This window comes from Schistocerca cancellata, chromosome 3 (assembly GCF_023864275.1).
Source record: "Schistocerca cancellata isolate TAMUIC-IGC-003103 chromosome 3, iqSchCanc2.1, whole genome shotgun sequence".
NCBI classification, from domain to species: Eukaryota; Metazoa; Arthropoda; class Insecta; order Orthoptera; family Acrididae; genus Schistocerca; species Schistocerca cancellata.
The window spans coordinates 19,473,380-19,545,468 of record NC_064628.1 but is presented as its reverse complement, the minus strand read 5'-3'; the positions used below and the strand labels follow the sequence as shown (position 1 = coordinate 19,545,468).

At 40.9% G+C, this 72,089-nt stretch overlaps 1 protein-coding gene across 1 annotated transcript; it reads left to right on the top strand.

The window, feature by feature from the left end:
* The first annotated feature begins 35,562 nt into the window (after nucleotides 1-35,562).
* Nucleotides 35,563-67,089, top strand: LOC126176806 (ADP-ribosylation factor 1). Its single transcript, XM_049923986.1, has 5 exons — nucleotides 35,563-35,699; nucleotides 36,099-36,269; nucleotides 40,425-40,534; nucleotides 57,407-57,532; nucleotides 65,437-67,089. The coding sequence occupies exons 2-5, from the start codon at nucleotides 36,122-36,124 to the stop codon at nucleotides 65,599-65,601; spliced, it is 549 nt and encodes a 182-aa protein (XP_049779943.1). The 5' UTR covers nucleotides 35,563-35,699; nucleotides 36,099-36,121; the 3' UTR covers nucleotides 65,602-67,089.
* The last annotated feature ends 5,000 nt before the right edge of the window (nucleotides 67,090-72,089 follow it).

Genomic DNA, 72,089 nt, shown 5'->3' with positions numbered 1-72,089 from the left:
TCCACGCTGCTCTCCAATACTAAATTTGTGATCCCTTGATGCCTCAAAACATGTCCTACCAACCGGTCCCTTCTTCTAGTCAAGTTGTGCCACAAACTTCTCTTCTCCCCAATCCTATTCAATACTTCCTCATTAGCTATGTGATCTACCCATCTAATCTTCAGCATTCTTCTGTAGCACCACATTTCGAAAGCTTCTATTCTCTTCTTGTCCAAACTAGTTATCGTCCACGTTTCACTTCCATACATGGCTACACTCCATACAAATACTTTCAGAAACGACTTCCTGACACTTAAATCTATACTCGATGTTAACAAATTCCTCTTCTTGAGAAACGCTTTCCTTGCCATTGCCAGTCTACATTTTATATCCTCTCTACTTCGACCATCATCGGTTATTTTACTCCCTAAATAGCAGAACTCCTTTACTACTTTAAGTGTCTCATTTCCTAATCTAATTCCCTCAGCATCACCCGACTTAATTCGACTACATTCCATTATCCTCGTTTTGCTTTTGTTGATGTTCATCTTATATCCTCCTTTCAAGACACTGTCCATTCCGTTCAACTGCTCTTCCAAGTCCTTTGCTGTCTCTGACAGAATTACAATGTCATCGGCGAACCTCAAAGTTTTTACTTCTTCTCCATGAATTTTAATACCTACTCCGAATTTTTCTTTTGTTTCCTTTACTGCTTGCTCAATATACAGATTGAATAACATTGGGGAGAGGCTACAACCCTGTCTTACTCCTTTCCCAACCACTGCTTCCCTTTCATGCCCCTCGACTCTTATAACTGCCATCCGGTTTCTGTACAAACTGTAAATAGCCTTTCACTCCCTGTATTTTACCCCTGCCACCTTCAGAATTTGAAAGAGAGTATTCCAGTTAACATTGTCAAAAGCTTTCTCTAAGTCTACAAATGCTAGAAACGTAGGTTTGCCTCTTCTTAATCTTTCTTCTAAGATAAGTCGTAAGGTCAGTATTGCCTCACGTATTCCAACATTTCTATGGAATCCAAACTGATCTTCCCCGAGGTCGGCTTCTACCAGTTTTTCCATTCGTCTGTAAAGAATTCGCGTTAGTATTTTGCAGCTGTGACTTATTAAACTGATAGTTCGGTAATTTTCACATCTGTCAACACCTGCTTTCTTTGGGATTGGAATTATTATATTCTTCTTGAAGTCTGAGGGTATTTCGCCTGTCTCATACATCGTGCTCACCAGATGGTAGAGTTTTGTCATGACTGGCTCTCCCGAGGCCATCAGTAGTTCAAATGGAATGTTGTCTACTCCCGGGGCCTTGTTTCGACTCAGGTCTTTCAGTGCTCTGTCAAACTCTTCACGCAGTATCTTATCTCCCATTTCGTCTTCATCTACATCCTCTTCCATTTCCATAATATTGTCCTCAAGTACATCGCCCTTGTATAAACCCTCTATATACTCCTTCCACCTTTCTGCCTTCCCTTCTTTGCTTAGAACTGGGTTGCCATCTGAGCTCTTGATATTCATACAAGTGGTTCTCTTCTCTCCAAAGGTCTCTTTAATTTTCCTGTAGGCAGTATCTATCTTACCCCTAGTGAGACAAGCCTCTACATCCTTACATTTGTCCTCTAGCCATCCCTGCTTAGCCATTTTGCACTTCCTGTCGATATCATTTTTGAGACGTTTGTATTCCTTTTTGCCTGCTTCATTTACTGCATTTTTGTATTTTCTCCTTTCATCAATTAAATTCAATATTTCTTCTGTTACCCAAGGATTTCTATTAGCCCTCGTCTTTTTACCTACTTGATCCTCTGCTGCCTTCACTACTTCATCCCTCAGAGCTACCCATTCTTCTTCTACTGTATTTCTTTCCCCCATTCCTGTCAATTGTTCCCTTATGCTCTCCCTGAAACTCTGTACAACCTCTGGTTCTTTCAGTTTATCCAGGTCCCATCTCCTTAAATTCCCACCTTTTTGCAGTTTCTTCAGTTTCAATCTGCAGTTCATAACCAATAGATTGTGGTCAGAATCCACATCTGCCCCAGGAAATGTCTTACAATTTAAAACCGGGTTCCTAAATCTCTGTCTTACCATTATATAATCCATCTGATACTTACTAGTACCTCCAGGATTCTTCCAGGTATACAACCTTCTTTTATGATTCTTGAACCAAGTGTTGGCTATGATTAAGTTATGCTCTGTGCAAAATTCTACAAGGTGGCTTCCTCTTTCATTCCTTCCCCCCAATCCATATTCACCTACTATGTTTCCTTCTCTCCCTTTTCCTACTGACGAATTCCAGTCACCCATGACTATTAAATTTTCGTCTCCCTTCACTACCTGAATAATTTCTTTTATCTCGTCATACATTTCATCTATTTCTTCATCATCTGCAGAGGTAGTTGGCATGGGCTTTGTGTCTATCTTGGCCACAATAATGCGTTCACTATGCTGTTTGTAGTAGCTAACCCGCACTCCTATTTTTTATTCATTATTAAACCTACTCCTGCATTACCTCTATTTGATTTTGTATTCATAACCCTGTAATCACCTGACCAAAAGTCTTGTTCCTCCTGCCACCGAACTTCACTAATTCCCACTATATCTGACTTTAACCTATCCATTTCCCTTTTTAAATTTTCTAACCTGCCTGCCCGATTAAGGGATCTGACATTCCACGCTCCGATCCGTAGAACGCCAGTTTTCTTTCTCCTGATAACGACATCCTCCTGAGTAGTCCCCGCCCGGAGATCCGAATGGGGGACTATTTTACCTCCGGAATATTTTACCCAAGAGGACGCCATCATCATTTAATCATACAGTAGAGCTGCATGTCCTCGGGAAAAATTACGGCTGTAGTTTCCCCTTGCTTTCAGCCGTTCACAGTACCAGCACAGCAAGGCCGTTTTGGTTAATGTTACAAGGCCAGATCAGTCAATCATCCAGACTGTTGCCCCTGCAACTACTGAAAAGGCTGCTGCCCCTCTTCAGGAACCACTTGTTTGTCTGGCCTCTCAACAGATACCCCTCCGTTGTGGTTGCACCTACGGTACGGCCATCTGTATCGCTGAGGCACGCAAGCCTCCCCACCAGCGGCAAGGTCCATGGTTCATGGGGATAGAGAGAGGAGAGGGGGGAATATTTTATTGTTTACCTTCCAGTGCTGACAGCTCACAAATGTGCACAAATAGCACTGATCAGCTTCTGTGGTATAAATGTCAAATGCAAGTAACATGGATTCAAGAGGTCATCTTCAAGTATGGTACATGTTTATAGCAAGTAATAAGAAATCAAATTAGGCCTATTATAATACATGCAGTGATTAAATAAAAATAACATTCAAACATTTATGATCATGTCTCACATTGCAATTACTGTTAGTACGTTATATTAATAATTTATGTAGGGTACTAATTAATAGTAAGATCAGTATGGGAAGGTTTAGTAAAGTGGCCAGGATGGGGAAATTGACCATTGGATATCTTTTGATCTGAACAGCTGCTGCTTGCCAAGAAGAGGACAGACGAGTTCTAATGTACATTATCATTGTTGTTGGTGTGGCTAACAGAGCAAGCTTGTTCCATTATTTTTTTGTAAAATCTTTTTGTTTTTGAGTAGTCTGACATAAATCATTTATTATATTCTTGTTACGTCACTTGGATGAAGAATAATAATTTGTGCAACACCACTGTTTCAACAACCTCTTTTGGCATACAAACGTAGTTCATGGTTATTTATTTCCGTCTGATAGTTCCTCCTGGGGATCACTAATGCCGACATAGCACCCAGTCTGGAAAAGTGGCCACACAACTAATTGGGAAAAGTGACACAGTTGTTCACCCAAATAAGAGTTAGTTACTTTCACATATCATGCAAAATATTGCAGGTAAGACTGACTTACATTCTTTTATATATGCAAAGCTTTCAACCGCCATTCTATCACTTCATGACAATTTTGAATTAATGAAGTTATATTATTTAAAAGCGTCCCTGTTCTGTAATATCTGGCCTAATACAAAAGTCTGATTCAAAATGGTGGGGTGCAGTTGCTTAATATTCTTTCAGATAGCAGGGCGTGAAGTCAGATCAACAAACATGGGATCCTGTTGCGATGGCACTGGCCACAGTACCCGCTTAAGTGTAGAAAATTGTCACTATGTAAGGCTTCAGAAAAAATGCACATAGTTCCAACAGGTCACTTTTTCACTTAAAGTATTTGGTGAGATACCTAAAAACATGTAGTTTCAAAATGTTTAAGTAGTAAGCTTCTACCAGTAACCATGGTTTGGTAAAAATTGAATTTCTCTTTGAGTGGCCACTAAGCCCCATCCCAACCTTTCCCTAACCTTTCGATGTGGCCCGAGTGTTGCCCTACAATGTCAATATTGGCTGTTTAGCAAAAAAAGTATGACAACCACTGCTCTAGAGGGTACACACAATACATGCTGTGGAATCCCACTTACAACATTTCAAGAACGAGTACTAAGTGGAAAATCACTCTTGACTCCCCTACACATTGCTACAGTAGGGATCATAAGGACAAGAGTACACTAATTACAGTATATACAGAGACATTCTGAGCAGTCATTCCTCCCAAGCTTCAGAGTTGTTTGCTGAATCTGTTTGTAGATGTAAATTGATTTCTTCTACTTCTACTCCCCCCCCCCCCCCCCCCATCCTCCTCTTGTGCCTTTGTCCTGCATTCTTGCACGGTCAGCACAGTTATTAATGGATTTGGCATGGTTAATTTAAGAGGTAGCCGAATGCTCTTCCTGTTGCCACCCTGTTACCTCACAAGGATGGAATATTTGTAACCACTGTCAGTGTGTAGTGTTATTCACATAAAAGTGAGCAAAAGTTTTCTAAATGTTTGAGAATTATGCAACACAGGTAGTACTTGGATACCAGTCTGATATTGACCTAGTGCGGTGCAGGAAACCTAAAAACCACATCTAGACTGGCTGGCACACTGACTTGTTCATCCACTGGGTGGATTAGAGTTAGGGCTGGTGCGCCTCCTTTTCCGGGGGATAGGATTAATACTCACGGCTATCCGGAGAGCTTTAAATATAAACTGACTTGTTCCACATTTTCAGGAAACTATGTGACAAACCCAGCATAGGTCAGGTATTCATTTTGCCAATTCTCTACAATAAACAAAAATTTCATTTGCATATGTTTGTGAAAGCACCTTTCAAATTATCAAATAGTCATTCAAAGAAATATCCGTAATATACAGATGCATATGTATAGTACCCAAATTAAGAAACATGATCCCGGACAGTTTCTGTATCATGGGTGCAGCTGCTTCATGTGTTTCAATGCAATTTTGTAAACATCTTTATGGCAACACCTCTTCATGGCTCTACATACTGCCATCATTTTTGCTTACAGCCATTTGTGCTTCACAGTTGAAAGCTGTCAAAACCTCTTCCAGACGTCATGGATTTCCTTAAGCTGACTCAACTGTAGGAGTATCTTAGTGGTAAAGAATAAATGTATTGAAACTTCATGCATGATGCAGCATTTTTTCATGTATCTCAGTGTTTATGATGTTATAGTTCTTGAACTAATATGTGGATACTATCAGCCAAATGTGGTGTGAAAAGAGTAAGTAGAAAAGAAGCAATACATTTAAATATAATGCACAATGGTGGAATTTTTCACACATCTCAGTGTTTAAGACGTCATATCTCCTGAAGTATGGATGGTACCATTATATACTTTGGTAGGTGCATTTAGCAGCATATGTGGACACTGCCTGCAGAATTTAGTGCTCCAAAGTAATACATTTGAACATTATGCATGATGTAGCAATTTTTCATGCATCTCATTGTTTATAATATCATTTCGTCTTTCTTCATAACTATGACACACAGTGTTATAACGTCAAGTTGAACACATATATTACAAAAATGAGACAATACATGTAAGTCACAGAGCAAGTAGACAAAGTAAGACATGTGTACACGGTAACAGTCAAATCAGCACTGAGTCCAAGTCTAGCAGCCGCTGGCTGGCTGGCCGCTTAGGTGGCGCGGCTGCTGCATGGCTGGCAGACAGCGCCGCATGTAGAGGACGCGTGTAACTGCATGGTGGCACTTTGAAAGATCAGCGAGTCACAACACACAAGATGCGGCCAGGACTCCATTTTGGCTGCCTGCCATATCCCCGTACCCATACAAGGTCGCCGGCGGTGAACCGGCCAAGCAAAGGCACCCGCGGCCGTGAGGTGGAAGGCTGCAGAAGATGAAGTAGTGAGCGGGGCTGTCGGCCATGTAAGAGCTCAGCCAGGCTGTGGTCACCCATGGGGCTGAAATGGTAAGAAGCCAGAAACTGGAGAAGCGCATCATCAGCAGCAGAAGAAGTCAGGAGTTTACTCATCTGAGCCTTAAATGTGCGGACCAGTCGTTCAGCCTCACCATTTGACTGTGGATGGAATGGAGGGGCCGTGACAAGCATGATGCCGTGATGGGCACAAAAATCCGCAAATTCGGAAGAGGCAAATTGCGGACCATTATCGGTGACAAGAGTAGAGGGAAGGCCTTCCAAAGAGAAAATGCGAGCTAGAGCATTTGTGGTTGCCGCAGTCGTAGGCGACGTGCAACGGGCAATGAAAGGAAAGTTAGAGTAGGCATCAATTACGAGTAGCCAATAAGTACCATGAATATGCTCCCAGGGCTTCTCAGGCGAAGGCTACGGTGACAAAGATGACTTCGGGGCGGCTGCCTGTGGCACACAAGGGCCACAGGCAGCGACCATGTGTGCGATTTCAGAGTCAATGCTAGGCCAGTACACATGACGGCGCGCCAGAGATTCTGTGCGAGAGACACCCCAGTGTCCTTGGTGAAGGAGGCGCAGGACCAACGCATGCAAAGACGCAGGTATCACAACACACGGCAAAGCATTGTCATTGGAAAGGAGGATAATACCATCCCTAGCCGTGAGGCGGTAGCGCAAAGCGTAGTAGTTCCGCAACGGGTCAGAAGTATTAGCAGACGGATGGTCTGGCCAACCCTTCTGAATATAGTGCAAAACCCGGGAGAGGGTAGGATCAGAACCCGTAGCAGCTGCCAGCCAGCCCCCGGTGATGGGAACCCGTCCACAACCCGCTGCTCGGCAACATCCAGGTGGAAACACAAAAGTTCGTCCCTATCAAATGCCAGATCAGGACCCATGGGAAGGCGAGACAGTGGATCAGCATTCGCATGTTGAGCTGTCGGCCGGAAATGAATCTCATAACTGATACGAGACAAGAGCCCAACGCTGGAGGCGGTGTGCAGCCTTGTCGGAAGTGACGTTGATGGATGAAACAAGGAAACAAGTGGTTTGTGGTCCGTGAGAAGATACAATTTGGATCCATAAAGAAAAACACCAAACTTATGAAGAGCATAAATAATGGCCAAAGCTTCTTTTTCAATTTGAGAATTTTTTCGTTGGGCATCCGTGAGCATTTTGGAGGCATAAGTAATGGGTTGTTCAGAACCGTCAGAAAAACTGTGTGCAAGTACTGCACCAACCCCGTATTGAGAGGTGTCCGTGGCAAGAACGAGATGCTGGCCAGGTCGATAAGTAGCCAGCCACGGGGCCTGTTTCAGCATAGTCTTCAATTTCTGGAAAGTCGCATCGCATGACGCAGACCAGTGAAAGAGCACGTTTTTATGCAACAGGCGATGCAACGGCTGAGCCACTGAAGCCGCAGATGGTAAAAACCTCTAATAGTATGCTATTTTCCCCAAGAAGGCCTGCAGCTCCTTAACAGATGTAGGGCGAAGAAGGGCATCGATTGCAGCGACAGTTTGCTGAAGCGGATGAATACCATCCCAAGACAGTTGAAACCCCAAGTACATAATAGATGCCTGAAAAAAATTTCGATTTCTGAAGATTACACTCAAGACCGGCAGTCTGTAAGACATGAAAAAGTGTGCGGAGATTTTGAAGATGTTCTTCAGTGGTGGAGCCAGTGACAATAATGTCGTCCATGTAATTAATACACCCAGTGACAGGGAGCAATAATTGTTCCAAGAATCGCTGAAAGAGAGCAGGGGTGCTGGCAACCCCGAATGGCAATCGTTGGTATTGATAGAGGCCGAAAGGCATGTAAAGGACCAGAAATTTCCAGGAAGCAGCGTCGAGAGGAAGTTTATGATAAGCTTCTGACAGGTCAAGTTTAGAAAAATACTGGCCTCCAGCAAGTTTAGTAAACAATCCTTCAGGTCGGGGCATAGGGTAAGTGTCGATGAGGCATTGAGCATTTACAGTGGCTTTAAGATCGCCACAGAGACGAATATCACCATTGGGCTTAGCAACGACAACGACAAGAGAGGACCACTCACTGGAAGTGACAGGAAGCAAGACCCCTGAAGCAGTGAGACGATCCAGCTCCCGTTTGACCTGATCACAAAGGGCCACAGGAATGGGCTGAGCCCGAAAAAACTTAGACCGAGCAGTGGGTTTGAGCGTAATATGAGCTTCAAAGTCGTTTGCACGGCCTAACCCAGGAGAAAAAAGGGACGAAAATGTCGACAAGGAATCCAAGTGAGCATAAGGAATAGCATAAGAGACGATATTGACAGTCATCTATGGAGAACCCAAAAACGCAAAAGGCATCGAAACACAAAAGATTCTCCGCATTACTATGGTCGACCACAAATATGGGAACAGTGCGAACGACGGATTTGTAAGATACCTCAGCATCAAATTGTTCCAAGAGAGAAATCTTCTGGTTATTGTAAGTCCGTAATTGCCTAGTGACAGGTGATAGGGTTGGAGAACCCAACTGAAGATACGTCTGAGAATTGATGATAGTGGCAGCAGAACCAGTATCCACCTGCATGCGAACATCTCAACCAAGTATTTGGACAGTGAGAAATAACTTCCCTGAAAGGGAAGAAGTACAATTGACAGACAACACAGAATCAGAATCAGCATCATGTTCATGAACATCATGTATGTGGTCGGATTTGCAAACGGATGACACATGACCCTTCTTTTTGCAGTTGTGACACACGGCCCAACGTTGAGGACAATCCTCCCGTGAATGTTTCGTAAAACACCACAGACATGAAGGAAGTTGCCGGGGGTTTTGCTGCAGTTTCTTAGAGGTTTGTTTACGGTTAGGCAGAGGCTGCACTTGGGAGCGTACTGCGGCCTTTGCCATATTGCTTTGGCAGATTAAAAAGTAAAACGCAGTTGACAGCCCACGCGTTATTTGCTAAAACAGCCGATAAATCGGACAGCAAACCCAAGTGGGAATGTAAATGGTAAAAAAATGGGCATTCCATCAGGAAGTGGTGAACAGTTAAAACTTGAGTGGGTAGCGCCATTTAGCAAATGACGATGGCTAATCTGGCAGTGGCCAATATGAGGCCTAGTTAAAATGAACTCCTCCCAGCGGGAGGGTCAAGAAGAGGTCGTCCAAGCAGCTGGGAAAGGCTTAATAAGCCAGAGCTTATTCTTGTGAAGGGAGAGCCATTGCCGATGCCAAAGGGACACCACCTCCTGACAGACGGTGACACAGAGATCATCGAAGGGAATATAGGTACTCACAGGCTGAGGTAAGAGGACTGACTTGGCAGCAGCGTCAACAGCCTCATTTCCTGGCAGACCGAAATGGCCAGGAACCCACAACAGAAACATCACACTGGCTTCACCAAGAGTGAGCAAGTGACAGTTTTCCTGGACCCGTTGCACTAAGGGATGGACGGTGTACAGTGCACATAGACTTTGGAGAGTGCTGAGTGAGTTAGCAGAGGACACAATTGAAAAGGCTGTGTCGCCGGATGTGCTCCGTGGCATGACACAAGTGAAGAGCTCAGCTGTCAATACTGAGCAGTGTGCTGAAAGCTGATATAAAAATACATGGGTGCCAATGACAAAGACACACCCGACCCCATGGTCAGTCCGAGACCCATCAGTTTATACAAAGGTACTATCACGAAGTTCCATGTGAAGGTCATGAAACTGAAGGTAATAGACTGAAGCTGGAGTAGTGTCCTTAGGAAGCGAATGAAGGTCAAGGTTAACATGGGCCACTTCATGAAGCCTAGGTGGTGAAGGGTTCACACCCAACGGGAAAGTTGCAGGTAGTGTGAAGTTAAGCAGCTGTAGCAAGTGCCAAAAGCGGATTCCAGGAGGTAACAGAGAAGAGGGACACAACCCATACTTATGATCAAAGGAATCATCAAAGAAGGAGACAGAGAAAGGGTGACCACAAATGGCAGACAAGCGGCATGCTACCTACTGAGGAGAAAGTCATGGAAGTAGGACAGTGGTAGTTCAGCAGCTTCAGCATAGAGGAGATTCTCAACCAGGCTAATGTAAAAGGCATCCGTGGCCAAATGGATGCCATGATGGTGGATAGTGTTGAGGCGGCGTAAGAGGGATGGGCGTGCAAACGCATAAACAAAGCACCCATAGTCGCGTTTCGAACGGGCAAGGCACAGGTACAAACGGAGGAAGGTGGTTCGATCGGCACCCCAGGAAGTACCATTGAGGACATGTACGACATTGTGGAACCATGTACAGCGGGCTGACAGATAAGACATGTGGGAGGACCAAGAGTGTTTCCTATTGAGCATGAGCCCCTGGAATTTCGTAGTTCCAACGAACGGAAGGGCAACAGGCCCAAGATGTAAAGATGGTGGGAGAAACCACTTGCATCACCAGAAATTTATACAGGTGGTTTTGTCAGTGGAAAAGTGAAAGCCATTGTCAATGCTCCAAGAATAAGGATGATCAAGGCATTGCTGAATATGCCGCTCGGTGAGACAGGTCCGTGGAGAACTGCAATAGATGGCAAAATCATTAATAAAGAGGGAGCCGGCGATGCCCGGCAGGAGACATGCCATTATAGGGTTAATGGCTATAGCAAAGAGGACGACACTCAGGATGGAACCCTGAGGGAAACGGTTTCCCTGGATAAAGGTGTCCGACAAGGCAGAACCTACACGTACCTTGGAAACTCGATCTGTTAAAAATGCCTGAAGGAAACAGGGCAGGTGGCCACGGAAGCCCCACGTGTAAAGAGTACAGGGGATACCAGTTCTCCAGCAGGTGTCGCAGGCCTTCTCCAAATCTAAAAACGCTGCCACAGTCTGGGATTTCCACACAAACCATTCATAACTTGGGTGGACAAAGTAATGAGATGGTCAACTGCAGAACATCATGCTCGAAATGCTCACTGTACATTCAACAGTAAACTGTGAGATTCGAGCCACCATACCAGCTGGGCACGAATTATACCTTCCGTCACCTTGCAAACGGAGCTGGTGGATGGGGCGGTAACTAGAAGGAAGGTTTTTGTTCTTATCGAGCTTAGGTATGGGTATGGCAGTGGCTTCATGCCAGCGCCCGGGAAATGTGCCCTATGCCCAGATGTGGTTGTACTTGTTAAGCAGGAAGTGCTTGTCCATAAGGGAAAGGTTCTGCAATAACTGAATGTGGATGGTATTTGGCCCTGGTGCAGAGGATCAGGTTGAACTGAGAGCATGATCTAGCTCCCTCATAGTAAAGGCAGCATTGTAGCACTCACGATTTGGAGAAGAGAAGGGTATTGCCTGAGTCTCCTCTGCTCGTTTCCGATGGAGGAAGGCAGGGTGATCATGGGAAGAGCTTGAAACTTCCAAGGTGGCCCAAGGTGTTGGAGGTCGCAAGAGGGTGCACTATAAAGTCATCTGCTACTGTCAGGCTGGAAAATGGGGAATGAATCTTGTTCCCAGAGAGCCATCGGAGGTTGTCCCAAATGTCAGTGGAAGGGGTGGAACTATTAAAAGAGCTATGGAATGAAATCCAGCTAGGTCTTTTGCTATCCTGAAGAACGTGATGACACTTTGCACGCATCTCTTTATAATGAATGCAGTTTGCCATTGTAGGATGATGGTTAAAAATGCGGAGAGCATGTCTCCATGCATGAATTGTGCCTCAGTCCACCAAGGGACTGGAACATGACATGGTAAAGAGGAAGTGCGAGGAATGGAATGTTCTGCAGCAGTAAGGATAACGTTAGTGAGATATTCCACCTGATCATCACAACTGGGGAAATCTTCTTCTTCAAGGGTCGCCAGGGAGGAGTAAAGCTGCCAGTCAGCCTTGGTAAGCTGCCATTTTGGTGTGCACGTGGATGGGGTAGGAGTCAACAAACGGATAGCACAAGGGAAATGGTCGCTCGAGTAGGTGTCAGAAAGAGCAGACCACTGAAGACAATGGGCAAGCTGGCAGCAAAGGATAGGTCCAAATGGGAATAGGCCTGCAAGGAGTCGGAAAGGAAAATGGGTGCTCCAGTGTTAAGGCAGAAGAGGTTAAGTTGGTTAAGGAGGTCAGCCAAGAGGGCACCACTCTGACATGTCCTCGGAGAACCCCAAAGGGGATGATGTGCATTAAAGTCACCGAGTAGCAGAAGTGGGGGAGGTAACTGCCCAATAGGCTGAAGGAAGTCTGCCCTGGTGACATCAAATGATGGAGGGACATAAATGGTACACAGGGAAAAAGTCAGGTGGGGAATGAAAAGGCGAACTGCAACAGCTTGAAGTTGGGTATTCAGAGAGATGGGTTGACTATGAATGCCATCCCGTATGAGCAGCATGACGCCCCCATGAGATGGAATCCCGACCTCAGAGGGAAGGTCAAAACAAATTGGTAACTAATGTGAAAGCTCAAAGCAGTCGTGAGGGAGCAATTTCGTTAACTGAAGGTGGAGTACAAGGGGATGCTGTGATACTAAAAGCAACAGTAAATACTGTCTGTGGGACCAAAGGCTGCGAACATTCAATTGGAGGACAGTCATGATGAGGAAGAGATGTAGGGGGGGTCAACTCGGCGGCTGCCGAGTGACAGGCGGTCAAGAGTCGCTAGTACAGGGCACAGAAGCAGGAGCATCCTGCTCCATGGGGTCCACAGAAGCATCGGCTTGCTTATGCGGTCCGTCTGTGAAGTCCAATGCTGAAAAACGGTTGCTGGTGGGCACCAGCAATACAGAGGACGGCCGGGGCCAAGGGGTGACATCGTCGAAGAGGATCTTCCAGTTGGTGAAGGAGAAGACTGTTTGCCTTCGGTCGACTTCTTCGAGCCTTTCTGGTTAGAGGAAGACTCAAGTGTTATTTGGCTGGAGGGACGGAGGAAGTCTACACAGGAGTACTCCTTGTATCCTTTCTGGCCTACCGGTTGTGTAGCTGGTGGCTTTGCCCCTTGAGGCAAGAGTTTGACGGTTTGTTATACAGCTGGATGGAGGGATGGCGATGCTACCTTGACATTGGGTGATTTCACAACCTCAGAGCTGAATGAGGTCGCATGTCTGCTTGGCCATGTCCTTCATGGAGTGAGGGGTAATAAGAACAGAACTATAGGTGCCAGACGGGAGAACACAGGGTTTGCAACTAGCCAGTAGCTTGCGAGCTACTGGGTAATGCACTTTTTCCTTTATCCGGATCTCTTTGAGAGCCCGCTCATCAAGATACACGGGACAATCCTCTGCAGTTGATACAGTGGGAGAAGGAGGTGGACAATCGCCCTTGTGTGCATTCCTACCATAGGTTGCACATTTGGCTGGGTGTTGACAAGACGTTTTAATGTGGTTGAAATGATGACACTGCTAGCAGCACATTGGGTTCGGAATGTACGGCCAGACTGTGATGATTTCATTGCCTGCTTTGATCTTGGACGGCAGCACCACTCTATCAAAGGCGAGGAAAAGAGTGCAGGTGGGCACTAAGGAGGAATCTACTTTTTTCATTACATGATGGACGGCAATGACACCCTGTTCAGAGAGGTAAGACTGGATTTCGGCGTCGGTTAGACCATCAAGCAGCCTGGTGTAAATTCAGCAATGGGAAGAATTCAGAGTTCTATGGACCTCAACACAAACAGGGTAGTCGTGGAGAAGCGAGGCAGCAAGCAGATGTTGCGCCTGAGAATCAGAAGCAGTCTACAAAAGCAAAGTTCCATTCCGTAAACGAGAGCAGGATTTCACAGGGCCAGCAATTGCATCAATACCTTTCTGTATAATAAACGGATTTATCATGGCGAAGGACTGACTGCCTTTAGTACGTGAGACCATGAGGAACTGTGGTGCAGCGGAAAGGGTCTTGGAACCATTAGCTTCATTACGTTTACGTTTCATAGACATTGATTGACTCATTGTGAGAAAATCCCCCATGTTCGCCAGCATCTCCGATGCCGCACTCCTTCCAATTGGGGGCTCCCTTCACAAGGGGTGCACCCACCTTAGGTGATTGTTCACACTTTGGGTCACACCTCCCAAACACGTGACAGAGGGACCAATCGGCAATTTGAGAAGGTTGCAGCTCAGGCAATCACCCCTCCCTGGACCTGGCCTGTACCAAGGGGTATGTGCAAGCCCTACCTGTCGACCCAGGGCTGGGAATTACGCATTACCCAGTCACCTGTTACACATCAGACGCGTGGGCCGGCCTTCAGAGTGCACAGGGAGGAGGAAGAAGTTGTTGTGTTTTTTTTTTTTTTTTTTTTTTTTGTGGCGCACAACTTCAATGGTCATTAGCGCCCTGACTACTCTAAGAATGCACCGCGAGGCACAAGTTGACAACAACAACTAAAAGGGAAAACACGATAAAAGAGACTGACAGGCATAGAATTAAAAACAACATCATCAAATGTCCTTAGCGAGGTTCGTCAAATTGATAAAACAAAGAACACGAGCAGCTGCTCGTGGGTCATCCGCTAAAATGGCATCGAAAGTATTAGGCAGGTTAAGATCGAGGCGCAGTTGGTTAAGATCTGGACAGGACATTAAAATGTGTCTAACCGTCAGCAAGTGCCCACATGGGCAGAACGGCGCTGGCACAGCCGTCAGCAGATGGCGATGGCTGAACCGGCAGTGTCCAATTCTTAACCTTGCTAAAACGACCTCCTCCCGCCGAGAAGGGCGTGAGGAGGACGTCCAAGCCACGGGAAGAGGTTTTAAGGCCCGAAGCTTGTTGTCGGTAAGTGCAGCCCAATCGGCATGCCACAACGACACAACGCGCCGACAAATGACCCTGCTAAAATCGGACGAAGGGACACAACAAGAAGCTGTCCGAGGCTGGAGGACCACAGCCTTGGCTGCGGCATCTGCAGCTTCGTTCCCAGGGATACCGACATGGCCAGGAACCCACATAAAGCTAACCGGCGGACCGACGTCCACCAGCCGCTGAAGAGAGCGTTGGATCCGGTGTACGAAAGGGTGAACCGGGTATGGATCACTGAGGCTCTGGATGGCGCTCAGGGAATCTGAGCAGATGACATAAGCAGAATGTCGGTGGCGGCAGATGTAAAGAACAGCCTGGTAGAGGGCAAAGAGCTCAGCTGTGAAGACCGAACAATGGTCATGGAGCCGGTATTTGAAACTTTGTGCCCCGACAATAAAGGAACACCCGACCCCGTCATTGGTCTTAGAGCCATCTGTATAAATGAAAGTCATGTTGATGAACTTCGAACGAAGTTCCAAAAAACGGGAGAGGTAGACCGAACCGGGGGTGACCTCTTTTGGGAGCGAGCTGAGGTCAAGGTGAACGCGGACCTGAGCCTGGAGCCAAGGTGGCGTGCGGCTCTCGCCCACTCGAAAGGTTGCAGGGAGTGAAAAATGAAGGTGTTGAAGGAGGCGTCGAAAGCGAACTCCAGGGGGTAGCAGGGCAGAGACATACAACCCGTATTGAAGGTCATGAGAGTCGTCAAAAAAGGAACGATAAGACGGATGGTCGGGCATTGACAATAGCCGACAGGCATACCGACAAAGCAGTATATCGCGCCGGTAAGTGAGTGGCAATTCGCCAGCGTCAGCATGAAGACTCTCTACGGGACTGGTATAAAATGCTCCGATCGCAAGTCGTAAACCCCGATGTTGTATGGAGTTGAGGCGGCGTAAGATGGATGGCCGTGCAGAGGAGTATACGAAGCTCCCATAATCCAGCTTGGAGCGGACGATCGACCGATATAGACGAAGTAGGACGGTTCGATCCGCTCCCCACGACATACCACTGAGAACACGGAGGACATTTAAAGAACGGGTACAATGGGCGGCCAAATATGACACATGTGGAGACCAGCTAAGTTTCCTGTCAAAGGTAAGGCCTAAAAATTTGGTTGTCTCCACGATTGGGAGAGCAACGGGACCAAGTCGTAAGGACGGTGGGAGAAACTCTTTGTAGCGCCAGAAGTTAATACAGACCGTCTTCTCGGCAGAAAAACGGAAGCCATTGGCGACACTCCAGGAGTAAAGACGGTCAAGAGAACGCTGAAGACAGCGCTCCAGGACACGTGTACGCTGCGCGCTGCAATAGATGGTAAAATCGTCCACAAAAAGGGAGCCTGATACATCAGCTGGGAGGCAATCCATTATTGGATTGATCGCGATGGCGAACAGAGCGACGCTCAGAACTGAGCCCTGTGGCACCCCATTCTCCTGGCGAAAGGTGTCGGACAGGACAGAACCCACACGTACCCTGAACTGTCGATCCATTAAAAAGAAACGAATGAAAAGAGGGAGGCGACCGCGAAGGCCCCATGTATGCATGGTGCGGAGAATGCCAGCCCTCCAACAGGTGTCGTAAGCCTTCTCCAAATCAAAGAACACAGCCGCGGTCGGGCGCTTCCGCAAGAAGTTATTCATAATGAAGGTCGACAAGGTAACCAGATGGTCAACAGCAGAGCGGCGCCTACGAAATCCTCATTGGACATTGGTAAGTAGGCGTCGAGACTCAAGCAGCCAAACCAATCGAGAGTTAACCATTCGCTCCATCACTTTACAGACACAGCTGGTAAGTGAGATAGGTCGATAACTGGAAGGCAAGTGCTTGTCCTTCCCCGGCTTAGGAATCGGGACAACAATAGACTCGCGCCAGCTTGTGGGAACATGTCCCTCAATCCAGATGCGATTGTATGTACGAAGAAGAAAACCTTTACCCGCAGGAGAAAGGTTCTTCAGCATCTGAATATGAATAGAATCAGGCCCTGGAGCGGAGGACCGTGATCGGCCAAGTGCGGTTTCGAGTTCCCGCATGGTGAATGGGGCATTATAACTTTCACAATTCGAGGAGCAAAAGTCAGGTGGCCTAGCCTCCTCTGCCTGTTTGCGGGGGAGGAAGGCAGGGTGGTAATGAGCGGAGCTCGAAACCTCGGCGAAAAAGCGGCCGAAGGCATTGGAGACAGCCTCAGGGGCCACAAGGACTTCATTCGCGACCTTCAAGCCAGAAACTGGGGAGTGGACCTTAGTGCCAGATAGCCGGCGCAGGCTACCCCAGACAACAGAAGAAAGAGTAAAACTGTTGAAGGTGCTTGTGAAAGCAGCCCAGCTGGCTTTCTTGCTTTCTTTAATAATACGACGACACTGAGCACGCAATCGTTTATAATTAATACAATTCGCCACTGTAGGGTGGCGTTTAAAGGTGCGTAAAGCACGTCGACGAGCACGTAAAGCGTCTCTACATGCTGCGGTCCACCAGGGGACCGGTACGCGACGTGGAGAAGAAGTAGGGTGAGGGATGGAATATTCAGCAGCAGCGAGAATGACTTCCGTGAGGTGTGCGACCTGACGATCGCAGCTTGTGAAGGTTTGATCCTGAAAGGTCGCCCTGGAAGAAAAGAGCCCCCAGTCTGCCTTGGAGATGGTCCAACTAGAGGAGCACGGAGAGGGAGTATGCTGCAGGAGATGGATAACACACGGGAAGTGGTCGCTCGAATATGTATCAGCAAGTGCATACCACTCAAACCAGCGTGCAAGTTGGGGAGTACATATAGAGAGGTCTAAATGGGAATAGGTATGAGATGTGTCCGAAAGAAAAGTAGGGGCGCCAGTATTGAGGCAGACAAGATTGAGCTGGTTGAAAAGGTCTGCTAACAAGGAGCCCCTCGAGCAGGATGCTGGAGAGCCCCAAAGGGGATGGTGGGCATTGAAGTCTCCAGTTAACAAAAATGGTGCAGGTAGCTGAGCAATAAGTTGCATCATGTCTGCCCTGGTAACGGCAGATGACGATGGAGTGTAAACGGTACAAAAGGAAAACGTAAAAGTGGGGAGAGTAATGCGGATGGCAACTGCCTGCAGGCCGGTGTGCAACGTGATGGGATCGTAGTAAATATCATCCCGGACCAGCAACATAACCCCTCCATGAGCTGGGATACCTACCACAGGGGGTAGGTCAAAACGCACAGAGGTGTAGTGTGCCAAGGCAATTTGATCGCATGGGCGTAGCTTCGTTTCCTGGAGGGCTACGACGAGCGGACGATGCAAGCGGAGCAGCAACTTCAAGTCCTCTCGGTTGGAGCGAATGCTGCGAATATTCCAGTGAATAAGTGCCATCGTAAGAAAAGGAAGATGAGAGAAGGGGTCACCTCGAAGGCCGCTTAGGGCCTGGCTTCGAGCGAGCACTGCCGCCGCTATCAGTAGGCGGACAGTCATCGTCCATGGGGTCTATAGGGTCATCGGCCATCTCGGGAGGATGGCCGGGAGGGGGAGCTTCCTCCGCCGGTGAACGGCCAGATGTTCGGCTACCAGCGGTGCGGCCAGGCGAAACGGATGACAGCCTGGGGCGGCAACCGCTGGGTGGCGCAGGAGAAGAAAGGCGCCGTGGCGGAGAAGAAGAACTGTGCTTCCTATGCGCCTTTTTAGAAGGACGTTTGGTGGGAGTACCGGTCGAAGGCTGGGAGGTCGAGGGACGGAGGAAGTCTGCACGGGATGGTTCCTTCTTGAAGGCCCGTGCATCTGACTTCGGGGTCTTCGACTTAGCAGAAGCTGAGGAAGTGGCTGGTGTCTGTGGGGTGATGGGAGGAAGAGGAGACGTCGACCACGCGATCTTAGCACTGGCCGAACGGACGACCGTGGTGCTGAAGGTCAGATCGCATGTCTGGGTTGCTACCTCCCGGGTAGTCCGAGGAGAGGCGAGGACAGTGCTGTATTTCCCCGCTGGGAGCAGCGTGGGCTTCCTACTAGCCAATAGCTTGCGAGCAGCCGAGGTGGACACTTTCTCTTTGACCCGTATTTCCTGGATACAGCGTTCTTCCTTATAGACAGGACAGTCGCGGGAGGATGCGGCATGGTCACCCTGACAATTCACACAACGAGGAGACGGAGGTGGACAGTCACCCTCATGGGCATCCCTGCCACAAGTGACACATTTAGCCGCATTGGAGCAAGACTGTCGAGTGTGATTGAAACGCTGACACTGGTAGCAGCGCGTAGGTGTCGGGACATAGGGGCGAACAGAAATAACCTCGTAGCCCGACTTGATGCGCGATGGCAGCTTAACACTATCGAAGGTCAAGAAAAGTGTCCGGGTTGGTACAAGGTCATTGTTGACCTTTTTCATGACCCTATGGACAGCCGTCACGCCCTGCTCAGCGAGGAAAGATTGAAGCTCCTCGTCAGTCAATCCGTCGAGGGAGCTACTATAGACTACACCACGAGACGAATTCAAAGTTCGGTGGGCCTCCACCCGGACAGGGAACGTGTACAAGAGTGTGGCCCGAAGCAGTTTTTGTGCCTGAAAGGCACTCTCAGTTTCGAGTAATAAGGTACCGTTACGCAACCTGGTACAAGATTTGACAGATCCGGCTATGGCATCTACGCCCTTCTGAATAACGAAAGGGTTGACAGAGGAAAAATCCTTTCCGTCCTCAGATCGAGAAACTACGAGGAACTGTGGGGCAGGCGGTAGTACTTTTGTCACTGTTGGCTGGTCACGTTTCCGTTTTTGGGTCGAAGTCGAAAGCGAAGGAGTAGAATCCATTGCGGAGGAATCCCCCATGATTGCCAGCGTCTCCGATGGCACGCTCCTTCCTTGTGGGGACCCTCTCAGAGGGCACTCCCGCCTTAGGTGAATGTTTACACCTCAGGTCACACCTCCCGAGAAACAGACGGAGGGACCAATCGGCATGGTCAGAAGGTATCAGCTCAGGCAATCACCCCTCCCCGGGCCTGGCCTTTACCAGGGGGTACGCGCGTGCCTTACATGTCTACCCAGGGCGGGGACGTACGCGTTACCCCGTCACCGGCTACGCGTGCGAACGCGTGGGTCGGCCTTCAGACACGCACAGGGAGGAAGGAAGAAGAGGAAAAAGAAGAGAGAGAGGGAGAAAGAGGACAGACTGTCTCAAACGCCGAGGCGGAGACCAGAGAAGGCAAGGAGAAGAAGGCAATGAGAAAGCAAGGAGAAGAAGGCAATGAGAAAGCAAGGAGAAGAAGGCAATGAGAAGGCAAGGAGAAAAAGGCAATGAGAAGGCAAGGAGAAAAAGGCAATGAGAAGGCAAGGAGAAAAAGGCAATGAGAAGGCAAGGAGAAGGCAAGGAGAAGTCAAGGAGAAGTCAAGGGAAAGAGTAAGGAAGACAGTGAGGTGGAGAAGAGCAAAGAAAGGAACCAACAAAAGGAAGGAAGAAACGAGAAGTGAAAAACCAAAAAGACCACGATTATAGGTCGTGAAACCGTCCGTCTCCGGACGCAGGCGCTAACTACCCCCGTGAGGGGGATGGACTCCTTTTAGTCGCCTCTTACGACAGGCAGGAATACCTCGGGCCTATTCTAATCCCCGGACCCGCAGGGGGGGAGGAGGAAGAAGAAAAAGAGGAACCTCAAACACCGAAGTGGAGGAACGAGAGGAGAAGGGAAACAAAGAAAGGAACTGAGAGCGAAACACAAAGGTGAGACTGTTCTTATGTCAGTGACAGACAATGCAGAACATTTGCAATAACATCCCAGACATGTTCCCCAAGGGAGGGGAAAAAGAATAGCAAGAGAGTCAAAAATTCCGCAAAGTCTGGGGCCCCGTGGTAGCCAAGTACATATCAGTCAAAGAGTGGCGAGCCCCCTGGAGGAAGGGGGGGGGGGGGGGGGCGGAAGATGGAGCAGTTTAGGGAAATCGTCTGAATCTGGATGGCCAGACACAGATTTGAACAGTCGTTCTACCAAATGCAAGTCTAGCGTGCTAACCACTGTGTCAACTCACTCAGTTCCTCCTGAGAGTTGCATAGATAAAACATGGACACAGTCTACAAGTTAACAAAGAATGGTCATTAGAACAATAGCTAATAACAGTAACCGTGTGCCCTATAATGATAGGTTTATACAGCTGGGGAGTCTAACTGCAGCATGTGAGTGCAAATACCGATCTGTTACACAAATCAAGAACAACATCAGCAATTGACATACTGCCTGTTGTTTTCTATCTTGGGATCCTCAGTGATCCTTGTTCACTGATTTGCGTGATGTTTCACCAGCACGAGAGCTGGTCTTTTCAAAGGTGCCTCACTGTTGGAGGGAAATGTTTGACAGTGACAGGCACTCATGATAGTTGTGGCACTCCTAAACCTAGGGCTAGTACATGTTTCTACACAAGTGGCACGTTGATAGACACCCCCACCCCGCCCCCTCTCGCTGACACTAGAAGCCTTACTCTGGCCTATACGTAAAACCTTTAAAAATAAATCTAAATCTAGTGATTATGGAAGTGGGTATTTTTTCCTTTTAAAACACGTACACTACTACACAAACATTCTGCTGTAGCTGGAATAAATTTCTGAATCTTATTGCAGTGCTAAAAATTGAAAGAAGAAGCAACTCATTCCCATTTAAGGCAATTCCTAAAAATGGAAAGTACAGAATGGAACACGACAGTACTATAATAAGGATAGATTGCTACTCACTGCTAAAACAGGTGAGCTTTCAGTCAGAAGGCCTTCTTCTATAGTAGACAATGTATACACACATTCATGTAAGCAAAATTCACACACACATGACCACCGTCTCTGGTGGCCAAAGACAGGGGTCGTGTGTGTGTGTGTGTGTGTGTGTGTGTGTGTGTGTGTGTGTGTGGTCTACTTTAGAAGACCTTCTGGCTTAAAGCTCACTTGTTTTAGAAGTTTCTCTGTTGTACCTGTCCGTGACTCAACATCTCCACTATATGGTGAGTAGTAGTATTAATCTGTCCTAGTTTAGAAGGTGCTCCAAGCTCAACCATCTTCAATTTTGATGAAATTTGTACAGTATGTACCTGAAAGTCCTACATGAACTTATGCAAAGTTTCAGGCTCGCCTGTAACTTGGTTAAGGTGCTAGAGCCACTTTTGTGAAGACCACTTTTACCAAGACCAAAAAATTGAAAAAATCTTCAAGTTTGGCATTCCACTGATCCTAATGTAAAAGAGCTAGACTCTTTCTTCTGGGTACAGTGGTACAACTTTTTGTGCTTTACGCATAAATGATGGAAGCAGAGTTCAGAAAGCAATGCATTTGCCATAATCTCAGTTCAAAGTGGACAACAAATCATGTTGCGAGAAATTTGTCCCATACTTTAACGAGGCAAAAGTAGTCGAGAAAGTGCGCTATGGACCTGGTCTTTTGCTAAACTACTGTCTGTCTGGGTTGTGACGAAGCAAGCTGGGAAATTTTACTTTCCACCATGTTTTGCCCCATCTGCCTCCTTAAAATTCATTTTGTTCTTAACTTATTACCATTTAACATACGTGAATATAATCTGCATTTCCATAAAAGAGAAAGGTTGGCCCTCAGTTTTAAAAGAATATACCACCAGATCTAATTTTGTGCTTAGTTTATGTATGTAATTGATATTCTAATTTATTTTGACTATTACTAGATAGTATCTTTTGTTATAGGGTGAAATCCGTAATTGTTTCGTAACTTCAATTCTATTGTTGACATATAAACAAATATAAATTCTGTACTAATTATAAATATTTGGAGGAACAACTAGTTGTATTCTTAAAGGGTCTATTTGCTTCTATTCGAAAACATGTTAGCAAAGCCAGCTCTTATTTAATTACAAAGTAATTATTTTGTCAAAAGTATTGTTTGCATAACTATATATGTTAATTTCATCATTTAAACAAATAATTTGGCTTAACCCTTGTAACAGAAAAAAACCTAAAAAGAACGAATTTTTCGATATACTCAGTTAATTTAAAGATTTATTGTTTTAATTATAATTTCTGTAAATTTCATTTTGAACAATGTGTAGTTTCAGCGCCTATTATTGTGAGGATATATAAGGGCCCAATTTTTGGTCATGAGGCAGTCAGTCATGGCCGAGTTTCAGATGAGAAACCTGTGTTGGTTAGAACAACAATGCTTCAATTTAACTGTGAAGTAAGTGTTACACAATTAGGCCATGTGTTAAGACAATGACAGTGTATGTTCCATATGTACCTTTTTATTCTTCAAGAAATGTTAACTATGTGGTTAGGCTTTTACTGCTCGTAGATGTTCAACAGGAAACTACTGTAGCAGTATGTGAATATTTGCCTGCAACCTATTAATAAGGCTTATCGAAAGTTAAAAAATAGTGCACTGGCCACACAACTATATATTATTGGGGGGGTTGTGAACAGTGAAAGTAAAGTACTGTACTGTAAAACGCAAATGTGCACCTGTCGCCTACATCATTTACAGTAGATACCCCCTAGCTTTTCAGCCAGTACGTCGACACCAAGGACAATCAATGAAGAAATAAAGCAGGCAAGTGTTGTACCAGGGTGTTTAGTATATCACAAATATGAGCCTGGATTGTGTGTTTAATTACTGTGCTACCATCCTATACATTTGCTAAAAAACATGAATGTATCATAATATACCCGTGTTCGAAGTCATGTGTCTCAAAATGGACACCTACCACATTACATTCAATGATGCCATTCAAGAGAGCACATTTCATTCTCTTAGAAAAACTTATTTTCATTTTGGTGTCTCTTTGGTTTAAGGTGCAAAAATTGTGCCTTAAATTTGAAATTTTGTTGATTATGTCTGGAGTGTTAAAATATTCATTTTGCTTTTTATTTGGTGATTTTAAACCAATTTGTGACAGGTTCATTGTTAAGTTTAACCATTTAACTGTACTAGAGACAGCTACATATTTTTTGTGAAGCTGAATGCTTATTAATTTTATTTCTTTTCTTTATTTAGGACTCAACAATTTGATTTTGGTGCCTGAAGTATATCAAGTTGTTGCTAGAATGGAAAAACAAGATCAATTTAATGCATGCAGTTTTGGACATACTGTTTCCGCATGCCATTTAACAACATACGGTGCATTAAAAGGACTAAAAGCTATAAAGGAACTTTCCTTATAAGAACAAACAATACTTACTATACGGAGTGGTTTACACTCTACTGAAAATGCTCAACTATGCTTCCACCATAAAGCTTTACTCCTACAAAGATTTGAATTTTTGCAAAGATCATGCTGCAACCCATTTGGTAAGAAAAACCAAACTGCACGAAAAAGTTTGTGCTCAATCAACATAGAAACAGCTGATCTACTAAAAGGACAACCATATCTGATATTAAACCAGACCAAAAAATGTGCCCTTCCTGTAGGAAAGAATTTGATACACTGAAATATTCACAAATGGAAGTTAATCTCAGTCAGATGAAGATGACGAGACTAATGTTGATTACAATTTGAATACAAGCTTAACAGCTGTTGGAATATCACCATTAAAATTTCAACAAATTGGTGCAAGGGATACAAAAGGATATGCGAAGTGCAAAATACATTAAGTTGAAGGTGCAATTATTAAGAAAATTGCGGAAGTGGGATGACTTGATCCTAGTGAACTGGAGCTACCATCCACAAGCAAGTTATCCTTGACTTGTGATCCAATAATTGAAAAACAAATTACATATAACAAGTCATAATGAGAAAAATTCAAATTTTGACCTTAATTCCCCAAAGCTGGTCTATCAAAAAGATTATGGAAGAATTTTGTGATTCAGAAAGAATGGTAAGGAAGGCTACAAAGTTAAAATCTGAACAGGGAATACTGGCACAGCCTAAAGGTAAATATGAAAAAAGCTCTCCGAGGCTCTGAAGGCAGGAATTCAAATGGCTCTAAGAGCACTATCGGACCTAACAAACCTAAGGACATCATCACACACATCCATGCCTGAGGCAGGATTCGAACCTGCGACCATAGCAGTCGTACGGTTCCAGACTGAAGCGCCTAGAACCGCTCAACCACAGTGGCCGGCTGTGAAAGCAAGAGTCATAACATTTTTATGATGAAGTATTTAGTCAGATTTGTCCAGGAGAAAATGACTGTATTATTGTTCAGATTGATGGAGAAAAGGTTCAAAAACAAAAATGCTTATTACTGAGAAACTTAAAAGAAATGATTGTTGTGCACTGCAATAAAAATGGATTGGAAATTGGATTTTCCAAATTTTGTGAACTAAGGCCAAAGTGGTGTGTGACTGTAGGCACAGCTGGTTCGCATTCTGTTTGTGTCGTGTCTGCACAATACATCAAAATGTGAAACTAATGTTGGCACATAGCCTAATAAAAGAAGATCACAAAATATGGGATTACAGAAGTGGCCGATTCCATCCGTGTGCTTAGACCCATGAAGTCATCAATACGGCAGAAATAGCTATTCTATGCGTCTCCAATATGGCACCTGTTATGTCACTACATACACACAGCAAGAAACATGACAATACATATAAATAAGACAATAAAATCTCCCTTCAAAAATACAATCAAATTAATGGGGCAACTGTGGGAAATTGTGGTTTTAGGGCACACACAAAATTTCAAGCTTTCGCAACCCACAGTTGCTTCGTCAGGAAAGAGGGAAGGAGAGGGAAAGATGAAAGGATGTGGGTTTTAAGCAAGAGGGTAAGGAGTCATTCCAATCCTGGGAGCGGAAAGGCTTACCTTAGGGGGAAAAAAGGACAGGTATACACTCGCGCGCGCACACACACACACACACACACACACACATCCATCTGCACATACACAGACACAAGCAGAAATGTCTGCTTTTGCCTGTGTATGTGTGTGTGTATGTGTATGTGTATGTGTATGAGTGCGCGCGCAGGCGCGCGTGAGTGTATACCTGTCCTTTTTTTCCCCCTAAGGTAAGTCTTTCCGCTCCCGGGATTGGAATGACTCCTTACCCTCTCCCTTAAAACCCACATCCTTTCGTCTTTCCCTCTCCTTCCCTCTTTCGTGATGAAGCAACCGTTGGTTGCGAAAGCTTGAATTTATGATGAACAAAAAAAATTACAACATTCCGTTACACCAACAAAAATCTACAAGACTCTGACACATCTCTTAACCTATATACGTCAACCATAACTACTGATAATGAAAAACCAACACCTACTACTACGAAAAATAAAACCAAACCACAGCACCTCAAAAATCAAACATCCATACATAAATTAACACATATTCAATAAAACATAACAACACAAAACATCACAACTCAAGAAGAATAAACCCAAAGAACTAATTACTTACCACCAACAAATTCCGGCACAGCAAACGAGGTCCCCCCCCCCCCCCCCCCACACACACACATACACACATGTGTGCGCCAACACCACCACATGTATCCATACCTGGCCAGAGACAATGGAACTCTGGTCAACCTCACATTCTCGTGACGAATACTACACTTCACCATCTCAGCAATCATTCCAAATAACTGGAGGGATTTAATAACGGACAACATGTCCTCTCTCACCTCTGACTGCAACATAGCACTGTTGTATTTCATCACCATATCCATACCTAACAAAAGAACCACACAATAAATTAAAGGTCTTACAGCACCACAAACAGCAAACCAATAACACCTAACGAAAGTGTCAAACATATAAACAAAAAAAATTGATAACACACTGAAAAAACTTCCAAACTTTACGTCTCAAATTACAAACACTGCCAACGACTTAACACATCCAACACCGAGGCTCAAATGAACCCAATACAACACATTACACTCAGCACACACGCACACACCACCAGAGGGTACCACCAATCACAAGACGATGTCTACAAGCACAACCAACTCATAAACTCCGCACCATAATGACGTCACACACCACAATGCCCTTACATCACGGGTCAAATTAGATGGGTGGAATCGGATGCTTCCATTGACCCCAAAATGCTACTGAGCCAATTTGTCTGTAATTTGGAAACAAAGGATTGTGTGCTTCATCGCTGTGAAGTATGTCCATGAACATAAGCTCTAAAGGAATATTTGGAAGGCGCTTTTGCAGATATCGATCCTGAGGATACAATTCAGTTCAAACAATGGACTTACACTGACAGAGATACACTTGAAACCAGAGAAATGACCGTAGAAGAATTCATTGGACTATTAGTTATAAAGCTTTTGGCCCTTTCTACTCACCACCACATTGCTAAGCATCAGAGCAAGCATTTGCAGTTCACTAAAGGAAGTCTCAAACCAGGAGAATTGATTATATTAATAGATTTTGTTGCTGAAAATTACTCCTTTATTGTCCAAGATGCAGTTCAAGGATTCCACTGGGAAAATAATCAAGCTGCAATATATCCATTTGTCATTTACTGTAAAGACAGGGAAGAATTAAAAAGAATCAGCTACTGCATAATCAGTGATTGCCTCCGACATGACACAGTTGCAGTGCATGTGTTTTTAACGTACTTTATCAAATCGCTGAAGCGCATTTTTAAAGAAATTAAGCATATTCATTATTTTAGTGACAGTTCTGACACACAGTACAAAAACTTTAAGAGCTTCCTAAATCTTTGCCACCATAAAAAAGATTTTGGCATTACCGTACAATGGAATTTTTTTTTGGAACAAGCCACATGAAAACATCATGTGACAGAAACGGGGACACAGTTAAGCATATAGCAGCAAGAGCTAGCCTTCAGTGCCCAATTGACAACCAAATCTTAAAACCAACTGACCTGTTTGAATATTGCAATAATAATAATAATAATAATAATAATAATAATAATAACAATAATAATGTGCATGGCATTGAATTTATCTACATTAAAAAAAGAAATTATTGAAGATGCGAAAACTGATCAAGAAATACATTTTGAGGATGGATGTACAGTGTTTGGTACAAGAGACCATCACCATTTTGTGCCAATTGATGAAAAACCGACTTCAGATTCACAGAGTATCAAATGATACATTGTCCTTTATAGCAAATGTTAACTGATATGCTAAAGTTGCTACTAAACATGTTGCCATACTGAACTACAGCCTGGCTAGTATGTCGCTTGCGTTTATGATGGAAAATGGTGGACAGGAAATATCTGTGAACTTTCATGTGAAGAAAAAGATGCCTTGATGAATTTCATGCATCCTCATGGATGCTGCTCAATCATTTCACTGGCCAGCTAGAAGAGACATACACTGGATTCCAGAACAACAGATAATTGCAGCCATAGCATTTCCAGCTGCTTCAATGATGGGGTGGCAATACAGTTTGCCGGGAGCAATAGTTTCGGCAATCGGCAACAAATTTAAAGCATTTAACAACTGAAGAATTTGCATTATGGCTTGGGAATCACAAAGAGACCCAAACAAGGCTTGGATACCCACATTCAGGCTCGGGAACCTGCAGTAAAGAAACCCACCCTTGGCTGACCTTGCTTGGCTATCAGGCATGGCTCCTCGGCGATGGGGCTACCAGTCAGTGAGATTGGTAGTAGCATAGCCACCATGGACAAATGCAAGGATTTTTCTCTAATTACAAAAAAATTCAATAGTTTAGTCACAATTTTTGCACCTTACCCAAAGAGACACCAAAATGAAAAAGTTTTTCTAATAGAATGAAACGTGCTCTATTGAATGGTGTTAACGAATAATGTGGTAGGTGGCCATTCTGAAACACATGACTTTGACCATGGGTCTATTTTGGTACATTCATGCTTTTCAGCAGATTTACAGGGCGGTAGCACAGTAATTAAACACACAAGCCAGGCCCAAATTTGTGATAAACTAAACACCCAGACAGACAGTAGTTTGGCAAATGATCAGGCCCATAGTGCACTTTCTCCACTACTTACACCTCGTTAAAGCATGGGACAAATTTCTCGCAACATGATTTGCTGTCCACTTTGAACCGAGATTATGCCAAATGCATTGCTTTCTGAACTCTACTTCCATCATTTGGGTGTAGAGCAAAAAAAGTTGTACCACTATACCCAGAAGCATAGTCCGAGCTATTTTACATTAGGGACAGTGGAAAAACAAACTTTAAGATCTCTTCGCGACTTTTTGGTCTTGGTAAAAGAGGTCTTCACAAAAGTGGCTCTAGCACCTCACCCAATGTTACAGATGAGCCTGAAACTTTGCATAAGTTCATGTAGGGCCCTCAGGTACATACTACATACAAAATTCAAGATGGCTGAGCTGGGAGCCCTAGGGCACTTCACGTGGAATGAGCCTCATAATATTGTCATTAAGTAATTCCTAAGGTAATAAATGAAAAGCACCAGTTTGCTTTTGTTCTGCAATATTATTTTTATTGTTAACCGGTTTTCGGCTTACAAGGCCATCTTCAGACATTTACTGAGTATTATCACCAAAGAAGTTAAATGTTAGCAGACAACATTGGAAGAGAAGTAACACATCTAGAGTGAAGTAGGAACATACAGTGAGTAACATCTTTGCAATGAAATAGTAACAACTGAACAGTACATAAATAACAATGGAGTTGACAGGAAAACCTTTAGCACAAAATAAGAATAGCATGCCTACATAACAGTTTCTATTGATAAACAAAACTATTGAAATAAGGTAAAATTAGTACTAGACAAGGCTGCATCAAGAGGTATGAAACATGGAGAGTGATACACAACCAATTAAAAATGAAGAGACAGTTGTCAATGTAAATACAGAATACACGAGGAACTTAAGCCATATCAATACGATAAACAGAAATTAGTAAATGCAGGAAAATTGAGGTGTTTGAGGGAACCTACAGTTTGAGAGTGTGGTGATACTGCATTTTAACATTAACATTATAATCAAAGCAGTGGCTGTATACCAGTTTACATTAAATAAATGAGCAAAGTAAAATATGAACAGTATTTGATGAGACAACTACAATTCCTAAGGTATGTAAAAGTTGTCGGTGAAAAACGAGACCTGCCTGTTACGTTGTTCCAAGTTCAATAAAAATGTGCTGCATATTGAACAATGAGTGGAAAGGCTGAAAATAAAAAATACTACATTTTTGTCAAATAATGGAGGTTTTGGATTCCCTAGTTAACAAATTATTTCACTTTCCACCAAAAAAGTGAGGGGGGGATGAAAATAATTAAGAAAATAACGTTAGATATTGGCTTATATCAGCAGCAAAAAATGTGTGCGCCCAACATACCTTCTCTGAAAAGTACTTACAACAGATAGTTAGGAACTCCCCTCATGATGGAAATAGACTGAATTTAATGGAAACAAATAGACCTGACCTCTTTGAGGTCTTTTCAAAATGGTATCAGTGATCATGACACAGCGGTGGTAACAATGCTCACAAAAGTACAAAGGACAACGAGAACAAGCAGAAAGATATATATGTTCAGTAAACTAAACAACAAAATAAGTAGTTTCATACCTCAGTGAGGAACTTGCAGCTTTCAGCGCAGGGCAGGAGCATGTAGAGAAATCATCTCTCAAGCTTAAAAGACCAGGTGACCATCCATCGGACAGATAAGTATCCAGCTGAACAGTTCATGTGGGAGGGACCCTCCATAGTATACAGTCACTGTCAAAAAATTTCAAAAGAAAAAGAGCCTACTGTATAATAGGCCTAAAACAAAGCATAGGAGTAAAAACAGACAGTTGCCGAATGAAATGTGTTTGGCTGTGAAGAGAGCAATGCGTGAAGACTTCAAACACTACTGTAGCAGAATATTGTCCAATGATCTTTCACAAACCCCAAAGAAATTCTGGTTGTATGTAAAGGCTGTTAGTTGCAGCAAAGTTAGTTCCCACTATCTAGCAAATGAGACAGCAACTGAAATTGAGGGTAGCAATACAAAAGCTGAAATGCTCAATTCTGTTTCAAATGTACCTTCACAAAGGAAAACCCAAGAGAAATGCCCCAACTTAAGGTGTACCATTGAAAAGATTAGTGAAATAAATATTAGTGTCACTGGTGTTGTGAAACAGCTGAAATTGTTAAAATTGCACAAAGCTCCAGGGCCCGATGGAATCCCCAACAGATTCTTTACTGAATTTGCTGCTGAGTTAGCCCATCTTCTAACTAAAAGAGTAGTAAAAGTGATCCACAAAAGAACCATCCAGTATCCTTGATACTGATTTGTGGTAGAATCTTAGAACATATTCTGAGCTCACACATACTGAGGTACCTTGACATCTTCCATGCCAACCAGCATAGATTTTGAAAACAACTTGTACTTTTCTCATACAACATACTGAAAGCTTTGGATCAAGGCAGTCAAGTAGATGAAGTATTTCTTCATTTCTGAAAAGTATTTGACACAGAATCACACCTACACTTATTACCAAAATATGAACCAAAAAGGGTATCACGTGAAATTTATGATTGGATTCATTATTTTTTGGTGAGGAGGACACACAATGTCATTTTGGATGGAGAGCAGTAGTCAGATGTAGAAGTAACTTTAGTTGTGCACCAGAGAAGTGAGCTGCGACCCTTGCTGCTCACGTTGTATATTAATGACTTTGCAGACAGTATTAATAGTAACTTGAGACTGTCTGCAGATGACACAGTTATCTCCAATGAAGTACTGTCTGAAAGAAGTTGCACAAATATTCACTCAGACCTTTATAAGATTTCAAACTGGTGCAAAGATTGGGAGCTTGCTTTAAATGTTCAGAAATGTAAAACAGTGCACCTCACAAAGCGAAAAAATATAGTATCCTATGACTATAATATGGATAAGTCACAGCTGGAATCGACCATCTGAAGTAGCTGGGTGTAACACTTTGTAGGGATATGAAATGGAATGATCACATAGATTTAATTGTGGGTAAAGCAGATAGTAGACTTCAGTTTATGGGTAGAATACTAGTGAAGTACAACCAGTCTACAAAGGAAATTGCTTACAAATCACATGTGTGACTGCTCGAGCATATGGGGTCCATAGCAAATAGGACTAATATAGGATACTGAAAGTATACAGTGAAGGGCAGCACAAATGGTCACAAGTTTGTTTGACAAATGGGATAGTGCACAGTGATGCTGAAGAAGGGAGATTCCATGACAACTCATGTTACATTTTGAAATCAGTGTTTTATTATGTTGACTTGTTATCAGTCTATAAACCCATATTTTCTTTTGTAAATCATCAATATTAATTGTGTTGTTTAGGCAAATATCTTGAAGTGTTAAAATGCATATTATGCTGGCATTCAAATGACAGAGTTACAGATTTCTAAAAATATTTATACCATGTAAAAATATTAGAATGTATTGAAAAAGGCGTGTGACTCAGCGTTACGTGACTCATGTTACTTGCTACATCTTGTTGGGAGGGGGGAAAGGGGGGGGGTCTTTTTTCCTGCAAACAGAGAAATGAAAATATGACATTAAGTGCCAAATAAGATAAACTTATAATTAACATTTCACTCTTCAAACACCATAAAAAATTATAAGAGCATGACATCTGGGAAAATGAATTGTAAATTCAATTAAAAGCCAGAGAAATGAAAATATCCTCTTACATTGACAAAATCAAGTGGATTAATTTTCTTTATAATTTTGTCACATTTTACAGGCTATTTCCAATAGTGACCAGCACACTCCATTGCACTGATTAAGTAACAATTTCCAAAAACTGCATGTACTTTTTCAGCATTGAATTTACTGTCATATTCTACTTTGTACCAGTCTCCAATTTTCACACTTTCTATAGTGTACTCAGTATGATGATCTTCAGAAGCAAAATCCTTTTGAGACAGCAGATATGTCTGTAGCACTCCTTTCTTGTAGTGAAAGCAGTGAATGTTTTTTATGTTTGGGACTGATGGTGTGGAAGAAAATATCTGAGCCAGATTGTTTCACAATCCTTGCTTATGTTGACTCAACTATAAAAACTTTTGTTTCTGCTTCTGCTGGCTTTTTTGAGCTTCTTCCAGATGCTGCTTCTTAAATTCTTCATATTTTCCTTCACTCTGTAAATTTTCCCTTCTCTTACTCTGTATTTCTGCTGCTGCTGAGGGCATCCATAATAAGGGCATCTTCTTCGAATCTTAAAATAATACAACTGTGACTCATATTATGTGATTCACATTACACATTTAATCTTCTGTTTTTACAATACTGGATGAAACTGGGAAATATGTAGTAGTGATATTAGTTACACATTCACACTAAGAAGTAAATTACTGGACAAGATAAAGTTATCTCTAATATCTCTCTTGGTCTAAAAACTTAATTACATGAAAGTGACTTAATGTTTCAAGAAAGTTCATGCTGTTCTATTATATTATTTGCCTCAACCTACGATTTACCTACTTCAGTTTTATACTTTTTAAGCAATACATTAGGGTATGTAACAGTAATATAAATAATGATATGCCAATTCTTAACTGCCAGTTAGTTGAAATGAAGGTCCAATAATCTCCAGTAATTCACACCCTCACCACACGAAGAACATATGGCGTTATAAAAATGGCTACAAATTATGAAGCGAAGGCAATAATGGGCCACAAACCATTGTTGCATACAGTAAAAAGCCCAGCTTCTTCAATAAATATGTAAAAAGTACCAAATTTTAAACGTTTACATATCATAAGTGTGTCCTACTTTACACAAAATATCCCAGAAACTGAACTGGCAGACTCTTGAAAACAAATGTAAACTATCCCAAGAAATTCTAACAACAAAGTTTTGAGAACCAGATTTAAATCATAACTAAAAATATACAACAACTTCCAAGCTATCACTCACATAGGGATCATGAGGACAAGATTAAGTTAATTACTGTATGCACAGAGTCATTCAGCAATCATTTTTCCTGTGCTCCATACATGAACAGAATTGGAAGGAACCCTAATAACTGGTACAATGGGATGTATCCTCTGCCATGGACTTCACAGTGGTTTGCAGAGTATGGATATAATGTAGATGCCTGTAGGCCTACCACATACCTCAATGTTGGGCAAAGTAAGGTAGGCCTTGGGTGAAATCTGAGGCCAATTGGATAGTGACTTTATTCGAAAGTTTACATTTTGCTTCTTTTATGGTACACTTTCACCTGTGTCAGTTTTTGCTGCTAATGATACACCCTGGATCCAAATTTTGCACCTGAGTGCTTCTGGCACTCCTCTGAGCTCTGTGCCTAGAACAGCCACTTCTGTTTTAAACTTCCCAGTCCAAAACTGGGCAACTCATTTTCCTTAATCTTCAGCTGAAACTGTAAGTCAGCTGTGGAAGATAAAATCTGAGCTGTAACAAAGTGAGCAGAAATGGAAGGCCCATGCATTTTGTTTCAGAGCAGATGATTCATTTGGTTTTGCAATACATCCATTGTGATAGGTATAATTATTTGCAAGAGCAAATATTCAGCCCTGGAAAAAAAAGCTGCTTTCATCCAGAAAACTAAGTGCACCACAATACAGTTAAACATTAAAAAGTTACAGCCGGGTCACAGTTAATTAGTGTAATGCAATGCTTTAAAATCTGTTTTTCCAAATGTTACTTATATGTCTCTAACTTAGCACAAAATATTGTTCAGTGTTGGGGGAATTCAATGTACATTTATGCAAAATAATGTTTGAGTTAAGAAGCACAATAAAGATGCACATAGTGTTTTGTATTACAGTAAAGTCAGATGATTCTCGTTTGCTGATAATAACCATAAGTATTCGGTTACGGTATCTGCTACAGAAACAAATAAAATTAGGCTTGGGTAGGGTTTTCAGGGTTATTTGTTTTTGTTTCCATCTGGATAAAGATGGGAAAGATGAACAAAAGTAAATCTGAGGCTAAGGAAGAGAACAGGAAGTGTAAATGGAATTTGAAGGGCAGTGTGAGCAGGGTCGGTCACTTGAGTTCCAAATCAGTTTTCAAAGCAGAGCCTTGAAATAGCTACATTATGGAAAGAAATATATATAATTTCCGTACGTCGATTCGATTATGTTAAATATATTGTACTTCTCGTAGGTCAAGAGTGACATATAAACACGCTGCCGAAAGTCACTAATTCGATAACTTTTTTTATAAAAAAAGAAAGCACATAATTGCTCTAAATAATACATTGTTTTAATCTAAACTACTTTTAATGTGACATGAGATGATGGAACTAAGGAAGAAATTAATGCTTGAAATTTATTTTCGTATATGTGGTCGAAAGTTATTTCACTCATGAAAACACCGGTGACATCCCAATACGGACGTCAACCCCACCCTAAAACCATTAACTTATTGAAAATTAAATGAAAAACATAGTTTCGAGATAATGCTCAAAATAACTGTGCCATACACACACACACAAAATAAAATCGTTATTTAATTCAAAATGCCAAGTTATCATTTAATTATACGAAATAACGTATCAAGCGTTCTCATTAACTTATTTAAAAGCCCGCTACCAATGTCTACAGATACCAACACCGGTGAGTGAAGGTTCTAACGGAGAAAAATATTTCATTATATTAAAAACACATCACAGTTTCACCACAAATTTTCGTTGAAGAGTGTACACATTCCGTTCTCGTCGAACTCCACACTTAACCTTGTGCTGAATCTGTCTTTCCTCCAAATACAAGCCTACACTGACGTTTCAAAGATAGTGCTTCCTGACATTTTGGTCACGTGTAAGCTCTTCGACCAATTACGTCAATCGTGAGACCCCCATACGTGGCATGAAGTACGAATCCTCTTCCACGTCCGCCATTTTGACATATACTATTAGTGTGCGGCCTGGTAAATGTGCTAGCATTTCGTAAGAAAGAGTGTGTCACGGAAGCTGTGAGCGTAAGTATGTTGCAGCATTAACAACGGAAACATCACACGTGTTGTCTTGAAACTATATAAATGTGTGTAAGATGTTTTAACGTGCTATCGAGCAGTAATACATTGCAGTGGTTGCAGAGGAAGGTGACAAATAGCTACCTTTTCCGTTGGGTTGGTCGTTGTGTATGTTGGTGCATATTGTTATTCGGTACAGAAATTATCGGTTTTCATTAATAATTCAGGGGCAGCCTTGCTCGCTGTAAACGGGTTGTTGTCGTAATATATAATTTGTTAGGAGCCGGTGGTTGAGTCATACAATGCCATTTTAGAATCAATAGCCTTGCCCGTTGCTTAACCTCAAAAGTTGGGAATAGCATGCTTTCTGATGTTAGTGATTGAAAGTGTTTCATTTCTCTACAGGTGTTTGTACTAATTAAGTAAACATGGGAAATGTTTTCGCAAATCTCTTCAAAGGCCTATTTGGCAAGAAGGAAATGAGGATATTGATGGTGGGATTAGATGCTGCCGGAAAAACCACCATTTTATATAAACTGAAATTAGGAGAAATAGTAACAACTATTCCAACCATAGGTAAGTGAAACTGTGATTGTTAACTTTGTTTGGTTACTTTGTATTGTAAGTAATAAGCCAGTCGTGACATTTACAAATTCATTTGAACGTCATTGTGGTATGATACAATTGAAAAGCTTACAGCTAAGGTGTGAGTGGCTACGCCCATTTGTAGACTGTTTTGACACATTTCTTGTGACGTGTACACTACTGACACGTTGCACATTGAAAAATAAATTCTTAGCCGTATGTAATTTGCATTGTATTATAAGTGACTTATCATTCGAATTTCGTAGAGGCACGGAAAAAAATTGATGAATAGGTATCAAAGCCGAAAGACTTCGAATATTAATGTTTACTTCAAAATTGTATTCAGCTGTGAATAAAATGTGCATTTATGTTCAGTGTGGAAGTTGGGGAGAAATTCAGATATATACTTCATAGTTCATAAATACAGACATTAGTGAACCCACTTTGTGTGCGTTATATTGATTAGTTGGCCTAGATTTCTGTAAGTTTAGTTTTTGCTCAAATTTTTACAGGGATGAGTGCTAAAGATTAAACATCTGTGCTGTATTAGTTCAGGTGGAATTGGCTGAATATTAAGGTACCAAACTTGTGTGAGTGGCGAAATGTAGAATTCAATTTTGTCATGTCCATTATGATTATCCGGGCTGTTATGCCGTGGTCGGTTGATGCATTTTGTCTCAATTCCCAACTTTTCGTCCCCGTCTGCGGGAGACATCCTCAAGGGGGTCTGTAGCTTAATGGAAGGTCCAACACACCTGCTGGCTTGCTACTGACAGTTTTGTGTTTTAGCAGTACTGTACTGCAATTTTGAAATGTTGACATTTGCAATGTAGTGTTCTAGTTCATTACTGTAAATGCTATGCTTCAGCAAGGAGTGAAAAATAAATTGGATATTCTGATTTGTCAGTGACATTGACAATAAAATTTGTTCATCCATTGGCTACAAATGACACAGTTTAACAGTAGGACTAGTAGTTTTGTATTACAAAAAGTGTAAGGAAATTTTTTGGGCTGTTTGCTTTAGAAAAATGTGCTCCATCAGTTATATCTTTAGGTTATAAATATGTACAGCACAAATTGAGGATAAATAGTTCCAGCATTTCCAATTACTGAAGTTTGTTTACAGTAGAAACAGTGCACTAATATAAAATTTGCTAATGTACTATTACAAACTATTTGAAATATCTTCTTCACATAAGTGAGCAATAACAACTAGTTCCATTCTATTGAGCTACATGTTATGGATGTAGGAGAAAGTTACATATGTTAAACTGTTCATGTGGTTGTTTAAGATGATTCCATTGCAGTTGTATACCTGGTTATGATTATCAGAGGCAGTTTACGAGACAGGACCATAAGAACAACCTAGCCAACAATAAGATTGGTTGCCTTTACTGTTCAGTTCATTGTTGGTGTATCTCACTGACGGAAGTTAACAGGATGAAACGTGAACAAACATGGAGGCCAGAAAGGAATTGTTATGATTGCATTTTCGGTGTGTCAGGTTTATTGTATTCAACGGAATGTCAAAAGCTAGAAAGAAATCTGTACAGTAAAACAGTGAGGAGCTTACAAAAGTGCTTAGCTGCACATTAACATCAAACATCAGTGTATCAAATATACAACAGCTTAACAGCAGCAGTCATCAGACAAGACTGGACAGATCACCCATTCCACGCATGTCACATTTTACTCTGAGTTAATGTGTGGTTCAATTTCTTTTTTTTTGGGGGGGGGGCGCAGTTGTTACAGTGACAGGCTTCAAATTAAGTGTAAAGACAAATTATCACAGGCAGTGTAATATTTGCCTTTTTATTGAAAAATTTCGTAATGCCAATGAGTGTCTCCATGTCGATCACCTAATGCATGAAGTCTACAGCTACACTTGGATATTTTTGTGGAAACTTATCAATAAAATCCTGAAATATTGTGTTTGTTGGCAATTTTGTCACATGTAAAGTTACTTTACTATATTCCAGACATGATACAATTCTGGTACTTAAAGTTGGTTTGCATGCAATGATCTGTTAACATAAATCACATCTACACAGATTGTTGTATGTGCACCAAAAGTTTGTGTGAATTAGATGTGTGCAGGCCTGGAAGTTGGAGGATTGAGTAAAATTACTCAAACTTATGGATACAAATCTCATCTAGAGAGATAAATTAGAGCATTTGGACCAGAAAGTTGCAGAGTTGATATTTATGTTGGCTATTTGTTGTCATGGGCGATAAATAGTTTGGACAAGGAGAATAGAAGCTTTCGAAATGTGGTGCTACAGAAGAATGCTGAAGATTAGATTGGTAGATCACATAACTAATGAGGAGGTATTGAATAGAATTGGGGAGAAGAGGAGTTTGTGGCACAACTTGACAAGAAGGAGGCACCGGTTGGTAGGACATGTTCTGAGGCATCAAGGGATCAGCAATTCAGCACTGGAGGGCAGTGTGGAGGGTAAAAATCGTAGAGGGAGACCAAAATATGAATACACTAAGCAGATTCAGAAGGATGTAGGTTGCAGTAAGTACTGGGAGATGATGAAGCTTGCACAGGATAGAATAGCATGGAGAGCTGTATCAAAGCAGTCTCAGGACTGAAGACAACAACAACATTAAGAAATATGATCAAATCTAGAGCCTCACCGTAGATTTGATCAGAAGTTGTTCGTGTTCTGTTCACTGCATCGTGAAATGTAACTGCTTGGAGCAGTGGCATCGCTACAGCTATTTAACATCTCTGTAGTGTATTTGTAAATATGGCTTGAAAATTTAGATGATGTTCCTTACTCTTTTTAATGACCTTGCTTCGACTGGGAGAAGGGGTGAGCAAGGGGCACATTGTGTGCTGATGGCAGACGGAATATGCTGCAGTCAACTTCATATCCACAGTCACAGCTATAGGCCTACCCATCCACTTCTACATCTGGAAACATCTAGGCCAGCTAGTAAAAACTGTCATTTGTTTGGTGCTTTTTATTAATTTTGTAGTTGCAATTTTTTTAATGTGCACTGTTTTGAGTGCTGTGTTCCAAACTAAGTTGCTTGATCCTGTATCAAGAAATTACTCTGTTAGTCTGTCGTCTGCACATATAGCATTTATCAGGTGAGTGTTGTTTTGTAATATAAGGAACCACTTCACTGAGCAAGTACTGAATATATATGACTTGACGTCATCCACTTGCAGCTCTAGTAACAAATTTTGCTAAATGTTTGTATTATCTCAACGTAAAACTCAACGGCTTCATCCAAGTATGTTTTCCTTTTTTGTGCTGCTTGCCTTCCAAATGCACACGCAATGCAATTGTGGTACAAGCAATGGCAGTGCTTAACAAGTTGGTGTTGTTTGTCATCTTGAACTTTGACAAAAAATATGACGGCAATGTAATACCCCTTTTTAGTGCCATGCCAAACATCTTTGTCAAAGAAATTTGGTGAATATTTGATCATATTTCTTTGTCAAAGAAATGTGATAGTGTAATACTGGCTTAACTCAAATAGTAAGTTTATATCTGAAAACTGCTTTTGCTCAAGGAACCACTGTCTTGACCATTTGACACATTGCCCACTTCATACATTTTGATTGCATTGCTTTAAGACACATCGTGAATACTTACCATAAAAAGTATTTCCTGAGAGTCTGAACTAAATTGAAATAATATTTCTGTAGCACATTAATCTGCTGTTGAAATTTCTTTCCTGGGCTTATAGGCGGTGGACCAGCAGTAGATTGGCTGTCATACTTCCAGCAATTTATTGTATGTACAGACATTTGTGCAGGCACATAACTGAATGTTAACTCACCATTAATAATTGTTCAGTATATGCTGTGATTTGAGTGCTTGGTGTCCTGTCTCTGAAAATTTGCTTTTATGAAGCACTTTGGTCGAAGATGGTTCTTAAGGCAGTGGGGGACAGTGGTTTCCAGCATCTGAATGAAGCCTCCTACATTTTAATAGTTTTCATACTGTTGCTGTGCTATTAACTTTGGATAGGAAATGACATGGCAGGGCTTTGATTTATTCAGAAGTTAACTATTAATTTTAATAAAATAAATTTACCTTTTGTGATATTATGTGTATGATGTGTGAAAGCCTTTAGTTTGTGTGAAGATGTTCCAAGTAATTGCTATGTTATCTTTCTCTGTAGGATTCAACGTAGAAACTGTGGAATATAAGAATATCAGTTTTACTGTATGGGATGTTGGTGGTCAAGACAAAATAAGGCCTTTATGGCGGCACTATTTCCAGAACACACAGGTTTGTAATTGCCTTGCTTTTGAGTTGCTGTGTTGCTGTGGAAAGCTTCTATAGATAATACCGTATGTCAGTGTTGTAGCTGATAAAATTAGCGTAAAAGGAAAAACTGTAAATTGTTATAGTCAGGTATAAAATTACTTGTTAGTTACTACCTTGGAATGTAGTTCTTAAAGTGAGAACTATGTAACTATGAACTACCTGCTGCTGCCAACAATGCTTTGTTTAACTTGCAGTTATCTAGTTGTGTGGTGTACATGAGTACTCGGTTAATTGGCACTGACTAGCCCATTTAACTATCACTGACTCACAATAAGCATTCTTGGAGTTGAAGCAAACTTTGACAAATGCAATGTAAATTCCACAATTCCCAGTTGTCTTAGCTCTTTTTTCCATAGCAGCCAGTTAACAGTAATGGTGTAGACTGGTGTAGGTTGCTGTATGTCATGTCATTCAAGGAATGGAAGAATCATTTTTTCTTTGTGCAAAAACGTGAAAATTCGAAATGACAGTATTCTCGCTGGTCAGCGGAAGTTTAATATTGAACGCCATTATAATAAATTTCAATATGTTCCGATACTTAGTGCAATAAAAGAGGAAATTATCAAGCGATTTGGGGATATATCATACTTATCCCAAGGTTTTGAATAGTTCTCGAGACAATTTGCTGTTTCTGTAGATGATATTCATGCCAGTTTGCAAATGGAGTTAACAGATCTACAATGTAGATTCTACAGCGTAATTCTCGTATGAGAGACAAGTTCCTTTTGGCAAGACGTGTAATAGATTTTTATCACAACTTTCCACAGCAAGAGTTTCCTCGTCTCCATCGTGAAGCCGCGAAGATGATATGTTTGGCTCGACATACGTTTGCGAGAGATTTTTTTCTGTTATGAAAATTAACAAGTCTCGGTTAAGAGTAAACATCAGTAATGATAATTTACGTAACTGTTTGCGTTTATCTGTATTTAGAAATTTTGTTCCATACATTAAACGTATTGTAAACTCCACCTGTGATAATTAAATACAACGTATCGTAGTTAATAGGTACTCTTTCAAACCATGATTTCTTTCACGCACTCGTACTAACCTTATTCCTTCATTCAATAAAGCAGGCCAGGAAACAAGTCGCATTACGGAGGAAGAAGCGGAGAGACGGTAAGGTGGGGAGAGGAGAGAAGCGGGTGGCCAGCTTGCCCTTGTGTGCACGCAGAACACCTGTTTACTGCACACGTGCAAGTGCACCGCACACGTGCAGGATTCCTGCCCGCCCCTGCATTACATAGTTTCATCACTATGACACTATTAAATAAAACTGATCAAGATAAGTTTGTTAAAATTTATGAATATTTCTTCACCTCAGTGCAGGTCAGTGGAAACCCAGAATGCAAAAACGAAGAAAACAGTGATAGTGAAGTACAAAATTAGAGAAAGGAATGAACTATAGCCCATTTGTGCTGTCACTTTCCAAGGACTGCCTGGTGTATCTATAAAGCAAATTCCACAAAGGAGGGAGGTTACCAAAGGGGAGGAAGAGAGAGAACAGGAAAGGATCATAAGGAACTAACTATTGCCATTAAGAATGGTATAAAGAAATAGAAATGCTGAGAGAAACCCTGGCAGGGGAAGTTGTAAGAGAAGTTATTTGCCTTCAGATCTTGGCCAGTAAAATAATCAAGAGTGTCTCTAAAGAAAGAAAAAGTTCCTTGTCAAATTTTGACGTATGTTTCACATACATTTCAGTCTTGTAATTCGGGACTCTCATATCAATGCTTGCTCCACTCAGCTGGAAATAAAAGGAGAAACATGCCTGGAGGAGAAGAATGAACTGCAAACTACAGATACTTACATAAAAATTGTGTAAAGTAGTTTCATGTTTGATGTAATAAAGGAAGATGATCCAACTCTTTCAGATTTACTTCGATAGGTAGCAGAACCATTATTTCAAAACTGTCAGTGAGATTTTCAATGCTAGATAATTATGGTGCATCATGGTCCATACTAAGGAGCAAGAACAAGGGGAAAGCATTGTTTTCTGCATCTTGTTTGAGATGGAATTTTAAGAGGATGCAGTAAAGATTCTTTGATGCAACTGAACTTTCTTCTGGCTTACATAAGAAACAACCAAATGGCGATAAAAATACTATACATGTGTTCTTAGACCCTTGCAACAGCCAAAGTAAAAAGTTGTATGATTGCAGCAAACTTGGAAAAGAGCACAAAATTCAATGATATTCCCCCCTTCCATTCTGTTCGTACCTGTAGCTACATGCCTCCAGATCGAGTGTTTGGTAGGAATAAGTCATGCAGAAAAAGATATCTTGTCTTCTAAAGAATATAAAGTTTTAGAAGAGTGTGGTCCTCATGAGTTCTAAACATAGATTGGATTGTTAAAAATTTAGAAAAGAAGAAAGTTGTCTGCTTTGCTAAATTACTTTGAAATTCCAGGCGATGCAGTGTAGTTTTACAAGAAATGTCCTTGACGAATATCGTATAGATGTAAAAGAGAGAACTTGACAATAATTGTGTAACTATAACATGCAATACTTTTTGTAGCGTAGCATAGTTATTCTTTTATTACTTTCATTTAGTGTTGATAACTATTTCAGGTTCACAGTTACATTAAAATAGTTAGGTTTTGTTGTATTATGTTACTGTATTTTTAGTATTGTTGTTCAAATTTTAATATATTTCGTTACAATGCTTTACCGGTAAGATCTAGTAATCGTGTAAAAATTATAGTGTTCAGTAGTATTTATGGTGAAAATAGAAAAATTCATTTTATGAAAAATTGTATCTTTGCATTTGTCAAGTTTCGGAAAAATGCTCCTCAGGTTTCCCATCTCCCCAGGCCACCAGTCACAGTATCTCAGTGTAATTGAACATTTGTGGTGCATGATCGCTATCTATCATTGTTACCTGAATTTGCCACTACCTCCCAGGAAGAATGGTAAAAGATATCCTTGGAAACTATACAGTGCCTGTATTTTAACATTCAGATATGGTAGCTGTTTGGAATGCCATTGAGTTTCCTACTCCATATTAGGCATGGTGGTGTGTTTGATGTTCCCATATTTGTGTCCACCCCATTGTAAGGGAGTTATCTATAGCATAGCCAGGGATCTGGGTTAGGTTGGAAGTGTATGGTTTTATTGTGAATTGGCAAAGCTAACAGATGTTATCTTTATTACCATCCACAGTTGTTTCTTACCACCGAAATCTTTCTCTCTTCCTTGATGTTGTCACACATTTAAGTCTTAAATTTGCATGAAGATGTTAATATAACCAACTTTGATTCCACCAGGAATAATATGAATAAATCCCTGCCCTAAACCCCAGTTTGATTTTATGGGAATGTTATGAGTTTTCGATTCCCACGAACAGCTGTAAGCAACAAAAATTCGCTTGTAATGATGAGCAGGAGGAGTAACACTTATCGTGAACTTCTCGCCTAGTGTAAAGTCCGAAGTGACTGGAAAAAAGTGTAGGTGGCTCTAGTAAATAAGGAGGGTAAAAGAACGGACCCACAAAATTAACCTGTACCTTGACATCAGTTTGCTGCAGAGTTCTTCAGCATATTCTCAGTTTGAATATAATAGATTTCCTTGAGACTGAAGAGCTGCCCACCAATCAGAACAGATTTAGAAAGCATCACTCATGTGGAACTCGGCTTGTCCATCATATCCTGTGAATCATGAAGGGCAACAGGCAGATTCCATATTCCCCAACTTTTGAAAAGCGTTGGAAACTGAGCCCCAGTACAGACTGGAGATGCTTTGGGAACTCTAATGGGAATTTCTGGAGGGAAGGTGACACTTGTTTTGAGGAACACTGTTTAGAAAATCTAGAGAACTGTCATTTGAAACTGGCTGCAGAATGATTCTACCACTACCATCGCACATTTTGTGTAAGAACCACGAAGAAATGTGAAATTAGGACTTGTAAGAAAGCATATGGACAGTCGTTTCCCTCGCTGTGTATTTGCGAATGGAACAGGAACCATACTGTGGTTTGTGGAATGTGATGTATTATTGAAAGACAGTGTGGAATTATTTCAGGAGAGGTAGTTTTAAAGTCGTCCTCAACACACTCGTGGCTTGGGTGGCAACGCCATGTAACAGAATAATTGAAGGCCATATTATGCACGTGTCTTCCATGGTTGCAAAGAGAACTGCTACTATTTTGAAATGTGCTTAAGAGGCCGGTAGAGATGTTGATGTGGCGAAACACACGCTGTGATTCAAAATTACCTGAATTCTGGTTCATGAAACGGATATGAGGCTGGTGAAGTGTAACTTTCCTTCTAATGTGGTGGTATCTGGAGGCTGCCCTTGTGTCATTGTTGTACTGTCTTTTACCCTCAAATCATTATAATTACTTTAAAATCCAAAATTGCTATCTTTTACACAACATTTCTATAAATAATCTTCGATACTATGTTGAGTTAGCAAATCAGGATAGGGCTTTTCCTGATTTACGTGAACTACAGTGGTGGAAATATTTATTCAATCATCTCTTACAATTAACAATTTTTGTTACAATCATTGAATAACTCAGCTAAATTTGCCTGATTTCTATCAGAAGTGAATATACACAATAATTTTTGTCAATTTGTTTTTATTCTTAATTTTTGTTTTTATAAAAATGTTTGTTTTTTATAATTTTACACTTTCTTGAAAAATAAGTGTAAGTGGATATGTCAGCTATTCTGTTTGCTATTCTGAAATATAAATGCTAATGTTGAAAGATAAACATTGCATATTAATGTTGTAACAAAACACTGGTAGATTTTAGTGTTTGTATTGCCGCATTTGAACACACTGTTGCATTTAATACTTCGTTGCTCCGCCAAGCACCTTAATCACCACTTGGCATTGAAAGAATTAACTTTTTGAATTTATCCCTAACTCAGTTCATGAAACCACACATGCAAGGTGTCAGTCACTGATTTTGCCCCAATTTGATATATGCAAGGCCTGGCCCAAAATGAAAGTGACAGAAGTGAGTGTGCCCAGATGACCAAGCATTTAGAAAAACAGTGTTTGTGGCATGGATTGGGTGGGGTATGAATCTTTTATTTTAACGTAATTCCAGGAAGCAGTTGTTGCAATGGAAAGAGTACAGAATAATTGGAGGGTCATGGGATTGAGTCCATTTGCAGAACACTGTTGAGTTTACTTTTATTTTCATAAAAGGCTGTGGAGAATCACAATTGCAAACAAATTATCAGGAAGGGATTGTAAGGCATAAATGAGAATTTTGTATGTTAAATTAGTTTCATTATTTTTCAGTCATGATGTGCTGGGATTACATTCTTTGTAAAAATAGGGGAAGCAGTAATTCACTGTATTTTGCACACGCTATAAAAACTGCACTTGTGCAATTACATGGATGTTTAAGATTGGCTGCAAACAAACTGTAATGCATCATGTCACCAAATGTTGGTGAGGATAGCACATGATGTAAAGTGGAATGTATTTTGCTGCATCTGTACAGGTTTGCAACTTTTCCGTTTCAGTGAGATAAGAAATTTCGATGAAATTCTTTACCTGAAGTAAAAAAATAGAGATTGCAGGGTTGCATTAGTTTAGTGCGTTTACAGGAATAAATTTAATATAATCACTTAATATAGTGTGAAGACAATCCATCATCTTGTATTGTCGTGTCATTGTGGCTTTGTTTTTCCTGTAAAGAGTCGGTTAACATAAGAAAGTTGTTGTGCATGAAGGGTTTTGTTTAGAGTTCCAATTTTTTTCCATTTAATTCTTTTGTTGAAATTATTAATAAAGACAATATATTGAGCGTATTTCGGTTTATTTGCAGTGTAAGTAACACGGAAATTAAAAATAAAAATAAGGTTCCGTATAGGGACGCAATCCCATGACTCTTGGATTACTGTTCTGTACTCTGTTACGCCATCCACGACTCTGAAATCCATGCCAGAAATGCTTTTTTCTCAAACACTTGGCTATCTGGAGCTTCACTTCAGGGCAAGACATGCAGTACCATAAATTTGGAGGGAATTAGTGATAAGTGGGTGTAGTTGTCTTGTCAGAAGACATTGAGTTACATGGTGAACATTATGCTTTGCAAAACAACAGTCACAACTTAGAGAAGTTATTTTGTTCCACTGGTGCAAAGAGTTGGCATATCTTCCAGTGTTGGTTCCTACCTTATTAAGAACTGGCCAGATCTATCATGACAATTAAAAGCCAGAAGGATTGGTCTATATGCACAGTGTCTTAAGTTCCATTGTAGAATTATTTGGTCAAGTATTTCTCCAGCAGTTATCAGTATTAAAGCCGTTTCTAACGAAACATTTCTGCAGTTTCTGGGGGTAGGTAATGAGAGCGAAACCTGCCTTTGCTGATGCTTGGAATGTCTTTGTGAAGAGGGAGGTTAGAATTGTTTTCTAGTTCTGTTTACTTCCGTACAAAGTGCGCTTCCCCACTGTACTGTAGAAGTGGAGGTGGTGTTTGGCTAAGTATGGGTTGCTGGGAAGTAGGTGTGGATCTGATAGTACCAGCTGATAAGTTTTGTGGTTGAGCTGTCTATCAACAAGTTTTTTGTTAGCACTGTTCGTCCAGGATGGTGAACAATATTCTGCGACAGGCTAAACTAGACCCAAAGCTGAAGTATGAAATGTTGATGCAGTTGATCCCCATAATGTGCCACAGTTTCGGAGGTCGTTTTTCCCAGTTTTGATTTTGACAGCTGTTTTCTAAATAAATATTGTATGTAACTGTTCCATCAAATGAGACCCCTAGATATTTTAGGTTTCTGTTGTGCCAGAAGAACCTTCTTTCAAGGTGGACAGTGAGCCTTTGGTTAGCCATTTCGTTTAGATGAAATAGTTCGTGGCACTAGGGTGTTACCTCCATTTTCAGAAATATCTGCTAACAGCTGATAGATTATTGGCAAATATGGACTCCGTAACTTCAAGATCTCTGTGCCTCATTGCGGAGCCCTATTATCAGCATAGCCAAACTTCTTTGATGTGGTTCCATGTGTATCTGGGTATATCCTTGTCATAGCTCATTTATTAGCTTCATCTGTTAACTTACTTTGTTGGCCATTAGTGCTTGGAAACATCGGTTACTGAGCCTATCATTGGTGAGATGACTTGTAGAAATTTCAGAGGCAGGTGTTAGATCAGTGAATGAATGTAACTGAGGATTTCTCTATTCTGGAAGCCAGCTTCTATGACAGTTCTTAGGGAGAGGACTTGATCATTGCATTTGCGATTAGGTCTGAATCCTGCCTGTTCTACCAGTTTATTTCAGGTCTTGTGAAGTATTCTATTGTACACCATTCTTTCCAGGAGCTTATGTAGCATTCGAAGTAAAGCTATGAGTCAATAACTTTCGCGCCTGTTTGGTTTACCTTGTTTTGGTAAGGTTGTGACTTAACACTTGATTCATATCATGTGGTACATTGACCATTTTTAGAATGTAACTCAGCAAGCCATTTTTTCACATACTTGACACAGTGCAAAAGGAATTACGTGTGAATGAATGCCATCAAAGCCTGGGATTTCCCTGGTCCACATTGTTATGGCAGTCGTTACTTGCCCAATGTTGACTGGTAGAGAGTATTCAATTGTAGTTTGTAGGTTGTGTTTGTTTTGTGTGCCGTTAATTTCTTCTTAGCCCCAGTAGTATGTGCTCCGCCTCGAGGAGTTCTGGAAGCAGACACAATGCTGACAGCAACAGGGTTGGAGGTAGCAGGACCATATGTGCGATCTTGCAAGGTGCTATCACGTAGTGTTCTGAGTAAAGACCAAGCATTCGTGCTTGATGTACAGAAGTCCATGGATTTGAAAGTCTGTCCACTGTATATGTCTGTCAGTGTTCCCAGCAACTCCTGTGCTATTCAGTATACAGAATGAGGCATAGTAATCTTGTTGAAGTTCATTTTCTGTCCCTTAAAACAAGTGTGTGTTGTTTATGCAATTGTTCTTTGGAAGTCTGTGTGTATTCATGGCTGGGTAGTTAGCCATGGGATACTTTCTTCTGTTTTGCAGCAAGTATTTTCCCCTCTGAAGTCACTCTGATCGCTGTCCCTCGATACAGTGCACCACAAGCTAAATAAAAATAAAATCAACAAACATTATCTGTACATTTATACTTGACATGTAATTTTATGTTACTTTTGGTTGCAAGAATAATTCATTACCAAGCTGAAGGGATATGCATCACTCGTGAATTATATCACCAATTTTGACCAAAAATGTCAGGGTTCTGTGGGTGGAGAAGGATGGAAGAGAGAGACCTGAAGGGTGTCAAATTTTGTGAACAAAGCTGTCATGTTATCAGTGCATAACTTGAAATATTTTGTGGTACGGTTGGCTGAGAGAATTTTTCTTCCTTCTTGTACAGTGGCACCTTCCCTTCCTGAGTTGTTACCATATGTAAACCTTTAATAAGTATTAATTCAGTTGAATTGGGGATGTTTCAATCTACTTAGGACAGGTTCACTTCTACTTTGGAATTGGATGTGTGTGGCTTTTGTGTGGCAGGTTTATAAGTAAATTTAATAGGGTGTAACTGACAATGCAGCTTGCCTGTGATGATTCCATGTTCCCTGAGGACACTAAGTCTGTGCTGGTGAACTTCAAGACGGGACTGAGTCAAGCTGTTAAACTGTTTGGTAATTTATACATATATAATCACAGGTTCTGTTCACTGTAATTGCAAGCAAGTATAGGGATAAGCATCACTCCTCTGCAGTGGTTATGTGTACTAAATTGGTGATCCCTTTATGCCTCAGAACATGTGCCACAACGTCTCTTCTCCTCAATTCTATTTAGTACTTCTTCATTAGTTACATGATCTACCCATCTAATCTTCAGTATTCTCCTGTAGCACACATTTCGAAAGGTTCTGTTCTGTTCTCTTCTCTTCTTGTCTAAACTATTAACTGTCAATGTTTCACTTCCATACATGGCTACACTCCATATGACTTCCTGACACTTAAATCTATACTCGATGTTAACAAATTTCTCTTCTTCAGAAAAGCTCTCCTTGCCATTGCCAGTCTACATTTTATATCCTCTCTACTTCGACCATCATCAGTTAGTTTGCTCCCCAAATAGCAAAACTCGCCTACTACTTTCAGTGTCTCATTTACCTCAGCATCACCTGATTTAATTCAGCTACATTCCATTATCCCTGTATCCCTGTTTTGCTTTCATAGATGTTCGTCTTATATCCTACTCTCAAAACATTGCTCTTCCAGGTACTTTGCTGTTTGACAGAATTACAGTGACGTTGGCAAGCCTCAAAGCTTTTATTTCTTCTCGATGGATTTTAATTACTACTCCAAATTATTCTTTTTTTCCTTTACTACTTGCTCAATATACAGATTGAATAACACCGGGGATATGCTGCAACCCTGTCGCACTCCCTTCCCAACCACTGCTTCCCTTTCATGTCCCTCGACTCGTATAACTGCCATCTGGTTTCTGTACAAATTGTAAATAGCCTTTAGCTCCCTGTATTTGACTCCTGCCACCTTCAGAATTTGGAAGAGTATTCCAGTCAGCATTGTCAAAAGCTTTCTCTAAGTCTACAAATACTACAAACATAGGTTTGCATTTCCTTAATCTATCTTCTAAGATACGTCATAGGTTCAGTATTGCCTCATGTGTTCCAACATTTCTGCGGAATCCAAACTGGTCTTCCCTGAGCTTGGCTTCTACCAGCTTTTCCATTTGTCTGTAAAGAATTCATGCTAGTATTTTGCAGCTGTGGCTTATTAAACTGATAGTTCGGTAATTTTCACATGTCAACACCTTCTTTCTTTGGGATCAGCATTATTATATTCTTCTTGAAGTCTGAGAATATTTTGCCTGTTTCATACATTTTGCTCACCATATGGTAGAGATTTGTCCGGACTGGCTCTCCCAAGGCTATCAGTAGTTCCAATGGAATGTTGTCTACTTCCAGGGCTTGTTTCGACTCAGGTCATTCAGTGCTCTGCCAAATTCTTCAGGTAGTTATGTATCTCCCATTTCATCTTCATGTATGTCCTCTTCCATTTCCATAATATAGCCCTCAGCTACATTGCCCTTGTATAGACCTTCTGTATACTCCTTCCACCTTTCTGCTTTCCCTTTTTTGCTTAGAACTGGTTTTCCATTTGAGTTCCTGATATTCACCCAAGTGGTTCTTTTTTTCCCCCAAAGGTCTCTCTAATTTTATTGTAGGCAGTATCAATCTTACCCCCCTAGTGATACATGCCTCTACATCCTTACACTTGTCCTTAGCCACCCCTGCTTAGCCATTTTGCACTTCCTGTCAATCTCATTTTTTAGATATTTGTATTCCTTTTTGCCTGCTTCATTTACTGCATTTTTATATTTTCTCCTTTCATCAATTAAATTCAACATATCTTCTGTTACCCAAGGATTTCTACTAGCCCTCGTCTTTTTACCTAGTTGATCCTCTGCTGCCTTCACCATTTCATCCCTCAAAGCTAACCAGCTTCTACTATACTTCTTTTCCCAATTCTTGTCAGTCATTCCCTAATGCTCTCTAAAACACTCTACAACCTCTGGTTCTTTCAGTTTATCCAGGTCCCATCTCTTTAAATTCCTACCTTGTTGCAGTTTCTTCAGTTTTAATCGACAATTCATAACCAATAAGTTGTGGTCAGTCCACATCTGCCCCTGGAAATGTCTTACAATTTAAAACCTGGTTCCTAAATCTGTCTTACCATTACATAATCTATCTGAAGCCTTGCAGTATCTCCAGGTCTCTTCCACTTATACACTATTCCTTCACAATTCATAAACCAAGTGGTAGTTATGATTAAGTTATGCTATGTGCAAAATTCTACCAGGCGGCTTCCTCATTCATTGCTTATCCCCAGTCCATATTCACCTACTACTTTTTCTTCTATTCCTTTTCCTACTATCGAATTCCAGTCCCCTATGTCTATTAAATGTTAGTCTCCCTTCAGTATCTGAATAATCTTTTATCTCATCATAAATTTCTTCAGTCTCATTATCATTATCTGTGGAGCTAGTCAGCATATAAACTTGTACTACTGTGGTGGGTGTGGGCTTTGTGTCTACCTTGGCTACAGTAATGCGTTCACTACGCTGTTCATAGAATCTTACCCGTACTCTTCTTTTTTTATTCATTATAAATCTACTCCTGCATTACCCCTATTTGATTTTGTATTTATAACCCTGTATTCATCTGACCAAAAGTCTTGTTCCTCCTGCCACCAAACTTCACTAATTCCCACTATATCTAACTTTTAACATATCCATTTCCCTTTTTAAATTTTCTAAACTACCTACCCGATTAAGGGATCTGCTTTTCCACGCTCTGACCCGTAGAACGCCAGTTTCTCCTGATAATAACGTTGTCCTGGGTAGTCCCTGCTCAAAGATCCGAATTGGGGACTATTTTACCCAAGAGGACGCCATCATCATTTAACCATACAGTGAAGCTGCAAGCCCTCGGGAAAAATTACAGCTGTAGTTTCCCCTTGCTTTCAGCCATTCACAGTACCAGCACAGCAAGGCCGTTTTGGTTAATGTTAAAAGGCCAGATCAGTCAATCATTCAGACTGTTGCCCTTGCAACTGCTGAAAAGGCTGCTGTCCCTCTTCAGGAACTAAACATTTGTCTGACCTCTCAACAGATACCCCTCTGTTGTGGTTGCACCTACACTACGGCTACCTGTATTCCAGAGGCATGCAGGCCTCCCCACCAACGGCAAGGTCCATGGTTCAGGAGGGCATCCCATCCTACTTAACAATTTTTTTTTTCTTTTACAATTTGAAGCAACTCTCTCCTTAAATTCCATATTAAGGTTGAAACAGTACAGTTTTTGTCATTACTCTTTCTCTTTATAGCATTTTCGAGTTGTGATGGCGTGTTTTTCAAAGTGAAACATTTCAGACATATGAACATCAATTACCATATAAGAAGTACTCAGCACTGCCTCAGATTCAGGATAAGAGCAGCCCACAGGGTTCTGTGTTACGTGTAATGCACTTTCTCACTGTTAATGTGCTTGTAACCTTCGTTGGGCTTCTGATTACCACAGTGTTGGACATACATGATTTTTCAACAGACCTCTTCATTGGCCATCTCCCATGGCTTAAGTTTTCTCCCTCCAAAACACGGGTTGAGCATTTTTGTCATCGACCCGTAGTACACCCCAATCCGGAACTTAAAGGGAAACGGCTCCTAGATGTTGTAGCACAGTCCTGTTATTTTTTTTTATAAAAAGCTGACATGGCTGCCCCATATTTGCCACCTGAAGACTATCTGCATGTGGAAGCTTAATGCTCTTCACCTCTTGGCCCACACATCCTGGGGGTGCAGACTGCGCTACTTTTTCCATCTTTACAGTGCTCTTGTCTTGTCCAGACTAGATTATGGTAATCAGGTTTATGGCTGAGCAGCTCCTTCCACTTTGTAAATACTTCATCCTGTTAACCAGTGTGGTGTGTTTCTGGCTATTGGTGCCTTTCGCACTCATCCTGTTGGTCTTCTTGCAGAAGCTGAGATTCCCCCTTTACTAACACAATGGAGCCAACTCCTGGTTTATTACGCAATCACCATACGCAGATTCCCAGGCCATCCTGTGTACTTTGTCTTCTTTGCTAATGAGGGATGTCTCCCTCCTGATAACATCTCCATCTCCACTCACTGGAATGCACAGCACTAGACAAAATTCGAACCTATAACCTTCAACAAAACAAGTTGATACTCTAACCATTGTGCTAAAGTACAATGCTGGGTGACATTGTTTATTTTTGACTGTGATCACCAGTCATAACATGCTCGTATTTTTAATTTGCCTGATTTGCATATAAGGGACACCAACCTACATTTTAGACACTTGGTGAGGTTTCTGGATCTAATTTTTGACTATAAATTATCATGATTGCGACACCAGGGAGACCTGAAAACCAGATCTCTCAAGGCATTACACATATTAAAGTTCTGTAGCCAGGGTCTTATGGAGCAGGCAGGGTGCATGTGCTTCAGTTTTATTGGGCTTTTGTGGATTTGCACTGTTTGGCTTGGTGAGGCTTCCTTGTTTGAAGATCAGGCACAGTCCACCATGAGAGTATTAGAGTGGCCACGTGTGCTTGCAGGACTAGTCCCATACCGAGTCTGAGTAGTCTGGGGAACTGCCACTTACAATCTGGTGGCAGCTCCTCATGATGTGTCAGGGATGTAAGTTACTTGCAGCTCCATCTCTTGCGTACCATACTGTTGCTCGCCTGCCTCTGGAACGCCTTTTCTCCAAACGTCCGTGAGCCATAATGCTGTTTGGGATTTGCGTGTATCGTGTGCTGGAGTCATGTCGTGCGACGCAAGCACAACCCCAAATCCCGGGTTTTAACCGTCTGCTGCCTTGATTACTGCAGAGGCCCAGAGTAATTTTAGATTTGGTGTAGTACAGGAGAGATTGCACTCCTGCTTTTGTTTTCCACATGATATTTCTGACTTTATCAGAGTGAAACTACTATGTAGCTGTCTTTACAGATGGGGCAAAACATGGGGACTACGTTGGTTGCCCTGTTGCTTTCCCGGATCGTGTCCTCAAGGTCAGACTACCTCAAGATTTTACTATGTTTAATGACGAATTATATGTGAGCTTGTGGGCACTGGAAAAGATGACATTCTTCCAGTGTTAAATTTCCTGTCTGTTCAGATTCTCTGAGTGCCCTTTACTCTCTCCAATGTTTGCATCCAGCAGATAAAATACTCTAGATTATCCAGGATGCCCTCTTCAAACTATGACCGGGGAAAGAGGTTTCTTTCTGCTTGGTATCAGGGCACATTGGACTTGAGGGGAACAAAATGGCAGATCTAGCAGCCAAGGAGGCATGTTGTGATCCTCAGGTATTTCACTGTGCTATCCCTCTGCATGCTATAAACTTGCTGTTAAGTTCCAGTGTCGTGCATCAGTGGGAGGATCAGTGGCTGGAAGTGACAGACACAAACTCCGTCTAGTAAAGCCCACAATGTGGCCATAGTGTACCTCCTTCCGGCCATGTCACCAGGACGAAGTCTTCCTTACTCGTCTTAGCATAGGCGACTGCCTTATGACGAATGGCCTCTTTCTCCAGTGAGAGGCTCCTCCAAAGTGTGGAGCTTGTAGTGTACAGGTAACTGTGCGCTACATTTTATTTGGCTGGGTTTTTTATTTTCTGACCAGTAGGCCTTGGCAGATTTGACAGTGGATCTGCCCTATCTTTTAAATAATGGTCAAACTAATGTGCTTCTCGTTTTATAGCTTTGTGAACTGCCCAAAATTTTCCCAACATTTTAGGGCACTGGTTTTAATGTGCTAACAGGGTGACTGCCTCACCCATAGTTTTGTAAGTGGTCAGCCAGCCACATTTGCCTGTTCCTGTCTTTCAGCTCCTTTGCGTTTTTACTTTTGTTTTAGTCTTACGTGTAGCTTCTGTTGCTCTTTCTCCATTGTTTTACAAGTGTAAGGTAGTCATCAGTTGCACAATTCGAGCATGAGTGTTGAACAGTTTTAGAGGTTATAACTGCATTAGTTTGTTTTGATGAGTGTAAGGGTGCTGATGACCCCACCATTGAGCACTCACAAGTTCCAGACGCCATCGTTTGAATTGCAGCCTGCAAAATCTTTGGTTTCACACAGTGTTGTGCAAAGCTTACCTAATTGAACCCAACCTCTGTGATTATGATAACTGCATATGTGAGGCTGAATCAAGTCTTGTGCAAAAGTATCCAGTAGTGTTTAGATAGTGCTGTGTGTGAAATGTGTGTGTTCGTTAGCATCATGCATGCCTGTGCTACACATCAAGAAAGAATGCCAGATAAGGAATTGGAAGTGAACTAACAAATTGCTGTGACAGTTTGACAACAACAAATGTTTCTGATATTACATTGAGCTCTGTGATTGGACAAACCAGCTCAAATGCATGAACTGTTAACTGTCACGTAATTTTAATCAGACTATAGACACACCTTTTCACACTGGTATTATATTCAGTATTATTAGGTTCCAGACTCTTACACATCGCGACCTCTTTAATAAGTGTTTTCATAAGTCAACAATGCATGAAAAACCATGTTTTTATTGTTTTTCAATTTTTTATAGTCTCAAGGTATACAGTTCTCAATTGGTAATATATTGTTGAAAATGCATTTGTATTGTCAGGTTTAGTGGGTTTTAGATCCATATTTACATCTCCAGAATGTTCGTTTCCTTCATCCCTAACTAAATCGCATTGCTTCATTAACTCAGAATGTAATTCTTCTTTTTAAATTCAGTATAGTTGTCTTTAATTAAAATATTTTTTATCTAGCTGATGGCACTTAGCTGTATGTTCGTTTAACTTATTGGTCGTGATGTAAGGGCTCAGCCGTCTCCCAATCAGGAAATTGCTATGTAGCCACAAATTATCCACTGCTATTTGTCGCTGTCTGCCAAAGCACTTGGTTGCCTTTATTCTGTCGATGTTTAAAAATCTTGTGTTGAATAGTGTCGTGGCCTCTCGTAAAGTATAGTAAACACAAAATTTCTTTGTGATAATTGCCTGTAGCACAGGTTTTCGTTAATTTGTTTACTTTGTTGCTATGAAAGAAACATTTTTTGACAATTCTTCATGGAAAAACAGATTTGCTGTAGTATTATTCATTTGTGTCGCCCTTTGTAGTCTACATTAATTCGTTGCAAAGTTTAAATATTTGATTCACTTCAGGCAATAAACATTTATCCCTTGATCTGCATCCTGCATTGGGGTGTCACAAACGCAGTGTAACTATTTCTTCCTGTATGCTGTACATCATTTTCAGGCTTCTCCTCTCTCTCTTAATTACTTTGAAAGCCAGATTGCTACACCACATTTTTATAAGTAACTTCGTTACTGTTGAGTGTACAAATGTCACGGTAATTTTTCTGAAGTTCTTTTACTGTTTCCTATAGCAAGTCTGTTGTTAATGTAATATTTCTTTGTAAGTCTGTGCATCTCTATGGCAGGATGGTGATTCATCAAATACTGTATTCGGAGCAGGTATTTGCTCTTGTGAAATCACTGAGATCGCATTTACATGCAGGATGTACTTTTTGTCTCCTTGCAAAATAAAAATATAACCTATGTAACTTTCACAACAATTATAGTTGTCAGTTTATGATACTGTTTTCTTAATTTACAAGTTTTGGTTGTGAATATAATTTGTTAATAAAAATAGTGATACACGTCCTCCCTCTGGAGTGGTATCACCGTAATGGGTGCATTTGACAAATTGGATCAAAAGTATTAGGGTTATATGGGGAGAAGAAGGGGGAGGGAAGATTCCTCAAATGTACTAGAAATAAATCTCTGGAACCAAGCTGTTACATTGGTGCATAGATTAAATTATTAGTTGTAATGCACGGTTGGCTGGTAGACCACAAGGGGCAGGTTCAGATACCTTTCTTCCTTCACGTACAATGGCACATTTCCTTCCTGAAATGTTCCTGTATTTAAACAGTTAAGTGGTATTAATTCAGTTGAAGCTGGGGATGGTGTTTCAATCTACTTGGGATAGGTTTACTATGATTCTTTAGCTTGTCTGCTTGGGAATACATATGTTTGTGTGATGGTTGCAAACTGTTATGTAGTGGCTTGTGTATATCAGGTTTCTAAATAAACATCATGAGATGTTACTTATGAGGCAGCTTGCCTGTGATGATTCCATGTTCCCTAAGGACCAGAAGTCTGTGCTGGTGAACTTCAAGACGGGACTGAGTCAAGCTGCTAAGCTATTTATTTGTTAATACGTAAATATATAGCCACAGTTCCTGTAGACAGTAATTGCAAGAATTATTTGTTCGATTGTTCATTTAATGCAGAGTGTGCAGTAATGTTTCCATTTTTCAGGGATTAATTTTCGTGGTAGATAGCAATGACAGAGAACGTATTGGAGAAGCTCGAGAAGAACTGATGAGAATGCTAGCAGAAGATGAGTTGAGGGATGCAGTTCTGCTGATATTTGCCAATAAACAGGTGAGAAATCAGGAAGTATCATTGATAAGTACACCTGTTTGCATTATAAATTCGACTGGGTTATGATTCATGGTTATATTTTGATATTCTCATTGCATTTGATATGGTCCTGAAATGTTTGGGTATTGCATATTTATTGTGAATGAAATGGAGAAATCTGAAAATCTTCAAAAGTCTAAACTCTGAGTGATAGAAAAAATGCCAAAAAAAATTGTGTGCAAATTAAGTACTGAATTGAAGTAAGGAGGAGAACACAAACAACATAAATGGACAAATTTAGCAGTGAAGGTAGTTATTGTGGCAAAATAACAAAGGAAAGCTCTTGAGGTAGCATATTTTTAGTGTGGAAATGCTGTTACAGTATTCTTGACACAACTTGTTTGTCCTCTTATTAAAGCTTACAAACTAGTTTGTGGACCATATTTAGGTCTGAACTCTGGATTTCCAGTAATACAAAAGCTGGAGTGTAGTAAGCAGGTATTAAATTTCATGTCAGGAAAATTTGCAACTGTGTCATTCCTGATTTAAATAATCAAAACTTCACAAGTTACCTCCCCCCCCCCCCCCTACTTGTTTGGAGAACATATTCTAATTTTAAAGTGCATTTGTTTACATGATTGTTTGGCGGTGATTGCCTGTGTGATTTTCTTACCTCTCTTGGTTTTTTTTTTTGAGGTTAGACTGCAATTGAAAAATAGGACAATATGAATCTGAATATTTTTAAATGTTAATGTTAGAAATGGCATTTTTGTTTACATAGGTATTGTGCTGCCTCCGTTATATGGAACATCACGCACATGCAAATCACTTACACTGTTCCTTTGCAAAACATGCTACAAAGCTATAACACCACCATTGTTTCACAAAGTTTGTGTGTGTGATTACAATTCTTTTTTGCTAATGAAAAAATGTACATATTTGTGATAATTGTTAGTTATCATACAGTTAAAAAGGGAAATGGATAGGTTAAAGTTAGATATAGTGGGAATTAGTGAAGTTCGGTGGCAGGAGGAACAAGACTTCTGGTCAGGTGACTACAGGGTTATAAACACAGTCCAATAGGGGTAATGCAGGAGTAGGTTTAATAATGAATAGGAAAATAGGAATGCGGGTAAGCTACTACAAACAGCATAGTGAACGCATTATTGTGGCCAAGATAGATACGAAGCCCACACCTACTACAGTAGTACAAGTTTATATGCCAACTAGCTCTGCAGATGACGAAGAAATTGAAGAAATGTATGATGAAATAAAAGAAATTATTCAGATAGTGAAGGGAGACGAAAATTTAATAGTGATGGGTGACTGGAATTCGAGTGTAGGAAAAGGGAGAGAAGGAAACGTAGTAGGTGAATATGGATTGGGGCTAAGAAATGAAAGAGGAAGCCGCCTGGTAGAATTTTGCACAGAGCACAACTTAATCATAGCTAACACTTGGTTTAACAATCATGATAGAAGGTTGTATACATGGAAGAACCCTGCAGATACTAAAAGGTATCAGATAGATTATATAATGGTAAGACAGAGATTTAGGAACCAGGTTTTAAATTGTAAGACATTTCCAGGGGCAGATGTGGACTCTGACCACAATCTATTGGTTATGACCTGTAGATTAAAACTGAAGAAACTGCAAAAAGGTGGGAATTTAAGGAGATGGGACCTGGCTAAACTGAAAGAACCAGAGGTTGTACAGAGTTTCAGGGAGAGCATAAGGGAACAATTGACAGGAACGGGGGAAAGAAATACAGTAGAAGAAGAATGGGTAGCTTTGAGGGATGAAGTAGTGAAGGCAGCAGAGGATCATGTAGGTAAAAAGACGAGGGCTAGTAGAAATCCTTGGGTAACAGAAGAAATATTGAATTTAATTGATGAAAGGAGAAAATATAAAAATGCAGTAAATGAAGCAGGCAAAAAGGAATACAAACGTCTCAAAAATGAGATCGACAGGGACAAGAGCGATGTACTTGAGGACAATATTATGGAAATGGAAGAGGATGTAGATGAAGATGAAATGGGAGATAAGATACAGCGTGAAGAGTTTGACAGAGCACTGAAAGACCTGAGTCGAAACAAGGCCCCCGGAGTAGACAACATTCCATTGGAACTACTGACGGCCTTGGGAGAGCCAGTCCTGACAAAACTCTACCATCTGGTGAGCAAGATGTATGAAACAGGCGAAATACCCTCAGACTTGAAGAAGAATATAATAATTCCAATCCCAAATTAAGCAGGTGTTGACAGATGTGAAAATTACCGAACAATCAGTTTAATAAGCCACAGCTGCAAAATACTAACACAAATTCTTTACAGACGAATGGAAAAACTAGTAGAAGCCGACCTCGGGGAAGATCAGTTTGGATTCCGTAGAAATACTGGAACACGTGAGGCAATACTGACCTTACGACTTATCTTAGAAGAAAGATTAAGGAAAGGCAAACCTACGTTTCTAGCATTTGTAGACTTAGAGAAAGCTTTTGACAATGTTGACTGGAATACTCTCTTTCAAATTCTAAAGGCGGCAGGGGTAAAATACAGGGAGCGAAAGGCTATTTACAATTTGTACAGAAACCAGATGGCAGTTATAAGAGTCGAGGGGCATGAAAGGGAAGCATTGGTTGGGAAGGGAGTAAGACAGGGTTGTAGCCTATCCCCGATGTTATTCAATCTGTATATTGAGCAAGCAGTAAAGGAAGCAAAAGAAAAATTCGGAGTAGGTATTAAAATCCATGGAGAAGAAATAAAAACTTTGAGGTTCGCCGATGACATTGTAATTCTATCAGAGACAGCAAAGGACTTGGAAGAGCAGTTGAACGGAATGGATGGTGTCTTGAAGGGAGGATATAAGGTGAACATCAACAAAAGCAAAACGAGGATAATGGAATGTAGTCGAATTAAGTCGGGTGATGTTGAGGGTATTAGATTAGGAAATGAGACACTTAAAGTAGTAAAGGATAAAGGAGTTCTGCTATTTGGGGAGCAAAATAACTGATGATGGTCGAAGTAGAGGATATAAAATGTAGACTGGCAATGGCAAGGAAAGCGTTTCTGAAGAAGAGAAATTTGCTAACATCGAGTATAGATTTAAGTGTCAGGAAGTCGTTCCTGAAAGTATTGGTATGGAGTGTAGCCATGTATGGAAGTGAAACATGGACGGTAAATAGTTTGGACAAGAAGAGAATAGAAGCTTTCGAAATGCGGTGCTACAGAAGAATGCTGAAGATTAGATGGGTAGATCACATAACTAATGAGGAAGTATTGAATAGGATTGGGGAGAAGAGAAGTTTGTGGCACAACTTGACCAGAAGAAGGGATCGGTTGGTAGTACATGTTCTGAGGCATCAAGGGATCACCAATTTAGTATTGGAGGGCAGCGTGGAGGGTAAAAATCGTAGGGGGAGACCAAGAGATGAATACACTAAGCAGATTCAGAAGGATGTAGGTTGCAGTAGGTACTGGGAGATGAAGAATCTTGCACAGGATAGAATAGCATGGAGAGCTGCATCAAACCAGTCTCAGGACTGAAGACCACAACAACAACAACAACAACATCATACACAAGAGAAATGTTTGAAGAAATTAACTGATTCACTATCTAGTTCGTCATTGAGAGTATTTTCTCATTGCTGTTTGTACTGTACACAAGTTTCAAGCTTCTCCATTAAATCCATTGTATGAGATTTTGGGAAGTGGCGGAGTATCTTAACATTTTCTTTTGCGTTTACCTTAAAACTAGGTTAACTAAGTAAATTCATACATTTTAATCAAAGATTTATAATTTCCTACATTAATTTCCTTGCAAATTCCATGCAAAACATTTATTGCTAGTCTAGCAGAAAAATAATTAAAATACTTGGCCGCGCGGGATTAGCTGAGCGGTCTAAGGCGCTGCAGTCATGGACTGTGCGGCTGGTCCCGGCGGGGGTTCGAGTCCACCCTTGGGCATGGGTGTGTGTGTTTGTCCTTAGGATAATTTAGGTTAAGTAGTGTGTAAGCTTAGGGACTGATGACCTTAGCAGTTAAGTCCCATAAGATTTCACACACATTTGAACATTTTTTTAAAACACTCGTTTATTCAGATAATTTTTCCATAGCATGCCATTTTCAATGACTAATGTTCAAAAAATGTGCACAAGTTTAAAATTAAATTAACTAGAGAAAAGTATGAAGGAAAACTTACCATCGTCACCCATGCAAAGAGAGCTTTTGTAAAGTTTGGAAGGTAGGAGACGAGGTACTGGCAGAAGTAAAGCTGTGAGGCCGGGGCTTGGGTAGCTCAGTTGGTAGAGCACTTGGCCACGAAAGGCAAAGGTCCTGAGTTAGAGTCTCGGTCCGGCACACAGTTTTAATCTGCCAGGAAGTTTCATGCATTTAACTGTTTATTATTGTTTGTCCTGTACTTTATTGAATACCTTGAAAACTGCCTTGTGAATGTGTGTGGAGATGTTCTGCCCAAAAAAGTTCTGTGACCATCAGTGGCGATGACATTGACACATGCATGAATAAAAGGACAAATGGTTCCTCCAAAACTCTGCCTCCCTCGCCAGTACAGGAACTCTCTTGGTGCCACCTGCACACCATTGTTGAGCACTTAAAAAATCTACCTTTACATCTACATATATCCTCCATAAGCCACTGTAAAGTGCATGGTACATGGTATCCTGTACCAATAAGTCATTTCCCTTGCTGTGTCCCTTGAAAATAGAGCTAGGGAAAAAGACTGCCCATATGCCTCTGTATGATCCCAAATTTATCTTTGTGATCCTTAATCAAAATATACATCAGCTTCAGTAGAATCTTACTGCTGTCGGCTGGAGGAACTATGTTCTTAACATATTTTTGCTCTGTGTGACAGTATGTAATACCCATTTAGTTACTCAGCATTTGAGATGTGTAATCCAGTTCTCTATTATCCTTTGTAGTTGTGTTCTGTGTATGGTTGTTGAAAATATAGGACACATTTAACGTTTCCCCAACATTTTGATACAGCAAACAATTTGAAATCAGTGTATTGAAATTAAACTCTGATTATAACAATAAAATCAGAGGTGAGATCCCCTTAGTAACCATAACCTTATAAATCCTGGGATTGATGTATATACAGGAGGTGTTAAGAAATATGGAAGGACTGAGAGAAATGTGCACTTGAACATAAATGCAGATGTTAGCCAAGGTTGCAGGTTTCGCAGTTGTATTTGACCATGACCAAGGTAGCCAAAATATTTGGTGTTTAAAGAGACACTGCATCAAAACCGTATACTGCATACAGGAAAAGCAGAAGAAAACATAATATGGTAAGTCGCAATGCCGATGAAAGTTTATGTTGAGAGATCATGACTGATTAATTTTTATCACAATCCTCTTCAATGAGAGTCACGATCTCTCAACATAAACTTTCATCGGCATTGCGACTTACCATTCTGTGGTACAATTGAGCAATCCAGGAAAAAACCTGTGAATCTTTTCATCTGGGAGAAAGGGGGAAAATCCGGGAATTTGTTTAGGATTCTGGGAAATTTTCATTGTTATAGTTTCCAGTTAAATTTTTGTAATTTTGACTGGTAAGAACTGATACTGTAACTGTATTCTGATACTGCAAAGTAATACTGCCGCAATAAAAAAGAGGAAAAACAAAATAAAACTAGTTAAAAGGAAATATACCATTTACAACACCAAAACACAGTGCATACACAACCGCCTCCAAAAGCAAAATGAGTCAAAGGCTTTAGGATAAAGCATACGCTTACTTCATAACAACAAATTGCTTCAAGCGAGAAGTCACAACTGTTTACATTTGGTTCATTTGAGCAGTTTCCAGCGGGCTCATGCACATGTGCAGTTGAACTGCGTACGAGCATAGCTTTCCCAGCTTCTGGCTACTTAAAAAAAAATTTCTGGCTTGCCGAAGCTGCTAGATTTGCGCATGCGTAGAGCAATCTGAATTGGAGTGGTCAGGGGGCTAGTCTCCATGTGACTTTTGTTTACCTTTAGTGACTTTGCTGTTTCTTCTTAATTTGCTTTTTCTCTCATGTCAAATAAAAACGAAACTAATCTGTGTGGCTGGAAGCAATGAAGTGAATTAAAATACATTCACGTAATTATGGGAAGCTAAAATGTGTTATTGGTTTCACGAAGTTAAACATTAATCACGTTGCAGATCAAAGAAGTTATTTTTGTCGGTTTGGTAAAGAAATTTGGCTTTCATTCATCTTTTCCGCAAAGGCAGTCACTTGATTTGAAATGAAGTGTGTCATTCCACACTAGTGGCTACTTTTAACTGTTTGCTGAATTTGAAGTACACAGTTTCATCTTCTGGCATCAGTGGCATTATACCATAATACAGAATCAAATGTGAGATAACAGAACCGGTACACCAAGAAAACTTGCTTCCTGAAAACCACACTGGAAAGCTTAATATCAGGTTGCCTTACATCATTGCTGCTGCCGCCCTTAAGGAATAAGTAAGTAGTTGAGACATCTAAACTGAAAAGTAAAATGTCTGACCCAGTTTAAGCATCTGAAACAGTACTTCGACATATTCATTGTTTAGAAAGTCTTGTATGCCGTTCTGTGGAAACAATTTCGTTTACCTAAACTGACTACTCTGCTTGGGATAATATTAATTCGAAATTGCATTGTCACAGGGTCAGGATAAACACATCAGTTTCTATAGAAACGTGTATTAAAATCTTGTGCTCAGTCACCTTAGAAATGTCTCGCAAGCAATTTAAACTTGAATTTGAGCAATTTTTTTAACAATTCTATTTACTCTTTCAATACTTTTCCAAAGGTTTCAATTAATTCATATAAAACTTGGTTTTCAGAGCCCATCAGAACCCCCCTTTGAAGTACAGTACAGGGAAAGAATAATTTTACTTTCACAGTATACTTTTTTTTTAAGCCTCTTCATTTACATTTACTTTTGCGTATGTGGTTTTATTGTATTCAGCAGAGTACCTTGCTAATGTGACACCTTTATTAGAAACTTTGCAGTTACTGTACTGCAATAGTGAATGAATACATCATATACTACTAACTTCCTTGTTTGTAACAATATGTTACAGGTACTAGAAATAAGTTTGTGGCAATTTATTTGATTGTGTACTCTGCAGTTAAGGGGAAATTTTAAAGTATCAGAACTCGTAGACTGTTTTGGATGCTGACTTGGTAATTGAATCATCTCCTCCTCGAGGGTTAGAAACTACTGTGGCATTATTTAAGAAATTTTAGGCTTGGAAGAGAAGTTGGATAAGATTTCTACACCATAGTTGCTGTAAGTGAGTTGCTCACATAGCATTTAGAAATGTCTGTCTGAGACTTGGAGCACAGGTATTTAAATATTGGTGACACTGCCGAAGATATCATGTATAATGCAGATGGGGCAAGTGAAGTTGTGAATTTATAAAACATTCACCATGAACTGCAGTGTCAATTATTGATGAGCCTGGATGAAGAGTACAGTATACCTTCCAGAAACTTAAAATGTACTGAAGGTGATGGTGCTGTTTTTTCCGTATTTTTCTCTTTATACGTGATGGTGTCTTCAGTTAAGAGATTTAAGTTTAGAAACAAGTGATCACTTCATTTGTATGTTTCTTTGTTCTAGTCTGAAGTTGTCTTAACTGCTAAGTATATTTCTTCACTTGTTTAAAAGTGCAGCTCTTAACAGAATTGAATGGCCTTAATGTTAATACTATTTGCACTTTCAGGAGGAAATGGGTACAGAGTGGTAGTTTATTTATTGTTAGGGTTAGAACATAAAAAAAGACTGAATCATTTTGTAAACTTCTGTAAATAGGAGTAATGTTCCTTATCTTAGGCTAATATTTACTGTTTAAATATTTTTTCACAGCCATGCAGACAAATCTCTCAGTACTACAAAGTGTTATAATTGTGTGTTCTTGCAGGATCTGCCAAATGCAATGAATGCAGCAGAAATTACGGACAAACTTGGCCTGCATTCACTGCGCAACCGAAATTGGTACATACAAGCCACTTGTGCCACAAGTGGAGATGGCCTCTACGAGGGTCTCGACTGGCTGTCCAACCAACTGAAGAATGCCAACCGCTAGGTGCCATATGAACTGTGCTTGGCGGATGATTGTGGTGAACTCAGATGCTGCTATCCTTTACTGGCAAACTTTCAGTCAATCACTTGCTCTTCTCATTTACTGTTTCCATCAAAATTCCAACAAGTCAGGGTCAAAGTTTAACACCCTGTATTTTTTCCAATAGTGTTCCAAAGCAGTCATTTTGCTTACGTTGGGAGGTTGGTAAGTGATTCCTGCAAGTTTGCATGCAAGGGTTTGCCTCCAGGTTTCGTATCCTGCAGAAGTGTGTAAGTGCGTGGACTCACGGACTCACTGGTAACTGTGACCATAGACACTGTGCAGCGTGTTGTGTTTTTGTTTTTGCGGACTTGTAAAGCGGCAGTCTGTTGCCAGGGTGGGGACCAGTGAAGGGAAAGGCTGTGTCCCCATTCTTTGCGCTCCTCCTGTGTTTCGAATCACATTTTAAAAAGAGATAAGAGGTGATAGTGAAACTGTTATCCCTTTTTACATGGGAGAAGTGCACAGCATAATAGGTTTGTCGATTCAAACTTTTGTGTTTATTCTGATATGTGAGTTACAGATGTATATTAATGGAAAAAATTAGAAAGTTCAGAACTGCCAATTCATAAAGTTACTTAATCCTCTCCCCAGGCAGGTTGTTGGTGGTAGTGATGCAAGTTCTTTACAGCTTATGAAAAAAATGGAAAACTGGATATTGGGTGGGTGCTGCTGTCATGCTATGTGCCTACTGTTTGTGCTGAGTTTTATTACTTTCTTATCATTCATTTATTTCAATACCAACACAGTGCATGTAAAGTCTGTAGTATTAGCCTGAAACTAACAACAAGTGTTGGTAGTTCAGGGTGCGGCTGATATTTGCAGTTGTTAACAGAGCATTTTTTGCAGGAGGGAGATGGGTGTAAGTACTGAAGAACAATAATGGACAAGAAAAATGAATGTTTGTGATGTGAGAGTAAAGGTGTTGGAAGTTTTAAGACATTTCTGATCTTTCAAAGCATGTTCTGTAATTTAGTATTTAAGTTTATTAAGAAGAATATGACAAATGTAGGGTATTAAGGAAATTTTTTCACATTCCGCTTTGTTTTGTATTAAAAATTTGCAGCACTTGTCCAATCCTTGTTATACTATTATCCCTTAATTTAAAAGCCATAGTCCTTACGATTGGAAGATATTCAGCAGCACAGCCATACATCGATAAAATGGGAGACTGCATTCTCTGTCACCCCAAGGTGACATGCAGAAATTAAATTGTGTTGTTTTTTCAGAAAGAGATGCAGTCTCTTGAGAGACCTGGTTATGGAAGGGTATACAGACAAAATTGCTAGATATCTATTTTTTGCAGTTAATGCCTTTAAAATTTGAACTTTCCTTGGAAATACATGAAACAAAGGGAATCTAAAATTATGTATGTATGCCTGCATACTTGTGAACAAATATTGTATTTGTGCTTAATTGCCTTCTTGTATTAAATTCATCCCTCTTAATTTATTTTTAAATGCCTTATTTCATTGTTGTATTTTCTTGTCCTAACAAGACTGTTGGACTTTATTCTATAAAAAATCAGCCATTTCTTTCTAATGAGTATCATTAATTGATGTGCATGTTGTATAGAGATTTGGAACTTCCTGTTTGACTAGTTACAGTATGTGAAGAGTATTTTACAAGGAGAGGTGTTCGACAAAAATGTCAGTGAGTGGTGGAGCGAGTTTGTTCTTCTTAAATATGAAAACAATGTGTTATCTAAGAAGCATTATGAATAGTTGACGAGTTCCAGATTGTGTGTAGTGAGGCAGAACTTTTTAGATGTGTAAATAGGCAGAAATAAGAAATTAAATATGAAAATTGAGACTAACTTGCACAGCAGAGGGATAGCAACAGGATATACAGTTTGTGTTGAGAAACTCTTTTCCTCTTAATTTTAATAACTGGCTTGAAACTATCTTTTATGTAGTACATAAAAATAGAAAATTAGTTATATTTAAGGAAAGTAATCAAAATAAATCTATAAACGAAGGTCTGTTAACCAAATGAAAACAAATGGTCATATACATGCAGTAAGAGCTCAAATTTCAGGGACCAGATAGTATTTGATTTTCAGATGAAATAAAGGGGAGAAAATGATTCTAATAAAGATTTCTGTAGGAAAATCACTAGAGATGTTGGATTAAGGAAGAACAGTAATTCATGATATGAGGAATTTCCCTCTCATGTACATTTACTGAGGAACCTCCAGTTTCGAAAGTTTTCAGTTTTAATAATGGGGAGATTCACAGTTCATAGGAACAATCTCTTGCCACTGGGATGAAAACATCCAAGATGTAGTGTCGACACACACAGGCTTGCTAGTCGACTATTTTAGTAGACTTTAAATGTATGACTAGCAACACTTACAAAAAAGAATGAAAATAACGTAGAAATTAAGAAGTGTAAATGTAAAACAAAATTTTATTAGATTTATAATACAAATTTTACGAAAGGTATAAAATTTCAATTGGATAATTCTGAATCTCTATCACTAGATTCCTTGTTGCTCAATTCTTAGTACAGACAGTCATCCACTGCACCATCTAATTCATTCAATATTGAACATTTCTTAAATGCCCAATTTGGATTACACTTCCATGCATCATCAGTTCATTGGTACACTTACACATTTTACACGTCCTGTTTTGAATGCCAGTCAATTTACATGCACTTAAGCTTGTCCTCAAATGGTTTAGTCAGAGCAGACATTGAGTGGTTGCAGAGTTGCAGTCTACCTGCCTAGAACTACTGCCAAGTTTTGCTTTCTAACAATTTTCATTTTACTGAGGTGGTGTATGGCCTGTGTACGCATCTAACACCAATCAGACTGTGTAAACCAAGCATTACAGCAGCAAGCCTAATCCATTCCAGCAGCATGTCCATCAAAAAGCACCCACTCTCATTTGCTCAGAAAATTACAGTTTTTTAAACATTTCAAATTTTGATAAAGTATTTCACTTAAAATATATGAAAGGGAGTAATTTATGTCCATCTGCAGTGCAAGCAAATATGGCAGACATCCGCTTTTTCTCAAACACCCCCCCCCCCCCTCTCCCGATGTAAGAATACTTACAATTTTTCGGTAGCTTCTGCGAATTGAAGTACACCGCTGAAGTGAAAAACCTCAGCTCTTCATAAAAGGACCAATCCAGTTGTGGCTAGCTGTAAAATTTTCGATTTTTTTCCACTTGAGCAATTTGTTGTGCCTTGTGATTCTTGAAGTTCTTGGTGTACGGAATGTTAGATGAGGTTTCGGGATTGGAGCCGGATCACTTTTACTTATTGCCACAATATTTCAGCTGGCAATTGCCCAGGCATTTTCAGGTGAGTGCCCGTCACTGGAAACGGCAAGTTCCCAGCGTCAGCTTTATAGCAAAACATTTGCGCGAAAACGTAAGCGCATTGGCGGCCGTCACAGGAGCGTCCTCTATCGAAACTCGCACACTCTGGAAATACTGTTCAGGTGCATGCGTAAAGGTGAAAACTACACGTCCGCCCCCTCTGTTGGAATGCGCACTGGCATCGCTAAAATCAGACATCAAATGTTGCCGAACGTCATTATGAATAAACTGTCTTCGCTTGGAAGAAGTTGGAGATCAGTGAGTCCCAAGTCTTGTCCAGTTGAAAACCCCTGTCATGATTTATAAGATTGGCGTATCTCCACAGATTCTTTAATTACTGAATCCCAAAAAGTTTTCGCTGGGGCCAAGACTTTTGTGGCAGAAAAATCCATAGCGTGTCCTGTGGTAATAAAATGGTCAGCTGTGGCTGACTTACTGGGATGTGAAAGGCGAGTGTGGCGTTAATGTTCAACACACCTTTCATGTAATGTGCATGTTGTCTGACTGATGTAAGCCTTGCCACACTGGCAAGGAATTTTCTAGATCCCAGCCTTCCGCACACCTTTATCATCCTTTACTGAACCTAGAAGGGCACTAATCTTTGCTAGTGGCCAGAAGATTACTTTAACTTTGTTTCATTAGGATTCTGCCTACTTTAGATGAAAGGTTGCCGGCATATGGAACGAACGCCCTGGTGTTGAACGGCTCCTTATCTTGATGTTGGTGTTTCTTCCTTCTTAGTGCTGTTTTAATTTGATGTGGAGCGTAACCATTGCCTCTGAATACTGACTGTAGATGTTCCAGCTTCTTCGTAAAGCTGTCTCCATCAGAAACAACGAGGACACTTCATAAACTCCTGGCGTCCTTAGAATGTTGGTGCACAAGGCTCATGTTGTTCCTGGTTTTTTGCTGTAAAGCTGACGCCGGGAACTTGCAGTTTTCAGTGTCAGACAGTCACATGAAGATGGCTGGACAATTGCCAGCTAAAATATCGTGGCAAGATGTCAGTGTGATCCGGCTGCAGTCCTGAAACCTCGTTGAACATTCATGTACCTTAATTTTTAAAACTTTAGCCATCACAGGCAGGCATTTCTTTGTGGCTACGTAGTGCTCCTTATATTTGAAAGCAAAAGTTAGTTGTGGCAGCTCCTAGGGTCATATTTCATAACATCCATTCGCTTTGCACTCAATGAAGTCATATGGGGTTTTTGGATCCTGAAAACTGGAAAAAAATTGACTGAGATTCGGGTATATATGGTAATGTGAAACTTAGTGTGTTTTCAGAATAATGTGGCTGGTAGATGTGCAGTTGGTGAGATGTGCATGAAGGAGAGCAGTAGTGGTGGGGGTTGTGGGCATGCACTGTAGGGGAAATGCAGAGTGTTGGGGGAACTGTGGTTCTGAAATGAAGCCTATGCTTGTATTTTTTGTAGATATTAGGTGGAGCCCCTGCTGCCCAAACTTGCATGTTGACAGTTCGAAAAGATCTTGTCACCTCTGCTTTGGTTAGTATCTCGAAAGAATTCTGCTGAAAACTCAACAAATGCTGTGATTTATTTTTGCCTAACTTGTTGATCATTTGTAACTCACCAGAGTAGCAATATGAGTGGTGAGTTGTGAAAAACCTTAATTTCTCTTGTCAAGTTAAAATTTGCTTCTTTTGCCAGAACAGTGTCACTTCACTAAAGCTGTGGTGTGCGCACTGTAAGACCTTCGGTACACACACAATCAGATTATTTGACTTGTTGCTCTTAATGAAGTAGGCGAGTGTCAGCAATATGTCTCGTGGTCTTATCGTGACGTGTTTATCTTCTGCCATTAGGTCAGACGATAGAAATGCCACTTGCACACTTAGAGTAGCAGATTGATGGTGACCAACTTTAAACAGAACTTGATTAATTTTCACACACATTTATTAAAATAATAAAAATCATAGATATTACGTAACTTGATTCTTACAATTGACAATCTGAAGTTCCTTTGGTCTTGGTACGTTAATCTTATTCTCACATATCTCTGATACTTGACAAAGTGTCTATTCATTTATCTTCATGGCTATGTACAGGAATCTGGTAATCTTACTAGGTGCAGACTGAAACTTGACTACAGACTAATGCAGACTGGTGCAGGCCAATGCAGACTAACTAATCGGAGGTCTGTACACTCATTATAATACCTCGCACATTCAGGTATCACTGCGCGAGTGTGATCCGCGAGGAGAAAAGGTTCTACGTTAGCAGCAATCTCATTGGCTGCGTTACATATTAATATGCGGATCGGCAGAAGCAGAATTTGGTCCGTCTTTATGGCAGCGCCATCTCGTAGTGCGGAGACGGACGAGCGCTGTGCCTGCGCTATTGTGCTTAGCGGGGCGCACTCTAGTGGGAAAGTTGTGTACGTGCTGACTACGCGGAACAATGTACACAACAAAAGCAGTGTGCGGGCATAATTTCAGAGAATTCTGAAACAGTTATTCATTAAGTTTACTAACTGAGGAAAAGTATGGTCAATATTGCATGAAAAAGCACATCCTCGGTACAAAATAGATGAGTAATGTCTTCTCTTATGTTGTTCCAAAACTCTTAGAATTTCTCTTTTCACCAACTATCAGTGACACTTAAAAATTATATTCTTCCATCCATGGTAGTAATGAAGATTTTCATAATAACCATATGGCAAAGCTATGTCAACTTCACCTCTAATGTTTGCCAAAATCTCATTCCAGTATCTCAAGCCATTCATGAAATGTGAAGAACATTGTGGATATTTCATAATGGCTTTATCAGTGACGTGATCGCAAATGAGTATGCTATTTCAGATCAATTTTCTTGAGATTGGTGATAGAGCTATCTACCCAAATCTAAAGAAAACTTCAATATGTTAGCTAAATTTAGCAACATGTTTAGCAACATACGCTGAAGAGTGAAAGAAACTGATACATCTGTCTGATATCGTGTAGGGCCCCCATGAGCACGCAGAAGTGCCGCAACATGACATGCCATGGACTAGACTGTCAGAAGTAGTTATGGAGGGATTTGACACCATGAATCCTGCAGGGCTGTTGTTAAATCTGTAAGAGTAAGAGTGGGGTGGAGATATCTTGTGAACAGCACGGTGCAAGGC

Bases quoted from the DNA above. Each gene is read 5' to 3' on its own strand.
- LOC126176806 (XM_049923986.1), top strand. From the start codon at position 36,122: ATGGGAAATGTTTTCGCAAATCTCTTCAAAGGCCTATTTGGCAAGAAG. The intron at 40,535-57,406 runs GTTTGTAATTGC...TCCATTTTTCAG, and splicing joins ACTATTTCCAGAACACACAG to GGATTAATTTTCGTGGTAGA. The intron at 57,533-65,436 runs GTGAGAAATCAG...GTGTTCTTGCAG, and splicing joins TGATATTTGCCAATAAACAG to GATCTGCCAAATGCAATGAA.